The following is a 70,266-nucleotide window of genomic DNA, read 5'->3' on the forward strand; positions in this document are numbered from 1 at the left end:
CCTATCACAGCAATGATTAGGCCAGCCCAATGCAATGTTTCCTAAGGGCCTGTGCCTGGCCAGCTGGGGCTGGGTGCTGAGGACACAGTGATGAACCAGACTGGTGTGAGCCCTTGAGGATCTCCCACGGGTGGGGGAGAAGGAGAGACACCCTCTTAAATTACAGAGAGGGGACCTCCCTCTGAGACAGGAGGCACCGGGGATCTACAGGTGCATAAGAGGGTATTAACTTGAGAGGAAAGCAGGGAGGGCTTCTGGGAGGAGGTGATGCCTGAGCTTAATAAGCACTGACAGGTGGTAATTTGTCAAATGAGGAGAAAGGGGCTGAGAGTAAAAGGAACAATTGACTTTGAGGCCTGGGAGAGTGTAGTGTTTAGGTGGGGGGAGGCAGAGTGTTTATGTGGGGTAGCAGGGGTAGGCGGGGTTGCCACAAGCTCTGGGCTGTGGCAGTAGGAACAGGACAAATAGGACTGGATTTGAAAGACTGTTCCGAGCTTGAAAGAGAAGTCAGGGCTAGCGAGGCCTTTATTCATTCAACAAATATTTATTGAGCACCTACTAAGTGCCAGGCACTGTGGTAGGCTCTAGGAATGCACAGGGAACAAAAGGACCAGGTGCCACCCACATGGATCTCACATTCCACTGGGAGAGACAGGCAATAAACAAGTGAGCTACTGACTAAATAAAATACCTTCAGAGACCACAGGGGCTAGGAAAACAGATGGAGTGATGTGGTAGAGAGTGGCTGGGTGTCTTAATATTAGGTAGTGTGGTCTGAGGGGATGATGTCTGAACTGAGACCTGAAGGAAGAAAAGAGGCAGGAATGAAACATGTCATCACAAGGGTGTTCCAGCCACAGGGCCAGCAAATGCAGAAGCCGTGGGGCAGGGGCCAGCTTGGCCTGTTCAGGAAGCCAAAAGAAGCTAGTGAGACTGGAGCTTGGTGGGCAGGGAGGAAGAGATGAGGGCAGCTGAAATGGGATAGCACAGGGCCTCGGAAGTGTGCGAGGGAATTGGGATGAATTTCACTCGCAATGGGGAGCTCCAGGGAGAGATGTGGTCTGATCTACATTTTAAAAGGCTCACTTTGCTGGCTCCAGTGTGCAGGCCAGACCCAAGAACACAGGAGTGAGCAGGCAAGGAGGCAGCTGCAGTTGCCTGGCCAAAAGTCCTGGGGTCTTGGCCAAGGAGTGGCAGGGAACAGGGAGAGAAGGTGGTGGAGGATTTGGGACACTTTCAGTAGGAGGCGCTGATGGTGGATGAGTGAGGAGAGATGAAAAGGGAGCAGGGTAGGGTCAGCTCTGCAAAGCCCAGTTCTGAGGCTAGAAACACCTGGCTAGGCAACACTGGGCCAGTTACCCCACCTCTCTGAGCCTCAAATGCCTCCTCTTGAAGAGGAGGATAATAATAGTACCCATACCACAGAGTGGTGGAGATGATGGGAGGTGGGCAGAGAAGAGGAGGAAGAGCAAAAGGAGAAGAGAAGAGGGAGGAGGGGGAGGTAAGAGGAGGAAAGGGCAGAAGCCTTCTAATTGGGTCAAGCAGGCCTCCTCCTTCAGTTCTTCAGAGTCTACAAAGGAAATGACTCCCATCTGACAGAGCTTGGAGAGGTTGAGAATCTTGCCCAAGGTCACTGTTATGGATTGAATACAAAAAACCAAACCAAACACATTGCTGTTCAGTCGACTTCAGCCCATAGCGACCTTATAGGACAGAGTAGAACTGCCCCATAGCATTTCCAAGGAGCAGCTGGTGGATTCAAACTGCCAACCTTTTGGTTAGCAGCCAATCTCTCTCTCTGTCTCTTTTTTTTTTTTTTTTAATAATTTTTATTGTGCTTTAAGTGAAAGTTTAAAAATCAAGTCAGTCTCTCACACAAAAACCCATATACACCTTGCTACACACTCCCAATTACTCTCCCCCTAATAAGACAGCTCGCTCTCTCCCTCCACTCTCTCTTTTCATGTCCATTTCGCCAGCTTCTAACCCCCTCTACCCTCTCATCTCCCTTCCAGGCAGGAGATGCCAACATAGTCTCAAGTGTCCACCTGATCCAAGAAGCCCACTCCTCACTAGCATCCCTCTCCAACCCATTGTCCAGTCCAATCCATGTCTGAAGAGTTGGCTTTGGGAATGGTTCCTGTCCTGGGCCAACAGAAGGTTTGGGTGCCATGACCACCGGGGTCCTTCTAGTCTCAGTCAGACCATTAAGTCTGGTCTTATGAGAATTTCGGGTCTGCATCCCACTACCCTCCTGCTCCCTCAGGGGTTCTTTGTTCTGTTCCCTGTCAGGGCAGTCATCGGTTGTAGCCGGGCACCATCTAATTCTTCTGGTCTCAGGATGATGTAGTCTCTGGTTCATGTGTCCCTCTCTGTCTCTTGGGCTCATAATCACCTTGTGTCCTTGGTGTTCTTCATTCTCTTTTGCTCCAGGTGGGCTGAGGCCAATTGATGCATCTTAGATGGCTGCTTTCTAGCCTTTAAGAGTTCAGACGCCGCTCTTCAAAGTGGGATGGAGAATGTATTCTTAATAGATTTTATTATGCCAATTGACTTAGATGTCCTCTGAAACCGTGGTCCCCAGACCCCTGCCCCTGCTACACTGGCCTTTGAAGCATTCAGTTTATTCAGGAAACTTCTTTGCTTTTGGTTTAGTCCAATTGTGCTGACCTCCCGTGTATTGTGTGCTGTCTTTCCCTTCACCTAAAGTAGTTATCTACTTTCTAATTAGTGAATGCCCTTCTCCCACCCTCCCTCCCTCCCCCGTCTCATAACCACAAAAGAATCTTTTCTTCTCCATTTAAACTATTTCTCAAGTTCTTGTAATAATGGTCTAATACAATATTTGTCCTTTTGCAACTGACTAATTTCACTCAGCATAATGCCTTCCAGGTTCCTCCATGTTATGAAATGTTTCACAGATTCCTCACTGTTCTTTATCGATGTGTAGTATTCCATTGTGTGAATATACCATAATTTATTTATCCATTCATCCGTCGATGGGCACCTTGGTTGCTTCCATCTTTTTGCTATTGTAAACAGTGCTGCAATAAACATGGGTGTGCATATATCTGTTCGTATAAAGGCTCTTTTTTCTCTAGGATATATTCCAAGGAGTGGGATTGCTGGATTGTATGGTAGCTCTATTTCTAGCTTTTTAAGAAAGTGCCAAATTGATTTTCAAAGTGGTTGTACCATTTTACATTCCCACCAGCAGTGTATAAGTGTTCCAGTCTCTCCACAGCCTCTCCAACATTTATTATTTTGTGTTTTTTGGATTAATGCCAGCCTTGTTGGAGTGAGATGAAATCTTATTGTAGTTTGGATCTGCATTTCTCTAATGGCTAATGATCGTGAATATTTCCTCATATATCTGTTAGCTACCCGAATGTCTTCTTTAGTGAAGTGTCTATTCATATCTTTTGCCCATTTTTTCATTGGGTTATTTGTCTTTTTGCAGTATCATGTAGATTTTAGAGATCAGGCACTGATCAGAAATGTCATAGCTAAAAACTTTTTCCCAGTCTGTAGGTAGTCTTTTTACTCTTTTGGTGAAGTCTTTGGATGAGCATAAGTGTTTGATTTTTAGGAGCTCCCAGTTATCTAGTTTTTCTTCTACGTTCTTTATAATGTTTTCCATACTGTTTATGCCATGTATTAGGGCTCCTAATGTTGTCCCTATTTTTTCTTCCATGATCTTTATCGTTCTAGATTTTATATTTAGGTCTTTGATCCGTTTCGAGTTAGTTTTTGTGCATGGAATGAGGTGTGGGTCTTGTTTCATTTTTTTGCAGGTGGATATCCAGTTATGCCAGCACCATTTGTTAAAAAGACTGTCTTTCCCCGTTTAACTGTTTTGAGGCCTTTGTCAAATATCAACTGCTCATATGTGGGTGGATTTATGTCTGGATTCTCAATTCTGTTCCATTGGTCCATGTACCTGTTGTACCAGTACCAGGCTGTTTTGACTACTGTGGTGGTATAATAGGTTCTAAAATCAGGTAATATAAGGCCTCCCACTTTGTTTTTCTTTTTCAGTAATGCCTTATTTATCCAGGGCCTCCTTCCCTTCCATATGAAATTGGTGATTTGTTTCACCATCTCATTAAAGAATGTCCTTGGGATTTTGATCAGAATTGCATTAAATGTATAGATAGCTTTTAGTAGAATAGACATTTTTGTAATGTTAAGTCTTCCTATCCACAAGCAAGGTATGTTCTTCCACTTATGTAAGTCTCTTTTGGTTTCTTGCAGAAGTGTACTGTAGTTTTCTTTGTATAAGTCTTTTATATGTCTGGTAACATTTATTCCTAAGTATTTTATCTTCTCGGGGGCTACTGTAAATGGCATTGATTTGGTAATTTCCTTTTCAATGTTCTTTTTGTTGGTGTAGAGGAATCCAACTGATTTTCGTATGTTTATCTTGTATCCCGATACTCTGCTGAACTCTTCTATTGTTTCAGTAGTTTTCTGGGGGATTCCTTAGGGTTTTCTGTGTATAAGATCATGTCATCTGCAAACAGAGATACTTTTACTTCTTCCTTGCCAATCCGGATGCCCTTTATTTCTTTATCTAGTCTAATTGCTCTGGCTAGGACCTCCAGCACAATGTTGAATAAGAGTGGTGATAAAGGGCATCCTTGTCTGGTTCCCGATCTCCATGGGAATGCTTTCAGGCTCTCTCCATTTAGGGTGATGTTGGCTGTTGGCTTTGTATAAATGCCCTTTATTATGTTGAGAGATTTTCCTTCTATTCCTATTTTGCTGAGAGTTTTTATCATGAATGAGTGTTGAACTTTGTCAAATGCCTTTTCTGCATCAATTGATAAACTCATGTGATTCTTGTCTTTTGTTTTATTTATGTGGTGGATTACATTAATTGTTTTTCTAATGTTGAAGCATCCCTGCATACCTGGTATGAATCCCACGTGGTCATGGTGGATTATTTTTTTGATATGTTGTTGAATTCTATTGGCTAGAATTTTGTTGGGGATTTTTGTATCTACATTCATGAGGGATATAGGTCTATAATTTTCTTTTCTTGCGGTGTCTTTACCTGGTTTTGGTGTCAGGGATATGGTGGCTTCATAGAATGAGTTTGGTAGTATTCCGTCCTTTCTATGCTCTGAAATACCTTTAGTAGTAGTGGTGTTAACTCTTCTCTGAAGGTTTGGTAGAACTCTGCAGTGAAGCTGTCGGGACCAGGGCTTTTTTTTGTTGGGAGTTTTTTGATTACCTTTTCAATCTCTTCTTTCCTTGTGTGTCTATTTAGTTGTTCTACCTCTGTTTGTGTTAGTTTAGGTAGGTAGTGTGTTTCTAGGAATTCATTTCTTCTAGGTTTTCAAATTTGTTTGAGTATAGTTTTTCATAGTAATCTGATATGATTCTTTTAATTTCAGTTGGGTCTGTCGTAATATCACCTATCTCATTTCTTATTCGGGTTATTTGCTTCCTCTTCTGATTTTCTTTTGTCAGTTTGGCCAGTGGTTTATCAATTTTGTTGATTTTTTTCAAAATCCAGCTTTTGGTCTTGTTAATTCTTTCAATTGTTTTTCTGTTTTCTATTTCATTTAGTTCAGCTCTAATTTTTATTATTTTCTTCTGGTGCCTGTGGGTTTCTTTTGTTGCTCTCTTTCTATTTGTTCCAGTTGTAGGGATAATTCTTTGATTTTGGCCTTTTCTTCCTTTTGGATGTGTGCGTTTATTGACATAAATTGGCCCCTGAGCACTAGCAGCCAATCTCTTAACCATTGTGCCAGTGTCCCCCCAAAATATGTGTTGTAAATCCTAAACTCCTGTACCTGTTGCTGTAATCCCATCCGGGAGTCGGGTTGGAGCCCTGGGGGTACGGTGGTTAAGAGCTCGGCTGGTAACCAAAAGGTTGGCAGTTGGAATCCACCAGCCGCTCCTTGGAAACCCTGTGGGGCAGTTCTACTCTGTCCTGTAGGGTTTCTGTGAGTCGGGAGTTGACTTGACAGCAAGGGGGTTGGTTTTGGGAGTAGGATTTTCTTAGGAAACCCTGGTCGCATAGTGGTTAAGAGCTATGGTTGCTAACCAAAAGGTCGGCAGCTCAAATCTACCAGGCACTCCTTGGAAACCCTATGGGGTAGTTCTACTCTGTTCTATAGGGTCGCTATGAGTCGGAGTCGACTCGACGGCAATGGGTTAGGCACAGAAGCAAGGAAGCACAAACTAGGGCAAGACTGATCCCACCTGGAGATCGCCAAGGAACTGAGGAATAAAAGCTGAAGAGAGACATGGACCTTTCCCTGGGGCCGACAGAGAGAGAAAGCCTTCCCCTAGAGCTGGTGCCCTGAGTTTGGACTTCCAGTCTTCTGTGAGAAAATTAATTTCTGTTTGTTCAAGCCACCCACTTGCAGTATTTCTATTATAGCAGCACGAGAAGACTAAGACAGGCCCCCGCCAATCAGTGTTGGCTCAATGCCTCAAACCCTGGACTCGTCTTTGCTTCCAGAGATAGATTCTCAGCTATACGACACAGTCACCCAGGTCACTCAAGAGTGGGGACAAAGACCCTAATTCAGGGGGCCCAGAAAGGGGGCGGCAGGAAGTGGATGTGGCTGAGGTAAAACCTCTTTCCTACCGGTGGAGGGTCAGCGAAAAAGAGGAAGGCCCTCAACGAGATGGATTGACACAGTGGCTGCAACAGTGGGCTCAAGCATAACGATTGTGAGGATGGCGCAGGACTGGGCAGTGTTTCGTTCTGTTGTACATAGGGTCATTATGAGTTAGAACCGACTCAATGGCACCTAACAACCACCAGGGGTGGACGGACAACGGCCTGGAAGTCAGGCAGCCCTGGGTTCAAACCTCGGCTCAGCCTCTGACTGGCTGGATGGCCTCAGGCACCTATTTTCACTGGCAAAGGGTGCTGATTCAAAGTGAGGGTCCCGGGCTCAGAGACCCTCCCACCACCCACATCTTAGGTCCACCCAGGGCCTCCCTCAGCCTGAGGGAACATGGCTTTGCAGAGCCAGAGTATGGCCAGCAGAGGGCGCCCGCCTTGTCCATCGTCAACCCAGTATTGTCTAGAGCAGAACAGGCTGCAGGGACCTAGCGCCAGCTGGCTGCTCTGCCTCCTGCTTTGCTCCCTCAGACCCCGGCCCCGGCCCCAGGATGCCAGCTCTCAGGTGGGCAGACCACAGACTTAACAGCCAGGCAGAGTCTGAATCTTCCGGCTGCTGCTGCACTGTGCACAAGTCCCTGAACCTCTCTGCGCCTCCGTTTCAACAGTAGCGCCTACCTCATAGGGTTCTGTGAAGGCTCAGTGAGATCAACCACGTAGAGCACTCAGCACACAGAAAGGGCTCAGTACCCAGGAGCTACTATTTTTATTAGCAGTAGCGACAGTTGTACCATGTCTTAAAGTGCCTGGCACAAAGGGTGCCCAATCAGTGGTAGCTGTGACGACGACAGTGATGATGATGATGATGAAGGGACCCCGTAATTGTTTATCTTGAATTCCCTAATCATGAAGAATCTAGCATCTACTGATGTGGGATCCCTCCAATGACAGGGAGTTCACTGCCTCCCCAGCAGTCCGTTTTCATTGTTAGATCATCTTCTTGCTGAAAGCCGCCTCCTGGAAGACTGCCCCTCCCCCCCCCACCCCCCAGCTCCCTGCTCAGAGTGACTTCTTGTTCTTCAGGGTCTGCCTGAGAGGCCAGAGAGGAGGTCAGGGAGCTAGGAACCTGGCAGCTGAATTCCCGCTTTTGCTGGAAGGGAAGGGAACCTACAAGTGAACCCAGGTGGCACCCCCAGAAGGAGATTCCTAGTGGGTCTTGTTCTTCTTGCTTACAGTTCCTTTTCTGCTGACTGAGAAGAAATAAAGGAAAGGAAAGCCCCCGCTGAACCTCCACCATTCCCCACTTCCCGAGAGAGAGGGGATCTGATGACCCCGAGCCACAAGCCAAGAACACCGGGAGGCCTCAGCTCTGGTCCTCCCTGCTGCCAGCCACCCCTTTCTGTGTTTGTGGTCTCTGGGTGAGTGCTCATGGGTCTGGCATGGAGTGATCTGGTGGGGAGGCAAAAGCCCAAGACTCAGACAAACAATTCTGGGCTCAAACCTTGGCTCGGCCAGTCCTTGCTGTGTGACCTCAAGCAACTGACTTCACCTCTCCGTCTCTGTTTCCTCATTTGGTCTCTACCCTACAGTGTTGTTGTGGGGAGTACAGGAGATATTACATGTAAAAAGGAAAGCACAGTGCCCGGCACATAGTAAGTGCTCTAAAAACGAGCAGTGGGTATTATTGTAAAGTGGATGTCCCCCACTTCCCCAGGATTTCCCTGCACCTGAGTGGGCCAGAGTGGCTGTGGGCGTGGATCACGTCAGACAGGACGATGTCCTCACCCACTTCTCGGAGAACAGGCTGGGGCTTGGCTCACTGTGCATGTGCATGCATGTGAAAGGGTGTGCTTACGCATGCACTGATGCATTGGGTGGGCATGAGTGTGCATGTGTGTGTGCACGCATGTACCTAAGGCTGCCCCAGCCCAGGGATTCCCAGAGCACATGCGTACTCTGGGAATGTAACTGCACTGACTTCAGAGGCCCCTCTGTTCACTGTTACTATGGAAACAAAGAGGCAGTCCCCAGCCTCAGGGAGGGCCTCAGACACTAGAAATGAGAGGTGGCCCAGTCTTTCCAGGAAGAGAGACAGATTGGGAGCACCAGGTCCCTAGGATGGGGCAACCTTGGCCTCTAGGGGTGGGGTTCTGGGACTCTAGATACTCCTGGACCTTCAGAGATGCCTGCACCCCTCCAAGGCAGTCTGGCCATCTAGAAAAAAGGCTTGGGAGACAGAGCTGGGTCCCATCTTGAATCTGGCTCTCATTCCATTCACAGTCTCAGGCTGGGAACCTTGATCTCTTTGTGCCTCAGCTTCCTTTTCTGTAAAATGGGGATAATAATAGCAAAGATGTCACTTTGAGGACTAAGGGGCGCCTGACCCAAGCCATGGTGTTTTCAATCACCTCATTTGCACGTGAAAGCTGGATAACGAATAAGGAAGACCAAAGAAGAATTGACGCCTTTGAGTTGGGGTGTTGGTGAAGAATATTGAATATACCATGGAGTGCCAAAAAAATGAACAATTCTGTCTTGGAAGAAGTAGAACCAGAATGCTCCTTAGAAGCGAAGATGATGAGACTTTGTCTCACACACTTTGGACATGTTATCAGGAGGGACTGGTTCCTGGAGAAGGACATCGTGCTTGGTAAATTGGACAGTCAACAAAAAAGGAAGACCCTCAGTGAGATGGATTGACACAGTGGCTACAACAGTGGGCTCAAGCACAGCAACAGTTATGAAAATGGCACACGACTGGGCAGTGTTCATTTTGTTGTACATGGGGTCACCAGGAGTCGGTACTGACTTGATGACGCCTAACAACAGCAACAGCAGGTGCCCAGCAGAAGTCTTGAGCTGGGATATTACTTTCCCTCTCCCTGGGAGACCCTGCCTTCACAACTGTCTGAGTGGGTGCCCCTGAGCCCTGGGGTGTCACATAGCAACCTTCTTTTTTTTTTTTAGGGCAGCCTTCTTTCACACATACTGCATTCTGCAGTGGGCTGTGGGCTCCTCACAGCAGCTCTGGGAAGGGATGTTTCACAGAGCGAGAGCTGAGGCCCTAAGAGAGAAGTGTCTCCTCTAAGTTGGCACAGCTGGCCAGTGGTGGGGCCAGGTCTTCTGCCCCCTCCCTGGCGCCCAGCCCTGCACCACATGCCCAGTCCCTTGGCCCATAAAGCCACACCACAGAGGGTTTGGGGTTGTGAGGAGCAGGCCAGGAGGGCGTCACCGTGGGGCCACAGTCACTGGGAGCAGCTCTGGGAGGCAGTGCCCAGTTTATTTTCTTTTTAAAATTTTTACTCTTTAGATTTTGATGCACGTTTCAAATGTCTTGCATGGAGGTTGTAATAAACTCAGACAGAATTGTGCATAAAGTTACCAGTGAAAACACAGCCCCCTGCCCTCCATTCCACTTCCAAGAAGTAATAATTGCCTTTGCTATGAACTCAGGAACAATTTTCAAATGATCAGAACCAACAGCAGACAGACCAAGGTGAATGGGAGGAGAACGCTCCCCGGAAGCAGAAATGCGTGAGACCGATCTGAATGCTTGTCTGTCAGAGAAGTTGGGAAGGGGTCACTCCTGATTTGGTGAGGAGGCAAAAGGGCAGGCCTGGCTGGGTGGCCTCAGGCAAGTCACTATCCCTCTCTGGCAGACCCCTGAGGCCCTTCCAGCTGTGAGTTGCTTTCACCAGCAGAAGGGTAGAGGAATTGTTGGGCTGGGCAAGGGTCTGCTAGGGTGGACCCCAGCTGCCTGCATTCCTCCTTCACCCAACCCCACCAGGTTAAAGCCCATATGGAGGAATTAGGGCTGGGAAAGGGTTAGGGAGCCTCCTTTCCCTGCCCTGACTTCAGGTCCCTTCATTGGGTTGGTTTTGGGAATATCCTGGTCATCTGGAGCAGGAGGAGGTGTCAGACTGGTGGGAAGTTGTTAGAAGAAAGGAAGGTGGAGGGGGTAAGAGATGAGGTGGGGGTTGGGGGCACATCATGGAGAGCCTTGAATGTCTACTTACTCTGGCAGGCAGTGGGGAGCCATAGAAGGTTATTGAGCAGGGGAGGAAGATAATCAGATTTAGAGAGACAAAAGACAGGGACGGCTGTGAGAGAAGGCCAGAGTAATAATACAGGGCAGAGCTGACTAGGGTCTGACCTGCAGGAACGGATAGGAGAGCAGGCCTGAGATATCCTCTTGTAGAAAGGGCAGGCCTTGAGGAGGAAGCAGGTAGGTGTAGGGGGTGAGGAAGAGGGAGGAGTCCTGAATGGCAATGGAGTCTCAGGCTGTTTTGTAGTTGGAGGGGGACCCAGAGGCAGGGCAGGCTGGAGGTGGAAGGTGATCAGTTGGATATTAACTGGCTGAAGTCTGAGGTGTCTGTGGGCATGTGGAAGCAAGTCCATGAAGCAGCTGGAAATGAAGGTTTTATAGAGAATGAACCAGAGGGTCAGGGAGGTTGTTTTTGCCAACTTTCCAAAAGCTAGAAAAGGGCTACCTCAGGATTAAAAAAAAAAAAAGCTTTCATTTTAGTCTATATTATCTAAAAAAAAAACTAAGCATCGTATAAATACAAAAATGACCTTTAGTCAGCGGAGCAAGGGCGGGGGTTTGGGGACTATGGCTTAAGGGGACTTCTAAGTCAATTGGCAAAATAATTCTATTATGAAAACATTCTGCATCCCACTTTGAAATGTGGCGTCTGGGGTCTTAAATGCTAACAAGCGGCCATCTAAGATGCATCAATTGGTCTCAACCCACCTGGATCAAAGGAGAATGAAGAACACCAAGCTCACAGGATAACTATGAGCCTGAGAGACAGAAAGAGCCACATGAACCAGAGACTTACATCATCCCGAGACCAGAAGAACTAGATGGTGCCCGGCCACAACCGATGACTGCTCTGACAGGGAGCACAACAGAGAACCCCTGAGGGAGCAGAAGAACAGTGGGATGCAGACCCCAAATTCTCATAAAAAGACCAGACTTAATGGTCTGACTGAGACTAGAGGAATCCCGGCGGTCATGGTCCCTAAACCTTCTGTTGGCCCAGGACAGGAACCATTCCCGAAGACAACTCATCAGACATGGAAGGGACTGGACAATGGGTTGGAGAGAGATGCTGATGAAGAGTGAGCTACTTGTATCAGACGGACACTTGAGACTGTTGGCATCTCCTGTCTGGAGGGGAGATGGGAGGGTAGAGAGGGTTAGAAACTGGCAAAATCATCACCAAAGGAGAGACTGGAAGGAGGGAGCAGGCTGACTCATTAGAGGGAGAGTAAGTGGGAGTATGGAGTAAGGTGTATATAAGTTTATATGTGAGAGACTGGCTTGATTTTTAAACTTTCACTTAAAGCTCAATAAAAATTATTAAAAAAAAAATGACCTTTACAGGTGGAAGTGCAATGATTTCTTTTAAAAATATTGTTGTAAAAATATAACCCTATCAGAACTTGAACCTGTACCTATCGCTCTCTAACACCTGTGACCTCACATAGAAGAATCAGCTAAGATGCAGCCCCTTTCCCTGTTCCTTGGGGTCCTCGACTTCCCTGTCCCTAGGGCTCATATGCCTTTATCTAGGAGTTGAGGCTTTTCCTGGGGGGCACTGCAGCCTTCCTCTGCAGCAGAGCCTAGCAGCCTCAGGGCATCTGCGACCAGAATCTTCAAGCTTGAGCTTATCCTCTACAGAGGGACCAGTCCCAGCCGGTCGCAGCCTTCCCCATCTATCAACACCAGGGATTCCCTACCAGCCCCCTGCAGCCGCAGGCAAGAGTAACAGCCAGCATTAACTGAGCGCTAACCACATGCAGGCCCAGCGCCAGGTGCCTCACAGGCTTCATCTCACTGAATCCTCACAACAGCCCATTTTGCGGAGCAGAGAACCAGCGGAGGCTGCAAGAGGTGAAGGGTCTTGCCCCCTGCTGTGGGGATGGGGTGAGGGCGAGGGTGAGAATTCAGCTCTACAAGGCTGCTGTGTGACCTGGGCAGCTGGGGCAGTGGCAGTGCTCTAAGCCCCATATGTGAATGAAGGTTGGCTCGAGGGTTCCCAAGCCCACTGGGGCTCTGGCTTCAGGTCTGCAGTCCTGGCTCCAAGGACCTTTCCCCCAACCCTGCCACTTCCACATTCTGTTCCAAGTCACCCAACTCCCTTGGGAACAGCCAGGGCCGCCCCTCCCCCTCCCAGGCTGTGCTCCTGGCAGCAGTGCGGCCCTGGGCTCTGGTCCGGGGGTGGTCCCTGGCGGGGAAGGGAAGGGCAGGAGCTGGATTGGGCCCGCTGGGATGCAGGAGCATCTGGGAGACTCCCAGGCCCCCAGCTCAGGGCCCATTGTCTTCTAGGCTGGGGTGGGCCTGGCCTTTTAGAAAGGGGTGGTTTGAGGTTTTAATCACTTTATCAATGTTTGCTTGTGTAATCCAGCCCCGAGATGCTTTTCCCTCCATCTGTCCCCACCATCTGCTCCTATCAGGATTTTCCAACCCGTTTGGGACCAGGAGGGGAGTGTGGGGGCTGGGCCTCTGTGGGGGTTGGGGAGGGGCTACCTCCAGCTACTTCCTGAGGGCCTTCCAGGGAGGGGCCTGGGCTTCTGAGTCCCACAGAACTGGGTTTGAATTCTGATATTGTCACTTTCTTGCTGCAATACCTCCCTCACACAGGTGACTTCACCTCTCTGAGCCTTAGTCTCCACTCCACATCTGTAAAGTGGCAGTAACATTACTGACTCCTCCGGATTTGTGAGAATCAAATGAGCGGATGCACACAAAGCATCCTGCATATAGTAGGTGCTCAAGAGATATGTGGCCCTTCTCCACTCATGCCCCACTTGTTTTTCTCTCTGCCATCAGAGAGTTGGTCTGTCCCTCTTTAGTGGTGGAGGAGGGCAGCCACCCAGGTTTCTGTCCCCCTCACCTGACTTCTTACATGCTAGGGACCTCCCCTCTCCTGGGACTTGCTCTGTTTTCCATGGACTCTGCGCACTGCTCTGCTCTGTCACTAAACCCCAGCCATGTCTCTCTCTCCTTCCTGGACGCCTCAGTCTAGGATGGGAGGGGGCTGAATATCAGCAGGGAGCCCCGCCCAACAGGCCTTCAGAGAAGGCAAACCTGGGGGTTCCTGGAATGCAGAAGCCCCCTGCGTGTATGTGGCTGTCCAGAATTTCAGGCCTGCGGGGTCCAGTGAGGAAGTGAGCAAGGCCTCACTTGTCTTGTCTATGGGGTTCCTCAGCCAGGAATTCACTGGAGAATGTCAAAGCATCAGTCACCTGTCTAAACTCTCTGCTCAGAAAGGGGAAGAGATGTGCTCTAAGTCTTCTCGACCAGCTGGCCCTCTGCCCCCTGTTCTCTGGGCTGTCTTCCAGAGCACGGGGTCTCAGGCCAAGGGCCCTGGTGTGCAATGTGGGGAAACTCAAGGCTCCCTCTTTGGCTCAGGGGGGACTCCTAGTGCTTCTCAGGCAGGGAAGGCAGAGGTGACAGATGGGAAGTAGCCAGCAGAGCCCACCAGGGCCCAAACTCTGCCCCCAGATCCTCCCTACTCATTCTGGGTTCAGGGTATGTCAAAGGAAGGTCGGGGTGCCTGGTGAGGAGAACTCATAGCCCCATCTTCCGAAGCCCCCCATCTAGAAAGGAGTCAGGACTCAGACTGGGGCTCCTGAGAACTGGGCACTCAGAGTCACCCTCACAGAGAAAAAACAACAGTGGGGAGGGGGAATGGGCTCCTTAAGGGCCCAGCCAATCTGTTGGCCTGGAGGTGAGGCTGGGGCCTGAAGTGTGGAGGAAGAAGAGAGGGGGGCTGAGCAGCCTTGTGGGGGGAAACTGAGACCTATGAAGATGGAGAATGGGGGTGAAGGAGCCCCTCCCCCTGTCCCAAGCACAGCAGGCCGTCCTGGCTGGTGGGGAGGTGGCAGAGAGCACTCCAGGGATGTGGGGTAGGGGCTGAGCAGCAAGGCTCACCCCGCCCCCAGGTCCTCACGCACAAGGCAGCTGGGAACCTCCCCCACACGTCTGTCGTCTCTCACGCCTCCACGGGGGTCCCAACACCCGAGCCAAGGCACACAGAGGAGCCAGTGTTCCTGAGGGCCCAGCTGTCTCTCGCCTTCCATCCAGCAAGGCTCCCCAGCCCCTTCAGTGAGACCTCCCTCGCTTGCCCCCAAGCAGGAAAGACTAAGGCTAGACTTTGACCACCTAGCAGACTTGGTCTGGGAACCCAATGTGGAGATTTGGCCTGAGCCCTGGGAGCCAGGGGGGTCCATACTGCTGCCACCAAAAGAGCGCTGGACTGGGAGACGCCTTCCAATCAGATGGCAGATAGGAACAGAAGCCATTGGGCCACCCTGGTCAACTCTCACCCTGAGACAACCCCCTCCTCGCACCCTTGCCCCCTCCCTTCTTGTAGTCTGTTCTTGATGTAACGGCCTGAGTGAGATGCTGACCTAGAAGTCAGACTCTGTCACTCTTCTCAAAGCCCCTGAGCTTCCGGTGTAACCTGGAATAAAATCTAAAGTCATTGGCCTGGTCCCCAAAGCTCCTGATCTGCCACCATCCTGACCCACCCCCAGCAATGCTGATCCCGACTTTTTCTTTTTCAGATACACTTATCTGATACACTACAGAGCTGTATATTATATCCATGATTTATTGTTCCCTGCTGCAAAGCCACTGCCTAGAACAGTGCAGGATGCAGGAGTCGTGCTTAATAAACAGCTGTGGAATGCATGAATGAGGGCATGGGGATTCAAGTGCAGGCCCTCCACTGGCCAGCCATGAGACCTTAGGAAAATCACTTAACCCCTCGGAGCCTCAGTTTCCTCATCTGTAAAGTGGGGACAATAAGGACCACCTCTTAAGAAGTATGAAAGAACAACATTCCAACCCAGGATGTGGGGATTGTTGCTGGAGGCTGGGGAAGGGGATGCAGCCCCCACACTGGCAGGAGGAGCAGCAACCGGGGGTCGGTGATTCTGGAGAGGGGTTGTCCTCTTTGCAGGAGGCTGGGCTACCCACCTCAGAGTCCCCAAGACTGGAGATACTCCCCGGCCCCTACCTATCACAATCCTGCTCCGGCAGAGCTGGAGAGGGAAGGGGGGGAGTTTCTTCACTGGGGAGAAAGTGGGGAGGAGCAGTTTACATCGATATTAGGAAGTGGGATTTATTCTGAGAGGGGGTCCTGGGGCTGGGATCTGGAGTGGTAGGCAGGAGATGGGGCGGACTTCTCTAAGGCAGAGGTGAGGTAGGGAGCGTGTTTGCCTCTACCCCTCAAGGACTGGAGGAGTGGGCGCCACCCGCTCCCTGGATAGCCCCCATCTCAGTTTCGGAGTTGAGGCGCGGGGGCGGGGGGGAGGCAGGGTGCCTAAAGAGCAGCCAGGACCTGGATTCAGCCCTAGGAGCGACGTGCGGCTCCGCGCCCAGGTAGGGGTGAGGGACCAAGCGAGTGGAGCGGCCGCGGGTTGTACCAGGCTAGAAAAAGGATCACGTGACACCGACCCCCTCCTCCATTCAGGCTACCTGAGCTCAGGGGCTGAAGAGATGGGGGCCTCGGTCCTCCTCCGGCGGGGTGCTCCCACGTGAAGGGAGCTGGGCAAGTGAGGGCGCCACCTCCCCTCTCCGAGGCTGGGGCGGGGGCGAAGCTTGCGGCGCTCCTCACCAGGGCTGGCGGGGGAAAAAGGAGGAACGGGGACCCCCCCGAGGGGAGGGGCTCCGGGCCAACGCTGCGGGGCGGCTCCCTCCCAGTCCCTCCCCCTCCCCCAACCCGCCCCTCCGGCCGCCTCTGCCGCCGAGCGCCGCAGCAGCGCCGCCTTCCCTGCGCAGTCGGTGTCTCCGCGTCGCTGGGTGAGTGGGGGCAGCTCCGGTGGGAGCTGGGGGCTGTGGGGAGGGGGGAACCCGGAGGGAGAAGGCCACGTCCAGGGCTCCCCAAGCCCGCTGCTCCCCGCGGCTCCCGGGAATCTTCTGTCACTGGACGCCGCGAGTGGGGTCTCCCCGGGGGACGCGCGGCGCTCTCCAGGGTCCTGACCACCGAGTGCCCCGCCCGAAGGAGTCGGCTTTCGGCCGCCCGGGAGCGCCCTCTCCAGGAAGGGCCAAGGAGCCAGGCGCTCTTCCAGTGCTGAATGGATTGGCGGGGCTCAGGGAGAGAGCTGGGGGAGATTTGGAGAGGCTCTCTGGAGTCGGTATCTCAGGTCGAGCTGTGGATTCCTTCCCATTTGGGGGACTAGTGATCCTTTTGGGTACAGGAAAATCTTCTGCCCCCTCGTTTCCAAGTCTTCCAGCTGGGAGGGGCAACTCTAAGGATGGCAGGGAGGAGAGGGCACGGGAGGATTTCTCCTGCCCAGTGCATCTCTCCACCCCCGCCTCGGTGACCCAGTTCCTTGGACGTTGAGGAGGGGAATAAGGGACACACTCCTCCACCCAGCTCTACACAATCTTCAGTCTTCTCCCACACACTTGGTCCGTGGGTCCTCAGCCTGGGGCAGAAAAGGCTGATCTAGAAAGGAGGGGTACCAACTTACAGAAACGCATATGCTGAGGACACACACAGGTTCCCAAATGGCCGCGCAGAGACATCCCCCTCACACTGTCATGGGTGCATACCTGGTGACATGCACACATGATGCACATGCAAAGACATGGATTTAAACGCTCAGAGAGACACACGCAATGCAGAGGTCAGGGATACGTGTGCATGCAAGGGCACATGCGTGCTCACACGCCCACCTGTATGTGCAGAGCTCTGTGCACATGCACACACAATGAACCCCTCTCCCTGTCCCACTCACAGTCCGAAGCCTGGGGGGGCGTGAGCATTCACCTGCACACACCCCACATCCTGCACTGAGGGGACTTTTCTGGACTAGATGAAAGGTAAATGTTGGGGGAGGATAGGGTGGGCTAGGCATCTCCTTGGGAGAGAGGCTCCAGCAGGTCTGGGAAGGGCTGCAGCTCCCTCTCCTGGGACCTGGCAGCACCCCTAGGCAAAACAGAAAGATGGCAAGGGCACCTGAGGGTCCCACGTGCAGCTAGCCATGTGAGAGGTGTCCTCATGTGAGCTGGCGTGTGATGGCATGCGTGAGACATGTGGGGTCGTGGGCTGGTGTGCCTTGATGCGCAGGGTATGGCAGTTTTGCGTGGTGCTGTGTGTCAGTACGTGTGAGCTGTGTAGCAGAGGGAATGTTGTCATGTGTGAAGGCATGGTGACCCATGGTGGGTGCAGGCTGGTATGTGAGTGGCATGGACCCAGTGTGTGGGTTCGGTGAGCTGTGGAGTATAGTACGTGTCAGTATGCATTATTCTGTGTGTTGTTATGCCTGAGTTTTGTGGCATCTTGTTAGTTGCCGTCAAGTCATTTTTGACTCATGGTGACCCCATGTGTGCAGATTAGAACTGCTCCATAGGGTTGTCAAGGCTGTGACCTTTTGGAAGCAAATCGCCAGGCCTGTCTTCTGAGGTGCCTCTTGGTGAGTTCAAACTGCCAGCCTTTTGGTTAGTAGTCAGGCACTTAACTGTTTGAGCCACCCAGGGACTCCTTGTGGCATTTAGGTACATGTAAATCATTTTTATTTAACACTTACATAGCATTTATATATCCACGCACTGTTCTAAGTGCTTCACATGTATTAACTAATTTAATCCTCACAAAAACCCTGTGAGGTAGGTATCATTATTAGCCCCATTTTACAGATGAGACACAGAGTTCAAGGAAGTTGCCCAAGGTCACATAGCTGGTAAGAAGCAGAGCTGGGATTCAAACCAGGTGGTTCAGCTCCAGAGCTCAGGCTAACGCCTACCCTATGCCGCTTCTTGTCAAGCCCGTGTGGGAGATCACAAGGCAGTGCCATGAGCAACAGGTGTCTTTTGTGGCGAGCAGATATACATGAGGAAATGAGGGGTCAGTGGATAGGAGGGAGGAGGACCAGAAAGTCCTTCTGCACTTCCCTGGAAAACTCTAGGAGGCGGTGCTGTCATTCCATGACTGTGTGACCTGAGGCAGGTCAACTCACCTCCCTGAGCTGCCCTCTCATCTGTAAAATGCTTCACCCTGTGAAGGTTAAATGATGTGACTTGTAAAGGATCAGTTGCTGGCATTTAGTAGGGCCTCGGTAAACAGGAGCCTCCTTGCATTCCTCCCCCTCCAGGTCTGGGAATGGGTAGGGTCTGGGGAAATGGTGGGGAACATGTCACAGAGACAGGATGCAGGGTGCAGCCTCTGTGATCTTGGGTCAGGCCCTCTCCTTCACTGGGTCAAACAAGGGGCTAAGGTGACTGTTGTCTGGGGGCCCTTCAGAAGTGGTCTCAAGGGACAGGGGAGCCTGACCACTTCTTTCTGTCTCTTGACCCCCTTGGGGATCCAGGTGGGACTTGGCTCAGTGGCCATGGGCAAGCAGAACAGCAAGCTGCGGCCTGAGATGCTGCAAGACCTGCGGGAGAACACAGAGTTCTCCGAGCTGGAGCTGCAGGAGTGGTACAAGGGCTTCCTCAAGGACTGCCCCACGGGCATCCTCAACGTGGACGAGTTCAAGAAGATCTACGCCAACTTCTTCCCCTACGGCGACGCCTCCAAGTTTGCCGAGCATGTCTTCCGCACCTTCGACACCAACAGCGATGGCACCATCGACTTCCGGGAGTTCATCATTGCCCTGAGTGTGACCTCGCGTGGCCGCCTGGAGCAGAAGCTCATGTGGGCCTTCAGCATGTACGACCTGGATGGCAATGGCTACATCAGCCGCGAGGAGATGCTGGAGATTGTGCAGGTGGGCCCTGGGCTCCGGGGCCCCTGAGGATGCCAGGTGTGGGGCCCAGCATTTACACCCACCACTCTCGTTAGCCTTGTTTATTAGGAAGTCATTTCCAATGTCAAGAAAAATTGCAGGAAATTCCCATATGCCCTTTACTGAGATTCACCAATTAATATTTTGCCACATTTGCTTTATCATTGTGTGTGTGTAATGTTTTTTTGTTGTTCTGAACATGACTGTTTACCCCTGGTTACTTCAGGATATATTTCCTAAGTACAAGGACATTCTCTTACATAACCCATAATATGATTATTGAAGTCAGGGCATTTAACAATTAACAGAAATAATGCTATTATCTAATCTTCAGGCCATATTCCAATTTTGCCAACTGTCTCAATGTTCTTTATTGTATTTTTTTTTTTTTTTTTTGCCTTGGCCTAGGATCCATTGCATTTAGTTGTCCTGTCTCTTTGTTGTTGTTAGTTGCCTTCGAGCTACCTCCAACTGATGTCACCCTTATGTATAACACAACAAAATGTTGCCTGGTCCTGCATCACGTTCTTGATCGAACATACCTATCTCTTTAGTCCTGTTGAATCTGAAACAGTTCCTCAGCCTATCTTTGTCTTTCATGACTTGACATTTCTGCAGAGTACAGGCCTGTTACATTTTAGTGATCCTTACTTACTCAGGAGGAAACAGATACTCAGGTAAGGAGACTTGTTTGAGGCCACACAGCCTGTGAATGAGCCATGTGGTCCCAACATGCTTGATTACCCAGTCACCTCCCAAATGACTGATTGAGGGCCAGGTGCCGAACCAGGTGCTTATAGCCATGGGCTCACTGCATCCTCACAACAACCCCATGAAGAAGGGGCCATTATCCCCATTTTCCAGGCTTGGTGGATCAGTCCTGTGGCTCAGAGGTGAGGTGACTTGCCCAACATCACATAGCACGTGAGTGCAGTCAAGCTCAGGTATCTTGAAGGGCCATGGACTCCCAGCCAGGAGGTCTAGCTTCCAGTTCTGGAGTCGGCCTCAACTCAGCTTGCTCATCTGTGAAATGGGGATGATGATGCTTACCTTATGGTGGGGGTGGGGGAAGGGGGACTTAAGGAGCTGATCTGAACACCTTTTCTTGGTACAGATGTGTGACACATGTTAGCTGTATCTCAAAAACCTTCCAGAGCGCCCACTGTTTCAGTCTAGCATTGGAGACTGTCCAAGCTCTGGTTCAATTTTCTTGCCCAATTTTCCCCTAAGCCTCTGTTTCTTCACCTGTAAAATGGGGGTGTTAAGCCCCTATGTCACAAGGCTATTTGGGCACCATATAATTGGTACTTGGTAAATGTTAGAGATTGTCAATTATTTTCTCATCTGCACATCCTCCACTCCAGCCAGAATGTCCTTTTCAGCATCTGAAATGTACTCAGAGTAATCCTGCCACACAGCTTTGCACAAGCTCTTGTCTGCTTTCCTTCTGCCTCTCTGAATCCTCTTCCTTCTGGCCCCACTGACTGGCCCCCCTTCCAACTGCTCCAGCCCCTGCTGCACTCTTGAGTTTGACTTCTCTTGCTAAGGGTCTAGATCTGCTCTCTCTAGCTAGAGTAGAATGGGCTGCCTTGAGGTGTGGTGCCCTCCCTGTGCCTATAGGTAGGGGGAAAGCCTCAATGTTTGTCACAGACTCACATGGGCTAGGCATTAACTCTTTAGTTGCTGGATGGTGGGGAGCTCTGGGGGTCCTGGTGGAAAGATTGGAGTAGCCAGGGTGATGGAGGATCACAGTGGGATTGGGCAGCAGCTGGATACCAGCTGGGCAGCAGCTGGAGGGATATTAATGTTTTAACACTTAGTGTGATCATGCCGATGTGTATTGGTAAATGTCAACCTTGATGGCAGCACCAAACTGGTCAAATCAGTCCTATTCCACGGGCATCCTTGGGACCCTTCAGGCAGTCCGGCAGCCCCAGACTGGTGCAGACAGAGCTCTGATTAATTACAAGTCATCTTCAGTGAAACCATGATCAAGCAGCAATTCCAGCCAATTAATGAGGAGGCCCAGGAGAGGGGCTGTCACAAGGGGAATGGTCACTCTCAGTCACTCACACCAAGTCCTTCTTGGGACTCAGCCCTGCAGCTGGCAATGGGCACACTGGGAGAGACCATGTTTCAGCCTCATGGGGCTCCCACTCTGCTAGGAGATATGTGTACAGGCCACACTGGCCAGTTTTGTGGCAGGGGAGTACAAGGTGACAGCTGGGATCCCAGGGGACTGAGAGGCAGGAAGACCTGAGGACATGGTAATGATTATGCCAGCTGCTGGGTACTACTGACTCTAGTGCCAATCACTGTGCCAACTGGTTTACACTATTACCTTATTTAATTCTCTGGACAGCCCTAGTGGAGGGTGTTATGATGGGTCCCATTTTACAGATGAGGAAACTGAGGTTCACAGAGGTTAAATACTTGTGCAAGGCTACACAACAAGTGATTAGTAAAATCAGGATGCCATTCCAGGCTCACCTTACTTCAAAGTCTCTGCTGCTCATCACCACCCCACACTACATAAGCATCTAAGAGGAAGTGGGTTCAAATCCAACTGTGCCATCCATTGACTTTCTGTGCCTTGGTTTCTTACCTGGAAAATGGGGAACATGCTACCTGCTTTGCAGGGCTGTTGTGAGGCTCAGAGATAATGCAGGTAAAGTTCCTGGCATATAGTAAACCAGCCAAACCCAATCCACTGCCGTCAAGTCAATTTCAACTCATAGCGACCCTTCGGGACAGAGTAGAACTGCGCCCTAGGGTTTCCAAGGCTGCAATCTTTACAGAAGACTGCCACATCTTTCTCCTGCAGCGGAGCTGGTGGATTCAAACTGCCGACCTTTTAGTTAGCAGCCGAGCGCTTTAACTACTGTGCCACCAGGACTCCTTTAGCACATAGTAGGTGCCTGATAATTGGTAGCAAGTGTTATCATTCCAGGCAGAGACTGTACAAGCCAGGAAATCTGAAAAGCTCAGGGTTTTGGGAGGTCTGATGTTAGAGACGTCAGCAGGGGCCAGGGCCTGAAGAGCCTTGAATGTCCAGTGATTTGGATTTAGTACCCAGAACAGCGGGAGGTGTCAATGGCTTTAAACAGGAGTCCCTTCCAGATGCCAGGCTCTGTGCTAGATTCTGGGGATACGTGTGCTAGCTAGATGGCCATGTTCTTATCTGTATGATGGAGACTACAACAGTCCTGGGAGAAGCCCTGGTGGCAGTGGTTACAGTGCTCAGCTGCTAACCAAAAGACGGGCAGTTCGAGCCCACCAGCTGCTCCTGGGAAGAAAAGACCTGTCCATCTCCTCCCCTAAAGATTACAGCCTAGGAAACCCTATGGGGCACTTCTATTCTGTCCTGTAGGGTCGCAATGACTCGGAATTGACTCTACAGCACACAACAGTCCTGCAAAGGCATAATTACTTCCGAAGAGGTGTCCTCCAAAGGAAAAGCCCAGAAGGCTCTGGGCTCGCATAACCACTCGCATAACCAACATGGGTCAGAGATGTCCTTAAGAAAGCGCCACATCGGCTGAGCCCCAAAGGGGAGTGGGAAGCAGCAGAAGGAGCGTGGGGCTGCATCCAGAAGGAGCTAGGTGCGCTGGCGGTCCTGGAGGGAGGGCTGCGTGTAGCTGGGGCGAGGGGGCGGCCCACTGGGCTGGGGAGGTGGCGGTGGAGATCCGTGTTTGGAAAGAGCTTTCAAAGGCAGCGTGGGGGCGTGCACCCAAAGGAAAGAGGCCAGAAGAGTCCAGCACTGAGGCTGAAGCCAGATCTGAAGCAGTGGCAGTAGATGGGCTGGGAGAAGGGAGGTTTCTTGAAAGAGGTGTTGGGGAAAACTAGAAGACATTGAGGCTACTGGTTCTAAGGAGGCCTGGTGGCAAAGTGGTCAAAGGGATCGACTGCTAACCCAAAGGTCGGCGGTTCGAAATCACCAGCCGCTCCGCGGGAGAAAAATGCAGCAGTCGGCTTCAGTAGAGATTTCCAGCCTTGGAAGCCCTATGGGGTCGCTATGAGTCGGGATGGACTCGTGACAGTGATTAGAGGTCCGGCCCTTAAATTCTGGGGTGACGGGACCCAGCCCTCCCACAGACCAAGCCCTCAGTGCGCCCCAGGGAGCTCCTGCACGTAGCGGCCGCCGCCCTCAGCCCAGCAGAGCCCAGGCTGTCCCCGCCCCCGGCAGATGCTCATTTGCATAGTTTGCCTCATACTCCCCGTCCCTTCGGGCCCAGTTGCCAGGGACCCTCCAGCCCTCGGTACAGCGCTTCGCCTCCTGCGGGTCACAGACGGCTCCGCAGCCCAGTGCCACCCCTCTCGCCGGGTGCCCCCTGTTGGCCACGGGAGCGTGGACCGCTGGAGCTCTGGTGTTCTTGAAAAGCTGGACAAACCCGGTTATCCGAAGCCCAGCGTTGCTAGCCGTTCACCATCTGGGCCCCGATGTCCTCCAGGTCTTTCCTGACCCCCTTTCGGTCGCCCACTCAGAATTTGCACGCTGCGGTGCTTCTGTTCCCGCATCTCCCTCAGCCAGCAATCCTTGCCCACCTAGCCCTCCGTGGGAACTCGGTCAAGACCCAGTTTGGCCAACGTCACAGAATGCCTGGACGGGTTTTTGAATCTTGGTGGTGATGGCTGGGGGCTCGGGCCGGCTCCTCTCACTCCCTGCCTTCCCCTCCCGCCCCCAGGCCATTTACAAGATGGTTTCTTCCGTGATGAAGATGCCAGAAGACGAGTCGACTCCGGAGAAGAGGACCGAGAAAATCTTCCGCCAAATGGACACAAACAACGATGGTGAGGGGGCTGGGGCAGGGGCAGGGGCGGGGGCAGGGGCAGGGACTGGCGGGTGGGCGCCACCCTCTTCCCTCTCCTCCTTTGCTGCACTGCCTTTCGCCCCCATCACTGCTTCCGTCTTTCCGCAGGCAAGCTCTCCCTGGAGGAGTTCATCCGCGGGGCCAAGAGCGACCCGTCCATCGTGCGCCTGCTGCAGTGTGACCCCAGCAGCGCCTCCCAGTTCTGAGCCAGAGGAGCCTGCCCGCGCTCCTCGCTGCCTTCACCGGCCCTCAGCTCCCCTCCCCTCATGTCTACCCGGGGCCAGGCTGGGGGCCAGACTGGGGACCCCCAGGGTCTGCACTATGGGGGGCCTATGGAGATGGGAACCCTGCAGTTACCCCAAGGCCCAAAGCAAGCAGGCGGCTAGCACTCCCAGATCCAAGAGGCAACATCTCCTTTCCCCAGTGATAGACACAGACTCTAGCTTGATCCGCCCCTCAGAGCCAGCCCCCCCATCTTGATATCACAACTTCAACACTCCCCCACCACGCAGTCACCATTAGCCAGACCTCCCACCCCAACCACGGGACCGGCTCCCTACCTAGTAGGTCTCAGCCTAGGGGGAGGGGAGAAGTCTTGCCCAGGTGCCCAGGCCCGGAGCCTGCCTTTTCATTTGGAGGGGAGAGGATTCCAGGGGTGAGGGTTTCGAGGAAGTTTCCCTGAGCTATCCTTCCCCGCAGGGGGTCTCAGCCCTTCCTGCCCCAGCTCTTTCTGGCCAGGGGGCCATGATACAAAAGGAAAAACTCCTAGCATTCCAGCCCCCCAGCTGTGGGGCTCATGAACCCCCACCTGCCATTTAGCACTTGGACCAACACAGCCAGCCACACACAGACCCCTCGGTGTATTTTGCCTCCCTCTCTTTCACAAACACGTGCCCATAGACAGATGGGCAGATGTACCCAGAGCCCTGTGCACAAGCATCCTGTGTGTGGAAGAAGCACAGACCCCCGGCCGAGCCCTCCCCCCCCGCCCCCTGCATGCATCCACATGGCGCATCTCTGTTCTTTTTAATAACTTCAGAATAAAGTCTCGTTTCAGTGCAGAGGGCTGGGTGGCTGGGGAGGGGGTCTAAAAGCCCCACCCAGGTGCCTGAGTGTCCACTGAGTCCTCTTGGGCTGGCTCCAGGGAGTCCGGCCTGGTGACAGTGCAGACTTGCTCACAGGACCCCAGTAGCCATGGGTCCAGTGAGGCATTGGCCCTCAGAGGGTCAGCGGCTCTGAGCTGGTGCAGTTCACATCGTGGCCTTCCACTGTCTCTAGGCTTTCCAGTATCTGGGGAGATACAGGAGGCTGCCAGGCTCACTGTGTCTAGGTCTCTTCCTCCAGGACACACAGAGAATGGGGGGTATCTGGGAGGATCCCTGGGGGAAGGGGGCATCACTGCTCTTCCCCATGCAAGAGCTAAGCCAGACCCTTGGAGGGCCCCCAATTCAAACCCAAATACCCCTCCCCCTCTGTCAAGACTCATCCTGGGCCTTTGGAGAGCTAGGTGCCAGCTGTGTGACTTAGCTGGGAGAGCTAACCTCGCTGAGCCTCCACGCCTCTCCCCTTGATCCCAGGGGAAAAAACTATTGCCCCAAGGTGGGGGCCCTGGACAGAGGGGTGGGGGCAGTGGGCCTTACCGGCTGATGGCTGCTTTTCCCCCACCAGGGTCTCAGTTCCAGCAGCTGGTGGGTGAGCTGAGCACAGCGTACAGCAAACACGCTCTCTGCCACGCAGAACACCAGCGCAATTCCCCAGAGGCACAAGCTGGAGCTCTGCAGCAGGCACACAGGCGGAGATGGCTGTCAGGGGCTGGGGGCAGAGGTGGGACCCCTAGAGCCCCTCCCACCCCACCTGATGAGCAACTGGGTATTGCCTTCCCCCCACACCCAGGCACTCACGTAAATGCGTGTAGGGTCAAAGGGACAGTCAGGTGTGAGCGCCAGCAGTTCAGGGCTCCCAAAGGTGCAGGCGGCCAGCAGTGCCTGGCCCTGGGTGGCAAAGGTCACAGCGATCGAGGCCAAGAGGCCGAGGGCACAGGTCAGTGAGAGAAGGGCACAGGCCACACTTGAACTGAACACTGTCCAGCGCTGGACGGGGAAGATGGCTCATCAGTGGACATCAGGCTTGGTTCCTATGGGCAGTTCTAGCCACCCTGAGGGTCAGCCTCACCCCCTCCAAGCAGGCCAGGCCCTGGGCAGTTTGCTGGCCCAACCCCCCTTGCCTTCTCCCATCCCAGGAGTGGTGACATACCAGGGGGATGCTGGGGAGGTAGCGTGACAACACGATGGCGGTGATGCCTGAGGTGATGACCTGTGGGGAGGCTCAGGTCAGTCCTGGGTGGGGAGGAGTGGCCAAGGCCACGCTCAGATAAGATTCTACTAATGCCACCCCGGCCCTCCAAAACACCCATTCCTTTCACCTCCTGCTTACTTTTGGCCTCAGTACCTCCATCTGCACCAAGGTGTTGGCTCCTCATTGTCTAGCCTCCACAATGCCCTGGAGCCATGTTTCTAGAATATAAGCGCTCCCTGCCCACAATTTTCCATGACTCCCCACTGTCTCCAGCTGAGCATCTCAAACAGGGGCCTGTGTGCTCCAGGGGCATGCTGGGGGTATGCTAAGCCACAGAATACACGTGACATGTCCTCCTGAAGTGGGAGAGGTTTGGGAACTGGGAAACTAAGTAACTGACAAAGAACTGAAAACAAAATCGTTATATTAAAACACATCTGGACACTCTATGGAGTAGAATTCAAAATCCACAGTTACCTGGCCCTGGTCCCATCAGCTTCTCAACTGTACGCTGGGCCAGTCTCCTCCCTCATTGCCCTGGATCTGGACACCCACACGAAGCCTGCTCACAGTGCTACCCATGGTACCTCTCACCAAGAACACCCTTTCCTCCCTTTTTACATGGCCAGCTCCTTCCTGCTCAGGTTCTTCCTCCTGTAGGTCTCCCTGACCACGAGGCAGTATACTGTTTAGCCCAACAGCTGCCCCCTGGATCTTTGGGACTCTATCCTACCTACCTTCCTCCTTGAGTTCCCTCACTGGACAAGACCCGTGGGAGGCAGGTGTTACAACGGGAGTTCCAGGTTCTAGTCCAGCAATGGCTTTAATTCACTGTGCAAACAAAAGTTAGTGCCTCAACCTCTCTGGGATAAGCCCCGCTCTGCAGGATGGGCTCACAGAAAGGATACTGGCTTTGATGTCAGACACAACTAGGTTCAAATCCCCACCTGGCCCCTTTGTATCAGCAGGGGATTGAACGAATCCCCAAGTCCCGGTTTCCTTCTCTTTTGTTGTTGTTGTTGTTAGGTGCCGTCAAGTCAGTTCCGACTGATAGCGAGCCTATGCACAACAGAACGAAACACTGCCCAGTCCTGCGCCATCCTTACAATCATTGTTATGCTTGAGCTCATTGTTACAGCCACTGTGTCAATCCACCTCGCCAAGGGTCTTCCTCTTTTCTGCTGACCCTGTACTCTGCCAAGCATGATGTCCTTCTCCAGGGACTCACCCCTCCTGACAACATGACCAAAGTATGTAAGACGCAGTCTCGCCATCCTTGCCTCTAAGGAGCATTCTGGCCACTCTTCTTCCAAGACAGATTTGTTCGTTCTTTTGGCAGTCCGTGGTATGCTCAATATTCTTCGCCAACACCACAATTCAAATGCGTCAACTCTTCTTTGGTCTTCCTTATTCGTTGTCCAGCTTTCACATGCATATGATGTGATTGAAAATACCATGGCTTGGGTCAGGGGCACCTTAGTCTTCAGGGTGACGTCTTTGCTCTTCAACAGTTTGAAGAGGTCCTTTGCAGCAGATTTGCCCAATGCAATGCATCTTTTGATTTCTTGACTGGTGCTTCCATGGCTGTTGATTGTGGATCCAAGTAAAATGAAATCCTTGACAACTTCAATCTTTTCTCCATTTATCATGATGTTGCTCATTGGTCCAGTTATGAGGATTTTTGTTTTCTTTATGTTGAGGTGCAATCCATACTGAAGGCTGTGGTCTTTGATCTTCATTAGTAAGTGGTTCAAGTCCTCTTCACTTTCAGCAAGCAAGGTTGTGTCATCTGCGTAACGCAGGTTGTTAATGAGTCTTCCTCCAATCCTGATGCCCCGTTCTTCATATAGTCCAGCTTCTCGGATTATTTGTTCAGCATATAGATTAAATAGGTATGGTGAAAGAATACAACCCTGACGCACACCTTTCCTGACTTTAAACCAATCAGTATCCCCTTGTTCTGTCCGAACAACTGCCTCTTGATCTATGTAAAAGTTCCTCATGAGTACAATTAAGTGTTCTGGAATTCCCATTCTTCGCAGTGTTATCCATAGTTTGTTATGATCCACACAGTCAAATGCCTTTGCATAGTCAATAAAACACAGGTAAACATCCTTCTGGAATTCTCTGCTTTCAGCCAGGATCCATCTGGCATCAGCAATGATATCCCTGGTTCCACGTCCTCTTCTGAAACTGGCCTGAATTTCTGGCAGTTCCATGTCGATACACTGCTGCAGCCGTTTTTGAATGATTTCAGCAAAATTTTGCTTGTGTGTGATATTAATGATATTGTTCTATGATTTCCACATTCGGTTGGATCACCTTTCTTGGGAATAGGCATAAATATGGATCTCTTCCAGTCAGTTGGCCAGGAAGCTGTCTTCCATATTTCTTGGCATAGACGAGTGAGCGCCTCCAGCGCCGCATCTGTTTGTTGAAACATCTCAATTGATATTCCATCAATTCCTAGAGCCTTGTTTTTCGCCAATTCCTTCAGAGCGGCTTGGACTTCTTCCTTCAGTACCATCGGTTCCTGATCATATGCCACCTCTTGAAATGGTTGAATATTGACTAATTCCTTCTCTGTAAAATGGGGATAATAATGGCCCCATGTTGCTGGGAGCCCTTAAGATTGACTGAGGTCATGCCGGCAAAGCTGAGGTGGTCCAGCCCAGAGGTTAGGTGGGCCTTCTAACCCTGAGCTCACTGCCCCCACCCCCACCTTCCTCACAGCAAACAATAGCAGTTAGAGTAACCCCAGGACACACATCTGCACAGCCCAGCCTGTCCCTCAGACTGAGGCTTCCTTGCTAGCTGCGTCCTGGGATCCTCTTTCACCCGGGCCTTGAGGTTAGCACACTGTCTGAGCTTCAATCTGCAGGACAGGAATCAGGCTCCAAGAGAGAGGCGGTAGGGCTGGAACTCAGACACTGATGTGCGGATATACCCCAAAGGCTGTGGCCGCCTCTGCTGACCAGCGGGAAGGAACTTCATAAAATTGAGAGTATCAGGCCCTTTCATGCATTTATCAGATACTGACATCCAGTTATAATCATGGCCTCCATTTATTGAGCACTCACTATATGCCAAGCCTAATGCTAAACTCCTGCCAAATTGGTTTTCTCGGTGTTCCCAGAATAAGCCGTAGCCATTCCCACCTCCACACCTTTGCACATGCTGTTCTCTCTGCTTAGAATGCCATCCCAGCTTCCTCTCCTACCTGTCAGCCCCAGCATGCCTTATACCTGGGTGACGGTAATTACAGCCCATTTGTGAACTCCTACTCATCCATCAATACCCAGCTCTGGGGCCTCCCACCTCTGTGAAAGCCTCCTCGACCCTCCCAAGCTGAGCTGATGCTCCTCCCTTCTGTTCAATGGTGCCTTGAATATTTCTCTATTGTAATAACAAACCCAGTAACAGTAGTGAGCAATAGCCACGTGTCAGGCACTATGCTAGGCACTCTATGTGGGTGATCTCATTCAATACTCACCAGGACCTTCTCAGGTGGACACTGTTACCATCCCCATTTTATAGATGAGGAAGCTGAGGCAAGGAGAGGTTGAGTGACTTGAGCAGTTGGTAAGCGGCGGAGCAGGGTTAGTGCCTAAGTCTCTCTGCCCGTTACCAGGCTCTGGGTGGGGACTCATCAAAGGTCTTCGAGCCCCCTTCAGCCCCCTCCCGCCAGCTGCCCTCCCAATCCGCCTGGCCATACCACGATGGCAGAGGTGACAGAGAAGATGTTGACCACGCAGTACTGCAGAGCCACAGCATCGTGGGGGGCAGCCACGTAGCGCAGCACAGTGCCATGGAGCAGGGCGGCCGCAATGAAGCTCACATGGCCCAGCACCACCAGCACCAGCCCTGTCTTCATCAGCACCTTCCGGAAGTCAGCCACACTCAAGCTGCCTGTAGGGGACAGCCATGTCAGGGTCGTAGGTGGGGCTCATCCTGCCGGGCAGAGGAGGAAACCGAGGCCCTGGCAGGAGGGATGGACATCGGAGTCTAACCCTATTTTTGGATGACTTGGGGCCAGTACTTTTTCTTCTTTGAGCCTCGGTTTCCATAAAAGGGGCTCACGATGCCTTCCTGAGAATCCTCAGGAGGGTTAAGTGAAATAAGATTGGAAAAGCACCCAGGTGCTACTTAATAAAGGGTAAGTAGTCCTTGGTGGAAGGGGCCCTGATGGTACAATGGTTAAGTGTTTGGCTACTAACCAAAAGGCTGGCAGTTCAAACCCACCAGTAGTTCCATGGTAGAAAAGACCTGGTGATCTGCTCCTGTAAAGATTACAGCCTAGGAAACTCTATGGGGCAGTTCTACTTTGTCATATAGGGTTGCTATGAGTTGGAATCAACTCAATGGCACACAACAACAATCCTTGTTGGGGCCAGCGGAGGTTCAGTGGTAGAATTCTTGCTTCCAGGAGGGAGAATCACATTCAATTTCCAGCCAATGTACTCCAAGCACAGCCACCACTCATCCGTCAGTGGAGGCGCGCATGCTGCTATGATGCTGAACAGGTTTCAGCAGAGCTTCCAGACTAAGAAAGACTAGGAAAAAAGGTATGGTGATCCCGTTCCAAAAATTCAGCCAGTGAAAATCCTATAGATCACAACATCTGATCCTGTTGTACACTGGGCCACCATGAGTCGGGGGCCTACCTGATGGCAGCTAACAGCAATAACAACACTCCTTGCTAGTGCTCCAGGTCATACGTGACAGGGTCAGGATTTGAACCCAGGCTTTCTAGGTACAGATCCCATGATCCTTCCATTAAGCCCCCCATTCATTGATTCATCCACTCATGTGTTTGTTACAGAAATATTCACTGAGTACCTGCTCTGTGCCAGGCCCTGGGAGTACCACAGTGAGCTTTATAGTCCAGGCCCCAAGGAGCCCATAGTCCACTGGGCAGGGATCAAGTCCTATAGGGCCTGCCACCCAGTAGCTACTCAACGCACAACTGCTGAACGGAACTGCCTAGAGCTTGGTAACTTGAGGCAAGTCCCTCCGCCTTTCTGAACCTCTATTTCCCCAACTGTAAAACAGGGAGAATAATCTCCCCTGCTCTTGTCTCGTAGTGGGGAGGGAGGGTCTCATGAGGAAATGGATGAGAAAATGGGGCAAGCTGGGAAAGGCCAGCTCTCAGTGCACTGGGCACTGGGCAGGCATAGGGGCTGGTGGTGGGTGGAGGCTGGGGCCAAAGAACACTAAGACTCAATGCACAAATTTTGAGCCGTGAGTGGCTGCCCAGCTTTATCTGCATGCTCCAGGAACAGGAAGCAGGCTGTTCCAGATTTCTTTCTGGAATTTTCCGCATGGGTCTTGGCTCAGCCCCACAGGATACACACCACCCTGGCCCCATGACCCCCGAACCCCCTCACCCTAGCCAGCTCTGTGAGACCGGAAGGCTGTGGTCAGGCTCCCCTCTCCACGCCGCCTCCCCTGCTCCCCGAATTAAACAGCCCCTACTTCCTTCCTTTAGGGAAACCTGTGGTGTTGTTGTGGTTGGCAGTTCAGCTGTTGACCAAAAGGTCAGCAGTTTGAATCCACCAGGCATTCCTGGGAAACCCTACGGGGCAGTTCCACTCTGTCCTACAGGGTCGTTATAGGTTGGAATCAACTCAACGGCAATGGGTTTGGTTTTTGTTGTTGTTGTTTACTTCCTTTAGCTGCTCCTTATGGGACTTAACTTTCAGTCCCTTCCTAGACCTCAGTCTCCCCATCTGTGTCTGCCAGGGTTAAATCATACTTCATATATCAGAGTTCTTCGGCTAAAAAGAAATAAGGAAATCACATAGCAGTGCTCAAGGAGCAGGGAGGGATGGGGCCACTCGGTCACTGACCCGCTCTGGGCACCAGACTCCCCATCTGTAAAGGAGGATGGGGTGGTCTAGTGGCTCTCTGAGACTCCTGCCTGCAGGGCCATGTGGAGCAGACCAAGTCTAGGAGAAGCAGAGGTCAGACAATGGGCTGAACGGCCACTGTGGATCAGGAATGGCATCATAAAGATTAAGTGCTAGCCAAACAGGAAGGCGCACAGCAGCCTCCTCCCAGTGGCCTGGCCCACCTCACCCCACCCACACACCCACCTGGCAGGCCAGACACCACCCAGCTCAGGGCTGGGCTCAGCAACAACAGCAGCATCCCAGGACCAAGAGTTTGGTCAAACAAGCGCAATGCCAGTCGGGCACTGGACGAAGGGTTTCAGGGGAGTCCCTGGCTTCCTCATTCCTAAGTTACTATTCTTGGAGCACTTGGGCATGTGGCTGGCACAGCGCTAACCAGTTTACTAGTAAGAGCTGACTTCATCCTCACGACTGTCCCCATTTTACAGGTGAGGAAACTGAGGCTCACAGGTCTCTAGGCTAGAGAATGGGTACTTGCCAGGGCTGTCTGATACCCAAAAGAAGTATTGGTGTGCCCAGGGAGTAGAGGAGGGGCGACATCAGTCCTGCTCCTCTGCCTGTGGTCCTGTTTGCCGATGGCCTGTCCCTAACGGCCTTGGGGAGGGAAGGGCCTGGAAGCTGAGCCCTTTTCAAGGAAGGGGAAGCTGAGGTCCGGCAGTCAGCCTCTGGCTTGGAACTCCCTGGGCCTGGATTTCCCTCTGCTCCCCCTCTAGGTGGTATAGGGGCCTCCCTTCAGCATCTCTTCTCCTCTCCGGAGGCCCCTGGGGGTAGTCCTGCCCCTCCACAAGAAAGGAAAGTAGGAGTCGGGGCGGAGGTGTCAGAGGCATATCAGCAAGACCCCAGCAGCTCTCTTCCCTCCAGGGCACTGCTGGGGAAACTGAGGCCCAGAGAGGAAAGTGGCTTGCCCCAGGCCACACAGGAAGTTAGAGGCTGAGAAGGCGACCTGGACCCCGGGGTTTCGGGCTCCCACTACAGTGCTCCTGCAGGGGATTTGGGACGAGTTTGAGCCTCCCGGGCCCCCCTGCCCCCGCCGCTCACTCACCAACGCGCAGACACATCTTGGCTCCTGCGCGGCGTCGTCCCGGCCGGTGTCACTGGGGCTCCTGAGGCTGCGGGCCGCCGGGGGGCCCCGATCCCATCCTCCGTCCGCAGCCCGCCGGCCCGCCGCCTGCGCGCCCCGCAAAGCCCGTCGCGCCCACTTCCCGCCTGGAGCCCGGGCTCGTCCGCTCCGGGCCCGCCTCCCTTCCCGTCACCCCCCGGGAGGGCCCGGGAGGCTCGTTTGCATCCCAGGCCGGTCCGACCGGCTGGACAGCCTTTCCCCGCCCGCCCGCTGACTCAGGCGCTGGCCCCACCCACCCGCGCTCGCTCCATCCCGGGCCGGGGCCGAGCCCCCACGCATAGCCCACCCCCAGTCCCGTTACCCTTCTTTTACAGGTGGAAACTGAGGCCCAGAGGATCCAAGATTGCCAGGGCTGGGCAGTGGGGTGGGCAACTGCGATTTTCCTGACTTGATGGGCATCATCACTGCTGCTTCCTGGGGCTCAGTTTTCCCGTCTGTCAAATGGGGATAAAGACTGCCCCAGGGTGAAGCTTGAGAATCCACCTCTTCCTAGACAATTGGGTAGCTGTGGGTGGTGAAAGAGCACTGGCCTGAGGGAAGGGAGACCCACCAGGGTCTGTCCTTGACCTCGGTGTGGCCTCAGGCAAATCACTTTCCCTCCCTGGGCCTTACTTGTACTAGGCAAAGATGATACCCTGGATGGGAGTCTCAGGGCCTCCACTCGGAGCAAGGCGCTTCTCCTCTCCTACTCAGGGTGGGGGTGGGGTGGGAGGGTGGAGACGGGCCTCTATTCCCTCACTGGAAAATCAGGCATAATAATTCCTGTCCCCTAAGGTCTGGAGGGAAACCCTGGTGGGTTAGTGGTTAAGAGCTATGGCTACTAGCCAAAATGTCGGCAGCTGGAATCCACCAGGCACTCCCTGGAAACTCCGTGGAGCAGTTCTACCCTGTTCTATAGGCTCACTATGAGTTGGTATTGACTTGTCAGCAATGGGTTTGTTTGTTTTTGTTTTTTCAGGTCTGGTGATTGTGCTGTCACATAAAACGAAATCCTTGACAACTTCAATGTTTCCTCCGTTGCGAGGATTTTTGTTTTCTTTATTTTTGTTTTATTTTCTTAGATCCACAATCAATGCCCATGGAAGCAGCAGTCAAGACATCAAATGACATAGTGCATTGGGTAAATCTGCTCCAAAAGACCTCTTTCAAGTATTAAAAAGCAAAGTGGGCACTTTGAGGACTAAGGTGCACCTGATCCAAGCCATGGCATTTTCAATCGTCTCATATGCATGTGAAAGCTGGACAATGAATAAAGAAGACTGCAGAAGAATTGATGACTTTGAATTATGGTGTTGGCAAAGAGTATCAAATATACATACCACAGACTGCCAGAAAAATGAACAAGTCGGTCTTGGAAGAAGTACAGCCAGAATGCTCCTTAGAAGTGAGGACTTTGTCTCACGTACTCTGGACATGTTATCAGGAGGGACCAGTCCCTGGGGAAGGACATCATCAGAACTTAACAACAGCAGGGTCTGGTGAGGATGAAATGAGACACAGTGTGGACTATGTATGTGTGAGGGAGGGGGAAATTGGCACACACAGGATAAGAAAGTAATTTGAGTATCTTTTAGGAAGCCCTGGTTAAAAGAGCTTGACTGCTAACTGAAAGGTTGGAGGTTCAAACCCACCAGCTGCTCCCCAGGAGAAATATGTGGCAAGTCTGATTCTGTAAAGATTTACAGCCTTGGAAACCCTGTGGGGCAGTTCTGCTCTGTGCTGTAGGGTCACTTTGAATCAGAATCAACTCAATGGCAGTTGGTTTTGTTTTTTGGTTAGGGTATCTTTCTGGACAGGCACAGGATAGGCCTAGGAGGAGCACATAGTGGGAGCTTTACTGAGCCTAGCTGTCAGTTACTGAGCCCCTCTACTGTGACTTCAAGGAGTGCGTTTCCTCTCTGGGGCCTCTGAGGAGGGAGAACTGTCCCACCTGCTTCTCTCTAGGCCACTATTTCTCTACCATCCCAGCCTTAACAGCCTGAAATTATTGCCTTTTCTCTTCCTTATTGCCAAGGACCAAAGTCCAGCAGCCTGAGCCCTAGGCTTCCCTTGCCTCAGCCCCACCTCTGGCCCAAGGTTCAGGAAAGAGCCTCAGGCCAGAACTCTAGTCCTTTGACTAAGTTCACCAACTCTTTGTGACACCCGGGCAGCTCAGCTTGCTGCTGCTCCCCGGGGCTTAGTTTCCCCAGCTATCAAATGAGGATAAAGATTGCCTTCCCTGCTTACCAGATTTTTGAAGTTTAAATGAGTTGAGAGATATGGAAGCAGGTTGAAACCACGCCAGAGAAATGTAAGTAGTAATTCTTCCTGGAACACTTAATAAGCAGGTGTGGCTCAGCACACTAAAACTGGATCTTAGCCTCCCCCGAACATGGCCTCCCCACTGGGCTGCTCAGTCGGGGAAGTGGGTTCAGGCTTCCAGGTTTCAGACTGCAACCTCTCCTCTCTTTAAAAAAACTTCTTTTTTTTTCCTGATTATAAAAGCAGTCCCTCCATATCAATTAAAAAAAAAAAAAAAAACTCTAGTTTATTCTATTTTATGTATGTATGTGTGTCGGCACTGGGTTTTACTGGGATGTATGTATCAGGGAGCCCTGATGGCGCAGTGGTTAAAGCACACGGCTGCTAACCAAAAGGTCTGTGGTTGGAACCCTCCAGCCACTCCCTGGGAGAAAACTGTGGCAGTCTGCTTCTGTAAGGATTTACAGCCTTGGAAACCTTGTGGGGCAGCTGTACTCTGTCCTATAGGGTCACTGTGAGTCGGAATCGATTCGACGGCAACGGGTTTCCTTTGGTTCGAGTCAACTCCAACTCGTGTACAACAGAACAAAATGTTGCCCGGTTCTTCGTTATCTTCACAGTGGCTGGCATGTTCACATTCATCATTGTGGCCCTTTTGCCAATCCATCTTACTGAAGGCCTCCGTTGTCCTTGTTGGCCCTCTACATCACCAAACACAGCATCCTTCTCTAACAATTGATCACTCCTGTTGATGGGTCCAAAGCAAGTGAGTTGGACTACACTCTGTTGTGATCCATAAAGTTTTCATTGACTGATTTTTGGAAGTAGATCTCCAGGCCTTTCTTCCTAGTCTGTCTTAATTTGGCAGCTCTCCTGGAACCTGTTCACCATGGGTGACCCTGCTGGTATTTGAAATACTGGTGACATATCTTCCAGCATTACAGCAAAATGCAAGCCACTGCAGTAGGACAAACTGACAGATGGGTGGTGGATGTATGAACATACATGTATGTAAAACTAAAAACTACTGCAGGTGCTTTGCTGGGAGGAGAGGAGGTGGCTAAGGAGACTTTAGCTATAGCTTTAAGATTTTATTATTTTTTAAAGTATTACAATTATAAATCCTGGGTGGTGTGAATAGGGGTGTTTGTTATATTATTCTTGGTGTTTTTTCTATCTTTTATATGTCTTAGAAAGAATCTGGGGAAAAAAGAAAAAGTTCATGGTAGAAAACTTCAGGGCAAAACCCAGAAAAGTATAAAAAGGAAATTAGAATCACCTACAATCTTCCCCAACCCCGCAGATAACCACCATTCACGTTCTATGTGCATGTGGGATTTTTTTTACCAAATAAACTCCTACTCCTCCTCCTCTGAGTTTCCTGCCTCCCGCTCTACTTCTCCACCTTCCTGGTCACCTTCATTGAACCCCCTCCCTGCCACTCCCCTCCATCTGTTCAGGATTTGGGTTTCTGGTTCTCTGTCCAGCAGTCTATCCTAAAGTTCTGCTCATCCATGTGAATGACACACCAGTGTCCTTCCTTGCCCTTCTCACTGTTTCTTCCATCTTCAATTCTCAGTTCCCAAATCTTCAGTGAGGTATTCTTCGTCACGTGGTCTAAATCAGCACTGTCCAATAAAACTTTCTGTCATGATGGAGAGGTTCTATATCTGCACTATCCAATACAAAAAAAAAAACAAACCCGTTGCTATTGAGTCGATTCCAACTCATAGCGACCCTATAAGACAGAGTAGAACTGACTAGTAGGGTTTCCAAGGAGCAACTTGTAGATTCGAACTGCCAGCCTTTTGGTTAACAGTCAAGCTCTAAAACCACTGGGCCACCCAGGCTCAGCTGTCCAATCCAGTAGCCGCTAACTCCATGTGGTTACTGAGCGCTTGAAATGTGGCTAGTGTGACTGAGAAACTGAATTATTTTACTTAATTAATTAAAATTTAAATAGCCACTGGGGACTTGTTGTTGTTAGGTGCTGACTCACAGCGACGCTATGTACAACAGAACAAAACCCTGCCCGGTCCCGCGCCTCCTCCCAATCGTTTCTATGTTTGAGCCCCTTGTTGCAGTCACTGTGCCGATCCATATCCTTAAGGGTCTTCCTCTTTCGCTGACCCTCTACTTTACCAGCATGGTGTCCTTCTCCAGGGACTGGTCCTTCCAAAGTGTGTGAAATGAAGTCTGGTCATCTTCACTCCTAAGGAGCATTCTGGCTGTACTTCTTCCAAGAGAGATTTGTTTGCTCTTCTCACAGTCCATGGTATATTAAATATTCTTCGACAACACAGTAATGCAAAGATATTAGTGGCCTAAAAAAAAGGAAACCAAACCCATTGCCATCGAGTTGATGCTGACTCACAACGATCCTGTAGAACAGAGTAGAACTGCCCCATGGGGTTTCCAAGGAGTGGCTGGAGGAGTCGAACTGTCGACCTTTTGGTTAGCAGCCATATCTCTTATTCACTGTGCCACCAGGGTTCCATTAGTGGACTAGTGGGTACCTTAGTGAATGGTGAAGGTAAATTAACTACTCCAAGCCACTCTCTATTAAATTACCCTGTTTAATTTTCTTCAAGGCGCTTTTCTGTAGCTGAAATTACCTCGTTCATTTACCTGTTAATTTTCTGCTTCTCTCTACAAGAATTTCTGGCTCTATGAGAGCAGGGGCCTTGGGTATCTAGTGTACTCAATACTCAGAACCTAGAACAGGCCTGAGATATGGTAGGCACTTGATAAATACGTATTTGTTGACTGATGAATACAGTATTAGATCAGCAGTTCTCAAAGTGTGGTCTGTGGACTCCTGAGGGTCCCCAAGACCTTTTCAGGGGATCTGTGAAGTTAAGTTAAAACTATTTTTATAACAACGCTAAGATGCTATCTGCCTTATTTACTGTGTTGCCATTTGCACTGATGGTACAAAAGCAATGGCGGGTAAGACAGCTGAACCCTTAGCCGGGATCAAGGCTGTGACACCAAACTATGCCGGTAGTCATTGTACTCTTCGCTGCCAGGCACGAACAGTAAATAAATAAATAAACATACCAGTTTCACTTAAGAATGCCTTAATGAACCAATAAAAAATATTAGTTGTACTGAATCTCTACACTTAAGTATGCACCTTTTTAAATATTTTGTTTGACACAATGGGCAGAATTCTGCTGCCGACCTAAGGACCATGGCTGTCTAAGGAAAGGCACTTGTGCAATCGTTTGAGTTGCAAGCTGAACTAGCTGCTTTTTTCATGGAATACAGTTTTTACTTGAAAGAAGAATTGAAAGACACACTATGGTTATGCAAATGTGGGTGTTTTTGCAGATATTTGATCTAAAATGAACAAAGCGTGCCTGTCACTTTGAAGGAAACAATTGAAAATATTGTGGCCAATGATAAAATTTGAGCTTCTATTAAGGAAGACATCAAAGTGATTTGCAAAAGTATAAAATGTCATTCTTTTAATTTTTTTTTTTTTTAATTTGGAAACCAAAACCAAACCAACAAACCCAGTGCCGTCAGGTCGATTCTGACTCATAGCGACCCTATAGAACAGAGTAAAACTGCTCCATAGAGTTTCCAAGGAGCGCCTGGCGGATTTGAACTGCCAACCCTTTGGTTAGCAGCTGTAGCACTTAACCACTACGCCACCAGGATGTCCAATCTGGAAACAGTAGTTATTTTTCATTAAAAATGTGTTATTTGTGTTAGCATTAATGGGTTTATTATTTTTAAATGCATTCATAAATATTTTTTATACTTCTAAATGCTAATTTCTAATATGGTAAATATCAGATAATATAACCCACATAAACAAAAGCTCTTTGGGGTCCTCAATAATTTTTAAGGGTATAAAGGGGTCCTGAGACCAAGAAGTTTGAGAATCACTGCTATAGATAATGAGGAGCCCTGGTGACACGATGATAAAACGCTTGGCTGCTAACCAAAAGGTTGGTTGTTAGACCCCCCAGCTGCTCTGCAGGAGAAAAGACCAGGCAATCTGTTCCCATAAAGATTACAGCCTAGGAAACCCGATGGGGGCAGTTCTACTCTGTCATATAGGGTCACTACGAGTTGGAATTGACTCGACGGCACACTACCACCACCACAACAGCTATTGATAAAGTGAATCCTCCCAAATACTTTGGTAAAATGGTGAAGGGAAAACAAGGTAGTTACAAACAATCCCATTTGGAAAAGGGGCAGGGGTGGACAACACCCAATTGTCCGTGGTGTGTTTTATATTCTGTTGGCCAAGAGCATGAAGAATTCTCTGCGTAGGAGGGGCAGGGAAACCAGACATATGGAAATGCGGAACCCAGGGTAGAAATGGGGAGAGTGCTGATGCTGCGGGGATTGCAACCAAAGTCACGGAACCACTGGAGCCATATGCAAATGGAAAACTAATTTGCTGTGTAAACTTTCACTTAAAGCACATAAAAGTTTAAAAAAAAAGTACTCCCTGCCTTAAGCAGCCATCCAAAGCACAACAACTGGTCTCTATTCACCTGGAGCAACAGAGGAAGGAGAGTCAGAAATAGGGGGAGGAAATGGAACTGCCACCATGACCAGCTGCCTCCTTTGCCACGAGACCAGAATTGGATGGTGCCCAGCTATAATACTGAACATTTTGATCAAAGATTCTATAGAAGAATCCCTGATCAAAAGGGGGGAAATTTAAAGTTCTTTCAAAAGAACAGAATTGCAAGTTCTTACAGAATCCAGATTTTCTGGAACCATGGAGGCTGGCTGAACCCCCCAAAACTATTGTCCTGAGATAATCTTTAAACCAAAAATATTCCCTGAAGTCTTCTTAACACCAAATAATGGTTTAGCTTAACTAGTAAAGAACATCTGCCCTGAGAATTATGCCCTTTTAAGATTTATTTATATGGGATCAAATTGACAACAGAACTCAAAAGATTAAATAGGAGCCTTGGGGTCAGTGAGTTTATGTTAACAATTCAGAAAATAAGGGTGAGAATAGTTGCACAACTAGAAGAATGTAATCAATAACACTGAATTTTACGTGTCGAAACTGTTGAATTGGTGCATGTTTTGCTGTGTATATTCTCAACAACAATAAAAATAAAGTAAATTATTAAAAATAATAATAATAATTTCCTGCCTTGGTAGAGCAGGGCTCTCTCTATCAGGTTGGAGGGTCTCCCCTGTCCATTGTAACTCTGTGGCCACATCTTAGAAGGATTTTGAGGATTTCCTAATATTAGTGTTGTTTGGGGATGAGACATTGTCTTAGAGGTTGATCAGTCATAGGTTTCCCTTTGCCAGGTTTGGGGTTTCTCTGGCAAAATCACCTCCTTAAAACACGTGTAGGTTTTCTGACTATTTGCAGTAGAATAACTGCAAGGGCCAATAACCAAGTATGAAGACTTGTAAATTATGGTCCCTGAATCTGGACCTTGATCTTGGTGGTAGAAGGGGATGGGAAGGAGCCTCTCCCAGTTCTCAGCCCAGGGCCTCTATCTTGGCCTCTGCCTCAGAGCAATTGTGAACACCAGGCATTGGGGGAAGCACAGTTGGGCTGCATCCCAGTGGAAGACTCCTTACGTAAGGGTAACTGCTCTCTTAGTGAGGCCGGTAGGAGGACTTGGGAAGGGCTGTGTTTCCTGCCTCTCTGCCTATGCTCCCACTCACTTTAGCTTTGACATAAAGAAATGAGCTTTTTCAATCCTACAAAGCAAGTGACTATGAGGCTCTGAATCAGCTTGAATTGCTGGCAACAGGCAGTAGCCTTAGCAAAGTTGTAGGAGCACAAACTTAGGGGCCATGCTGCATGGATTCAAGTCACAGCTCTACCATTTGCTAGCTTAGTGACCTTGGGCAAGTTACTTATTCTGTGCCTCAGTTCCTCAAATATAAAATAGGAAATTACATCCATACTTACTTCTTTGTGTTACTGTGACAATTAAATGAATTAATATGTGTAAAGCACTTAGGATACTGCCTGGCGCATAATGAGTGCCTCATAAATGTTGTTGTTAGGTGCCGTTGAGTTGGTTCCAACTCATAGCGACCCTGTGTACAACAAAACTACACGGTCCTGCACTATCCTCATAATCGTTGCTATGTTTGAGTCCGCTGTTGCAGCCACTGTGTCAATCCATATGCTTGAGCGTCTTCCCTTCGCTGACTTTACCAAACATGATGTCCTTCTCCAGGGACTGGTTGCTCCTGATAACATGCTCAAAGGATGTGAGACGAAGTCTCCCCATCCTCGCTTCTAAGAAGCATTCTGGTTGTACTTCTTCCAAGAGAGATTTGTTCATTCTTCTGGGAGTCCATGGTATATTCAATATTCTTCACCTACACCATAATTCAAAGGCATCAATTCTTCTGTGGACTTCCTTATTCATTGTCCAGCTTTATCACACATATGATAAAGTCCTCAAAGTGACATCTTTGCTTTTTGTAAAAAGAGCTTGGGGGTAGTGTCTGACCTGCTCCAACTCCACAAGGGGGAAGGAGAACCTTCTCTCCCCACCATTTTTACTAATTCTGACACCAACCTTCCCCTGCACAGCACTCTCTACTTCTCTGAGGGGTTCGATAATTCATTACAATGGCCACAGAGAACTCACAGACCATACTCACGATTATGGGATTTATTACATAATACATAAGTTTGTTACAATTCAGGCTCAGGAATACTCAGATACAGTTCTTCCATCTGGACAGCCTCTTCCCAACCATGCTCACAGACATGCCTTTCCCTGGCCCATGGCCTCTCCCAAAGGTGCTCAGTTTTCTCTCTCCGTGGGCGGGAAAGCCCACCATGCCGTCTCCCGCTGCCGGGTCTCTCCTGCCACCACTTCTCACTGTCTTCAGGATTACGGCTTGCTCTATCTCCATCTCTGTTTCTAGGAACTTCTAAGCACAGGGATTCGGGGTCCAAAGGATGCACTCTCCACTCCTGGCTGTTCTTCCTTGGTAGTCGTGGGCCCCTCTTCTCTGCTCTGGAATTGACTCTCTTTTAAGGCCAAACTGACCAATCCCATTGGCCACAATTACCCTATCACACAGTCCTGCTCAATCACCTGAGTGGGAATTACAAGGTAATGGCTAGAAAGGCCACACAAAAGTAATCAATTGCATCACACTTTTTAACACTTGAAGGAGGTCTTTTGCAGCAGATTCTCCCAATGCAATATGTCCTTTGATTTCTTGACTACTGCTTCCATGTGTGTTGATTGTGGATTCAAGTAAAATTATATGCTTGACAACTTCAATATTTTCTCTGTTTATCACGATGTTGTTTATTGGTACAGTTGTGGGGACTTTTGTTTTCTTTATATTGAAGGTGTAACTCATACTGAAGGCTGTAGTCTTTGATCTTCATCAACAAGTGCTTCAAGTCCTCTTCACTCTCAGCAAGCAAGGTTGCATCATCGGCATATGGCAGGTTGTTAATGAGTCTTCCTCCTATCCTGATACTGCGTTCTTTACAGAGTCCAGCTTTTCAGATTATCTGGTCAGCACACAGACTAAATATGGTGAAAGGATAAAACCCTGATACACACCTTCCTGATTTTAAACCATGCAGTATCCCCTTGTTCTGTTTGAACAATTGCCTCTTGGCCTAAGTTAGCTTTCATTATTCCCTTTCTTGACACTAAACTGAGGGCTTGGGAAAATAGCCAGCACACAGCTAAAACTAAGTCCCTTAAAGCTCCCATCTATGTTAGGTCCATGGTCTGAGTTTCAGGATTCCCTGGCTGTACAGCTGCATCACAGGGAATGCCAACCTCCCAGCCTGGGATGAGAAATCCTCACTATTCTGGATTCCTTCTCAACACAGCCAATTCCGTCACTTGCAGGATCCATTGTTTGCAACACCCCACTTCCCAGATTAGTCATAACTTCTTCAGTAGCAGGTGACATAATCCTAAATGAAATGGACTTTGGGTAGGGGGAAGGAATTTGTTGGATTATGTTATTAAAATGTTCGGGGCTTCAGACATGGTTAGACCCTGGCATTCAACGGTGTCTCTGTCTTTTTCTCTCTCAATTTTTAGTTCTAATTTCCCGTGTTGGAAATGAAGTAGTCTCTGCCCACGTAGTGGCCTCTGGAAGACACATGCTTACATCGTCCCATCTTAGGCATCCCATGAGAAAGCAGCTGCTAGTCCCCTAGAATTCTAGAAAAGTTGGACTTGCCTTTCATTTCTCTAGTTACAGTCATGTTCCCATCCCTGAAGCCAGGAGCAAGGCAGCCCAACCTGGGCCACAGCAATTAACAGTGAAGACAACCTTAACCTTGTAATACCCCAGAATGACATCACAGATGGACTCAGTACTGTCTGGTGCTCACAAACTGCATAATACAAAAGAAAAAAGATATTTATTGATCATCTGTTCTGCAGCAGGCATTTTATATCTTTTCACTGTGAATATTATCCTTTTGACCAGGAAACTAAATCTCTTGGTCCTCTCCAAACTGAGAGGAGAGAAACCCCTTCCTTCTGTCCAAAGCCAACCCCTCTGCCTGTGCCCTTGATCTCATCCCTCTATCTTCTTAGATACAAAGCACCATCATTAATCTTTCTCCCTCTCACATTGTCATTCTCTGTGTGTGTGTGTGTTCTATTTTTTCTTGAGTCTCCACATGTTTCAGTCTTTCTCGTAAAAAAAAAAAATCTCATTCCCTTTCTAGGAGAGTTGTCTAGCCACACCATCTCCACCTCCTCACCTTCCACTCCTCAACTAAATTAAATCAATTTTTATTGCTGTTGCCTTCTGAAATTGCTCTCTAAATTTACCAGTCACTTCCCATGTGACGGAGCCAGCCCTCAGCCAGCTTGACCTCTCTTGCATGTCCATTAGCCACGGTTCCCTTCCTGAAATTCTCACCCTAATTGGTTGGCTTCCATTATTCCATTCATTCCTGTTTCTCCTTCTCCCCTTTCCCTACACTTGTTGGTTAAAGGTTATGAGAAGAGAAAGCCCACTCCCTTTCATTCATGTCTATGGTCTCAAGTGCCATTTTTTTCATTATTGATTTCCCCATGTCCACTGCCTCGGCCACAGTCAGTAGGTGTCCATTTCTGTGTATTAGCACAGTCTGGAATAGAACAGCTGTCAAAGAATAGTGAACCAATGAATGAATTTTCCAAAAGGGAGGTGTCCTGGGAGTGGCAAAGCCTGCAAGGAACTGTATTCAGATCTGGCCTCAAGGCCACTCACAAAGGCAGATCCCTAAAAGGAAAGTTAAGCAGCATCTCCAGTGAAGGTTGTGGGAATGGGCAGTTTCCTGTCCTTGCTGGATCCTTCTGATGACAACTCAGGTCTTCAGCGTTAGTGCCTTCTTTTTTGGTCTCCTCTCACTCATGAAGCCTTATCTTGGTGTGCGAGACAGCCATGTCAATCAGAAAAGACCTATCTGGAGTTTCAGACCTTTTTTGATCTGGCTTTGTGACCTCCAGGAAATCAGTGGCTATGTCGGGGTATGCTCTTGAGTTCCTGCAGGTTTGCAAGGAAGAGCCATATTCAGATTACTTTCAATAAGGAGGCTGTGACAAGGACACAGGGAAAGTGAGGTTTTCAGAGGAGGCTATCTCAGCAGCCCCAAGCAGATCCCTGGAGAAGAGGAACAATGACAAGGCTTGTGCTCTGGTGACCTGCCATTTGAGTGTGCTCCTAGCATTTATATCTCCCATACCAGACAGTCTCACACAGGCGGATTGCCTCCATCACATCTAGCCTGTTCATGACTGCGTTTGGCTGGGGCCCAAATCCATTGTCCAATCAAGTGCAGGAAGGTTGGCAGGGCTGGCCTCATTGGATTTATGTGGCCTAGATCACAGTGATTTCATGAAGTGAAATCAGTTCAGGTCCACCGCCCTCAGGAGGAGGCTTTGGGAGTGGCAGGGAAGTTGTGGTGTGGGAGATGGCTCCCTGGTTTTTGTGTCTTCTTCACTGTGCCTCAATTTCCTTCTCTGTCAAATGAAGGCCTTAGATCTGGACTTTCTAGGGACTTATTATAGTTAGGCTGCATATCAGCTCTAGCGATCCGATGTGCCATATCCCTGCTGTAAGGGTTCAAATTTGGCTGTTCATTAGTTGGGAATCAATCACAAGAAATAGAAACCACTCTGATTATTTTAAGCATAAAGAGATTTAATACAGGGAATACGATGCTTAAAAAGTAGTTGGAACAACTCCCAGAGCAATACCTCAGGATTGGGACCCAAGCGTAGCTGCTAACTCTGTTAGATCAGAAAGATGATAAGTCAGGAGGCCACCAGTAGAACCGTTGCATTTCAGAACACATCAAATGAAGACCACTCACAGAATGGGAGAAAATATTTGTAAATCATATACCTGATAAGGGTTTAGAATTCAGAATACAAAAAGAACACTTAAAACTCAATAATAAAAAGACAAACAACTCAATTAAAAAATGGACAAAAAATTTAAATAGGCATTTCTCCAAAGAAGATATACAGGTGGCCAATGAACACATGAAAAAAATGCTCAAAATTATTAGACATTAGGAAAATGCAAATGAAAACCACAATATTACTTCACACTCACTAGGATGACTAAAGTAAAAACCAGACAGTAACAAGTGTTGATGAGAATGCAGAGAAATTGGAACCCTCATACACTGCTGGTGGGAATGTAAAAAGGTGCTGCCATTTTGGAAAACAATTTGGCAGTTCCTCAAAAAGTTAAACATAGAATTACCTTATGACCCAGCAATTCCACTCCCAGGTATGTACACAAGAGAATTAAAACATACGTTCATATAAGAGCTTATACACGAATGTTTACAGCAGCATTATTCTTGAGTTAAAATGTAGAAACAATGCAAATGCCCATTAACCGATGAATGGATAAACAAAATGTGGTTTGTTCATACAATGGGATGTTTTTCAGCCATAAAAGGAATAACATTCGGATACATGCTACAACATGGATGACTTTTGACATTTTGCTAAACGAAAGAAGAGAGTCATGAAAGATTATATATATTGTATGTTTCCACTTACATGAAATGTTCAGAAGAGGCAAATCCATTGAGACAGAAAGTAGATTAATAGGTGCCAGGGCTGGAAAGAGGGGGAATTGGAGGTGACTGCTAATAGGTTTCCTTCTGGGATGATGGGAATGTTCTGGAATTAGAGAGTGGTGATGGCTGCACAACCTTGTGAATATACTAAAATCTACTAAGCTGTACACTTTAAAATGAATTTTTGTTATGTAAATTATATCTCAATTAAAAAAAAAACAAACACCAGAATGGTTTTAAGAAAAAATGGCACACCATTGGAGCTCTAGTGGCATGGTGATTCAAAGCTCAGCTGCCAACCGAAATCTCGGCAGTGTGAATCCACCAGCTGCTCCTTGGAAGCCCTACGGAGCAGTTCTATTCTGTCCTATAGGGTCACTGTGAGTTAGAATCGACTTGATGGCAATGGGTTTTTTTGTAATTGTGGCTACAATCTAAGGATCAGAAAACTACCTCTGCTGCTGCCAGCACTGCCTTTCAAGCTCCATGAAGCTAGTGGCTGGACACTAGAACTCTCAGGGTTCAGCCACCGTTGCCTCTGCAACTGCTCTTCGACACCCACAAACTAGGGTGGACTCTGGAATACTGCCGGAGAGTAATCCAAACTTACCGCAAACGTACAGCAGAGCACTCATACATCTGGGAGAGGGCCAGGGCCTCACATTCTCCTCCTACTCTTACATAAATTGCAAGCAGACTGGCAGACTCTAATTTGTATGTAGAATGTCAGCTGCAAGAGAGTCCTGGAAACATAAAATTAACTTCACGGCCTCTCCAGTAGGAGGTTGGAATGGGTGCTGAAAGCCAATCCACTGTGTCTACTCCAATCCATCCTTTTGGCCTTTTAGAGATCTAAACTTGCTCCCAAAAAGGAGACCCAAAGTCCCATCAGTCATGTACATATCTCTAGGTGTTCATTCTTCTAGTTCAGTCACAATTCCAACTCAACAAATTGTAACCTAAGGACTGAATTATCAAGTTATCATCACCAACACACATTTATGGTACTGGAGGGAGAGTGCTAGTGGTAGAGGAGAAGAGATGGGTTGATATCCATAAATATTTACATAATACAGCCAAGGGTGAAAATATGAAATGCTGATGTAGTTCTCATTTCTCATGAGTTTGTCATTCATACTCATAAACTTCTTTCTCCACTACTCATTCCATGTGCCTTTTTCCCCAGTCAATACCTCAGCCAAGGGAACCGAACCCTTAATGGTCTAGCTTTTATTCCAGAATATGACAGTACTAGAAGTAGCCCCAGAGGGTCCTTTAGGTTCCAGATGTAACCCTTCCTGCCTCCACTGAGTGACAGCAACTCTATCTCCCTTGATAGTCAGGATCAATCACTCCCTTAACACAACTGTTCCCTGGTTCAGTGGTATGAGGAGCCCAAATTGGCCAGATGGCAAACAGCTTCCAGGTCAGTAGAATCACTGTTGTGTCCACTGGTGGAAGCATTTCTCCCATGGGTATTGAGACTTCTAAACTACCAACACCAAAGTCACAGGGACAAGAAGCAAAAATATTCGTGAGTGGGTTACTGGGGGTATTAGTGGGATGTGTCGACACCCATTTACACCCCTTGGTTCCTAGAACCATGTACTCTGACTATCATAAAACAGCACCATGTATTAGTCACTGTTTCAGAGTATATATTTCACCCAATAGCAGAAAACTTCACCTTCACAAAACGCTGTCTCCCAGCTGGTGCTGTGAGTGAGTCTTTAGTAAGCCATTTGACTGTTCCATCAGGACAGTTATTTTGGGATGATCCCAGTGGTCTTAGCCCACTGCCTCACTTGATCAGAGGCAGTGTTGTGTAGAATACCATGTGATAAAGCATTTAATATAAAAGGATAAAAATAATGATGATGATAAAATGATAATGCTAGCTAATACACATAACACTATGTGCGAGGCACTGTTATAGCATTACATGTATTAATTCATTTAATCCCCAAAATCCCAAATGAAAAAACTGAGAGGTTAAATAATTTGCTCAAGGTCATAAGCTAAATGGTGGAGTTAGAATTCCAACCCAGGCATTCTGACCCTGGAGTCTATCTTCTTAACCATTATGCTTCTTAAAGGGAACATATAATTAAATTTAGAATAACTGGGGAGAAATGGCTTTGGTTTGTGATTGTTTGGATTTTTCTCATTTGAAACACTGAATATTTTAGAGTTGGTATGCATGGAAGGTTTTCACTGGCCAATTCTCTTTGGAAAGTAGATCGCCAAGTCCTTCTTCCTAGTCTGTCTTAAATCTGGAAGCTCTGCTGAAACTTGTCCCCACGGGTGACCCTGCTGGTATTTGAAATATCAGTGGCATAGCTTCCAGCATCCAAGTGACTCGACGGCACCTCACTACAACAACATGCATGGAAACAACCCATACCAAGAATGAGTGTCTTTTCCAGTGAAGACAAATAAATGCCTTCTCTACAATGGAAGAGATCCGATGTAATCCGACTGTCATCAAGTACCCAGCTGGTTCTGCCAGAGCATGGAGCAGGGCCCAGTAGTAAGCTAACATCAGCTTCTCAAAAGGAGGGTAGCCATTGCCAAAAAAGGCATGGCTTAACTCTAAGTCTTAAGGTTCAGTGCTGTGATTCTCTTAGAGAAGTTTCCCATAGTATACACACAGCATCCCTGTTTGCCAAGGACCTTCACGCAGCTCTGGATCTGCTGGGTCGTAAACCCCAAACTGCAGCCTGTACTAATGACAATGTTCTGCTGCCAGTCATAAGGTTTTCACCGGCCAGTTTTTTCGGAAGTAGACCACCAGGTCCTTCTTCCTGGTCTGTCTTAGTCTGGAAGCTCTGCTGAAAGCTGTCCACAATGTGTGACCCTGCCGGTATTTGAAACACTGGTGGCATAGCTTCCAGTATCACAGCAACATGCCAGCCACCGCAGTACGATAAACTGTGGTACATAGGGTTGCTATGAGTTGGAATCGACTCAACAGCATCTACCCGAAACAACCAAGGATGAACACTCTCTTTGTATGGGCCTTTCGAAGCTGATAGCCTCATGGTGACGCAGTAAACAGGTCAGCGAAACATAACCAAACCTTGTCTATGTTGCCTCTAAAATTGAAAGGGATCCGTGAAACGCTTGGGATTTTTCTTAGTGGTGGAGTGTACAGTGCAACAGCTCATCTTTCACTTTAGAGGAGGTAACCTGCCATGCTCCAGATGATTTGTCTGGGGCCCTAAAACTTCATTGAGGTAGAAGTCCCCTTAATTTCTATACAGATTACCTTCTATCCTCTAAAACATGTGTGTTTTACCGAGGCATTTAGGTAACTGTAACTGCCTGCTTATTAAGTCTGAAAACAGGATGCCATCACATGAAGAGCGATATCCTGGGAGATGTGAAATGATTAAGGTGCCTACAGGTTAGATTTCAACACAGCAGGAGAACTGATATAGTCCAGATGTACTGTTGGCCCTGACAGGTAAGAATAATCTGCTTTTGATGGTATCTGTTTTTTGGGACAGAGAAAAAAGCATTTTCCAGGTCAGTAAGTTGTATGGCTACAGGTGCCAGGGGCAGGTATTGATTTGCTTCATAAAGAGATTTTAGCTGAAATAACAGCTATGACAGGAGTTACTACCTTACTAAGTTTATGATCATCCATTATCATTATCTAAAAGCCACTCAAGCCCTGCACAGTCCAAATAGGTAAATCGAATGTAGATTTAAGATGGAAATCGCCACTCCCGAATTTCTCAGTCTTTGATGGTGGCACTAATAATTATCATCCCCTCAGGGGTGTACTACTGCTTTTGACTTATGATTTTGGTGGGGAAGGAGTTCTGGGGGCTTTCCTTTATTCTTATCTGAACAGCTTTTCACCCCGTGGGTCAACAAATGTAGATTCTGGCAGTTGCCAAGTAAGTCCATTACAGCTGTGCCTGCAGGAACTGGGCAATAACCACAGGATGGATATGTGAGATAGACCCAGGCCAAAACTCCTTTTTATTACCTGACTCCCTGAAATCTCTACTCTAACCAGTGGTTCACCAAGGCTTTTTTGGTCCCTGCTGGCTTAAGGACTGGTCTCCACATATTTCCTAGAGGTCTGGGTATTTCAATTTCCCTAAGCATAGTATCAGGAGCCCTGGTGGTGCAATGGTTAGGAGCTCAGCTGCTAACTGATATGTCAGCAGTTTGAATCCATCAGCAGCTCCTTGAAAACCCTATGGGGCAGTTCTACTCTGTCCTGTAGAGTTGGAATCAATTCAACAGCAGTGGGTTTGGTTTGGTTTGGTGAAGCACAGTAACATTGGTAAACAGCTGAAGATCCCTTTGGGGAAGACTACACGATTTATATCACGGTGATGCTGTTGGGTGCCTCCTTCAGGGCAACCAGCACCCCTTTATTCGACGGTCTCAGGTCTGAGAATTGAATTTGAGTCAGTAGCTCTCCATTTTGGTGACTCAGAACAGGACTCTTCGCCAGACCTAGTTTTGTTTGTATTACATAAATTAAGTAGAAGCTTACTAGGAAAACTACATATTTCAGTCCAAAAGACCTCGTGATCAGTAACTGACATCAACATCCCTGGGGTGTCAAACCATTCTGATTACGACTCCAGACTCCAGCTGTGTTGCCTCAGTACTGCCCCTTGGCCCCTGCCGCTCCAGGGTCCCATTCTCCCCGCCGATATCAGGGATTCCATTTCAATGGCAGCCTCTCTGAGCTCCATCCCCAGCCTATGGATGATATTTGCTACAGCACTTTTCAGTATGCTGATGTTCTCCTCGCCTATGTTCTTTTTCAGTTCCTTGGAGAAAAGGAATATCCTCTGGGCACTTTTGGGGGGCAAAATTAGGAGATAAGCGAGCAGGTCACACATACGCTAAATCTACACCAACATTCCTATCTTCACATGTCTTTGGTTCTTCTTCTAGTGTTATACTAAGGAATTTTGGCATCTCAATTTTATTGAGTGTAAGCCACTGTTAAGTCCAGGTTTCATTCAACCAACCAGCTAAAAGCTACTCTTAGCTGCTAAAGCCAATACATAGAATCCAGAATTTCTAGTATACCTTTATTGATAAACCCAGCCCAAAGGAAAATTAAGTTCCTTCCTTACTTCCTGGTCTAACACTTTCAGAATCTAGTTCACACACATTCATCAGTTTCTGTTGATATAAATTAGCAAAATCTTATAATTCTCTGATAAGGCTTTTCCTCTCAGAAGCATACCGGAATTTGACTCTAGTTACTTTTGTTGTTTACAGACCTGGTGGCAGTGAGGGGTAGTGGGTGAGATATGCGAAGTACTGTCATTCCCTTTCAAGGCAACTAAGAAAGATACCAAAAATCCAACCCGTTGCCATGGAGTTGATTCCGCCTCACAGCAACCCTATAAGACAGAGTAGAACTGCTCCATAGGGCTTCCAAAGATGTAATCTTTAGCCATAAACTATCAGCTTATAATTTTCCAGTGGCAACCAGATTATCATTTCATTCAAATTCAACTTAAACTCATTGCCTTCGAGTCGATTCCAACTCATAGCAACCCTGTAAGAAAGAGTAGAGCTGGCCCATGGAGGTTCCAAGGCTGTAATCTTTACAGAAGCTGATTGACACATCTTTCTCCTGTGCAGCTGCTAGTGGGTTTGAACCGCTGACCTCTTGGTTAGCAGCTGAGCACTCGAGTCCCATCTTTGAGGGCCTGATGCCTATAATCACTCTTGGTACCAAATACTCTGTCAGCGTTTAGTAGCTGTAGGAAACAAAACCTCTCTACCCACTTTGCCTATTTAAAAATAAAAAATAACTCAATAAAGGTAAACTAAAAAATTGTTGTTGAGTGTCAAGTAGAACGGTGCTCCATAAGGTTTTCACTGGCTAATTTTTTGCCAAGTAGATTACTAGGCCTTTCTTCCACAATGCATCTGGGTAGACTCAAGATGCCAACCTTTTGGTTAGCAGCCAAGCACTGTTAACTGTTTACACCACTCAGGGACTATAGGTAAATTAGATTTGCAAAGCCTGGACAAGCAGGCTCTAGGCTGAACCTCCAGGAAAGATTCCCAGAATTGGCCTACCCTGGGAGCCACTACCTTTACCACCATCAGGAAGACGGAGAACAGGAGGCCATCACAGGTTGCCTGTAAGAAAATACATTGCTGTTGCCTATGAATCAGGGAGCCTCAACACCCATCAAGTTAACTGGATATTGGAATGCTGTTGTTGAAGAAAAGACAGCCCTTGAATCTCTTGCTCCCTCCATATCTTGTTTGTGTAGCTAATTGGCAAAACTTAAATTGCGTTCAGAATCTTGGTTTCAAGGAAGTCTAAGAAACGTAGTTTTTTAGCTTTCTAGCTTCTGGAATACAAGCAGGTACATTAGTAAGACTGGAATAAATAATGAGCAACCAGTTAACACGTTCACAAGTTTCCTTCGATTGGCCCATCCAAGTAGCGTTTGTGACCAGACACTCCCTCCCCTTAATTTCAGTCCCTTTAGAAGTTGGCAAGTACCCCATCTATCTGGCTTACAAGATTATTCTTCCTGACCTTAGAGGAACCTAGAAGTCCTTGTCTTCAGAGTTGTTTGCTAATCTACACAGCCTTGCCCCCAGCCATTTATTTGGCCTAACCTACTACTTCCCCCCAACCCCCTCATTTCACTCCAGCCACACAGGCCTTTATTTTTTTTCAGGGGGTGGGGGGCATTGTTTCTTAAAACAGACCAAAGATGTTCTAAGGGCCTTTGTACTTTGTTCACCCGACTAGAATGTAAGTTCCATGGGGACATGAATTTTGAGTTTTCCACATTGCTGCACTCTACCTGAAACACAGTAGGGATTTCCAGAAGGAATGATGAATGCTGTGTACAGAAAGGATGGATTTCATTCTCCCCACTTTCCGAGAGCCAGCTTTTCCAATGGATTCCTAGCTTTCTCTTCCAGGTGGTACTGATGGGCCTTTTTATATGCTAATGCCTGGGAGATATAACAGCAGTGTTTGCAAAGGATTAAAATAAACTTAGTTTTTCAGAGCCTCTGGTCTGGCTCTGGGCTTCCTTTCTTAGATAACATCGAGTATTTTCCTGAATTTATGTCTTTATTTCTGCAGGAGGAAAACACATGGGCCTTTATCAAAAGCATTTTCAGTGCATTACCCCACTTAATCTTAACAACTCCATGATTAGGATTATTATCCTCATTTTGGGTAAGTGAATACAGACTCAAGAGAGTAAGTTGCTCCAGTCTCACACTAGTAAGAGTGGTGCTTAGATAAGAATACAGGTTTGGCTACAAACTCGTGCCCCTTCAATAGACTTCTTTGGTTTTATCCAATTTAATTGTTCCCTTGATGAGGCTTCAAGAGAATTCCAAGTCCCGAGTTGATAATTTGTATTTCAGAGATTCCCCAGGCTGTTTGCCTCTTTTTTCAGCAGTTTCTTTTTTTCACACAAGGGTGCCCTCTAGGGCACTTTGTTCCAGAGACCCCAAGTTCACTCCTGGGTTTTCCTGTCCCAGGTACAGGCAGCACTAAGTCCGGCTACAGTGCCCATCTTCCAAGCTGGCCGTTGTCCAGATGCACCATCCTCACTGTGGTAAAACACAGGCCAGGAACAAAGAGCAGATGCATCTGTGAAAGGAAGCAGAGGGCCATCTAGTCCTTAGGGAATGGGTGTCCTCAATTCTTCCTCTGGGTCCAGGGCTAAGGTGATAGAGAAGCTTGGCACTGAAAGCTCCTTAAATATTGTCTTTTTTAGAGTTTGGGAAATTAGGGGCATGAGAGGGTTAACTGACAGTCACTGCCAGATTTGGAAAATAATTATGCTTAATTTTCCTGCTGTATCATGTATGACCTTCCACTTCCAAGGACCCTGTTCTAGACGGACTAAAAATTCCTAATGCTAACTTGACTCAATGCTGATGAATTTAGACGAGATAGATTAAATATAAATATATTCAGAGAATGTGATGACTTGTTTTCTCTCTCCTTTCACTATAAATGCCAATCACGTTCCTTAGTCCCTCTTATTTAAATTAGATTGGCAAGCTTGAGAAAGCTTTTTTGGAACTGGAAGGGTGTACCTGAGAGCACAGCAAACACCTAGGTTATTGCTTGGTGATTACACAGAATTAGCACATTTCTTCCTCCAATAATAACAGTTCTGGTCCCCAGTTTGTAACCCTGCAACATTCACTGGGATCTCTCTGAAGAGCTACCTGAGACCAGTATCCCCTCTCCTCCTCCAGTGACTGTAACGCAAAGGGGTAAATAAAGCTTCAGCAGGAAACCGGCACAGCTGCCTCTAGAGGGCACGCAAGGCTCATTTTAGTCTGCAGCTTCTCTGTCTGGCCAACTCAGCTGATTACTCTTCAGTCTGACTACACAGTCCACAAGCCAAGCCTAGATTTGCTTCCTACCATTCTGGAAGGAGTCACTGGTTCATATATGATTTCAGTGCAGTTTGATTAGAAAACAATTCTTCCTCAGGATTAGAAAAGCTGAGGTCTAGGGACTGTCAAAGACACAGCATTTTGGTTCAAACACTTGGCTCTTTAGAACTATCCAAGGCAAGGAAAATGAGATGAGCTGAATTCCGACAGAAATCTTTATTAAAACGTGTCCGTCAGTAATATGTTAGCATACATACAATATACACACATACATATGTACACTCTGACACACCTCTCATGGATCGCCATCAGTTTAACCAATAAATTAAAAAAAAGAGGGGGGGTAGAAAGGGAGTGATTAAGGGCAAAATTTCCACGTTTTATCTGTTAAGAAATTGCAACTCTCTTAGAATTTCCCTGGGGAAAACCTGTGACCAGAGAATCTTTGAAATAAAATACATAAATTCCCAATCCCCCTCCCCCCTCGAAAAAAACCCAAAAGATTCCAAAAGACGCAGTCACAACAAGTGTGCTTCTCAGAACAGGAGCATTCATTCCACTTCATACTCTGGCTTCTGCACCTTCTGGCTTCAAGACAGCCTGGCCCTCAGCTGGGGCAGAGAGGTTCACATGGGCACTTGGGCTCGGTGCACCCTGGGCCCTGGGGGTAGAGGGGCAGGCTGCAGTATGGGAGCGGGGGGAGCCACACTCATCTGAGGTGATGTCTGGGACATCGTCCGACTGTGTATCAGAGCTCTCCAGGTCACTGCGGATGCTCTCAGGCTGGGCCAGGCTGATGTCCCAAGGTTTGCTGGCCAGGCAGTCTTTCTGTTCACAGCTTTGGTGTTTGCAGGAGGGATCCTCTTCACTGCCAGTGCCGCTGCCACCACCACCACCACCACCGCTGCCACTCCCACCACCACCTCCTTCTTCATTCTCTGGCATCTGTGCATGAACGTGGAGCGAGTCCTCTGTGCTGCTTCCACTCACCAGCTGATAGTGGCTTGGTTTGGCTTCAATATCCACTTGGATTTCCATATTGTTGCATTCTCTGTGGAGACAAAATCCACTCTGCTGAGTCAGGCATGGGGGATACAGTCTGCTATACCTGTTGGTAAACGTAGTCTATAGACTCAGGATTATGAAGTCCAAAGAGACAGGTTAAAGGTAAACTACAGCTCACTTTTAACAAAAAGAAAATTTAACCCAACATTCAGTTAAGAGGGAGAACAGCAATTAGATCCTTTTTGCTGATTTAAAACAAACACTCACACAGGATTGAGACTCAGGTAATCTCTTTAGACAAAGATCTTGCCAAATTCACCTAAGGGTTAGATCCTCACTACCGTGCTACCACTAGACAAAGCCAGAATCCCTATAGTAGGGAGTGCTGATTCACCCCATGGCAGAATCCCTATAGTAGGGAGTGCTGACTCACCCCATACCAGATATACGAGCTTCTCAAAAAGAAAGAGAGACAGCTTATGGGCGCCACATAAAGCATCAAGAGGGCAGAAACTCTTGACCCACAGACATCAATAAGCACCGATCTAGCTCTAAGTTCCACGTGAGTAGTAATACACTGCCGCAATGGCCAAGAAAAGACAAAGAGAAGAAAGAAGGGAAGGAAGAAAGAGAAGGAAAGGAAGAAAGGAAAGAGAAAAAAGCCTCTCAAAATCAAACGCTAAGAAGAAGAGCCAAGAGATGCCAAATACTCCCGTACCAAGAACTTGCTCAGTGAATTCACAGGATATACTACATAACCCCACCAGATGATACATACGGCCCTCACACGAGGCACTGAGCTTCTGAAGGCCCAGTGCCCAACCAAAAAATGCAACCTCTCCTGGGCATCTGACTGTTCACATACCTGTCCTGTGGGTTGTAGGAACTGATTATGGAACCGGCCATAGCACGAGTGCTTGCGTTGTCACTAATTGCACCAAGACTGGCTGTGTCTTTGGGGAAAACTTCCTTTTGGACATCGGCTTGGACTTCTAACCTGTGTAAAGAGGGGACGGTCAAGTTAATATAAGACCTGGGTATCCCAAGACAATCTGCTTACTGGCACATCTCCATCATTCCCTTGCAAATTGTGGTGATCTGATCTTCTCCAATTGTCAGCACAGCTCAAATAGATGCCCACACATTTTCTCTCTAATATACCTGTTGAAATCATCCCACCTTTCTATCCCTGCTGCTATAGCTTAACTCCAGGCCCTCAACATCAGCCTGGATAAGTGCAAGTAGGCTCCCTCTCCAGTATCCTCTAAGTCCAAGTCAAACAACCTCCAGACCAATGACAGCGTGGACAAAGACATGATCACTCTAAAAGTCCTCTGGGCTCCCTAATACCTGCAGGCATTTAAATTCTTTCGGATCTGCCTCCAATCTTTCTCTCCAGTTCCATCTCTCACTATAGATCTTAAATTCTAATCACTCTGAATTTCGTCTTTCCTTAAATACCTATTACTCATTTTATACCTCCATGATGTTGCAAATCCTTCACTCTGGAAGTTTCCTTTCTCTGACAAACTCATCCTTAGGCCTTAATGACAAATGAAAATGTCGTAACTCCTCAATTCAGAAAACCTGTCACTTTCTGCTAAGTGCTCCCACAGCACCTGCCTATTTACTGTTATCAATTTACATACCTCTCTCCCACTAGTCTGTGAGCCTCACAAAAGGAGGAACCACATCTCATCCACACTCGACCCTCAGTGCCTCCAACGGAGTAAGAACTCAAACATTTATTTAGCATTCAAACTACCCCCAGGCTATGCGACTGAAGACCATACAGGAGCCAGCCTCCTAGTAGCAACAAGCTTTTCCAATGGTCTCTCAGAGCTGAGAAACCGTAACGATTTCCTTTCTTGGCTCCAACACCATTTTGTTGCACACTGAAGTATTTCCTCATAATGAGTTTCACAGTCAAACCCATCTGACTCATTCACTTCCCATAAAAGAAAGGCTTTCACAGAACTGGAACAGCTGGACTGGCCAAGCTGCAGTTTCAGCAAGTCAGTCTCCAATTATGTCTGTCTGCTTATTTACAGGGGTGTTGGTTTTGAGAAAGCACAGCAGTGAATACTCCTGGTAAGTGGGGGTGGGATCCCCTAACAAGAGACAGCCAGGGTCATGAGACACAGATGGGTCAGCGGCCGCCTGCAGCTGTACATTCAAGAAGCCCCGATCCTGCCGCCTGTGCCTTTTTGCTGCTGCTCAGCCTCAGGTGCCCTTCAAGAATGTGTCAAGGTCCAGGAAAATGACGCAGCTCAAACACTAATTGAACAGAAGACCTGGGTTCTGGTTTCAGCTCTGCCATAGAATCACGTAAGAGTTGGAAGGGGCCTTTCACAAAGGCCATCTACTTAGGTGGTTCCCAGATCCTGGTTCACGTAATGACTGTGCTACAATCACCTGGGAAGCTTTTTCAAAACACAGATCCCTAGACCCCATTCCAAGAGATTCTTAATTTATTAATTCTGGGATAAAACCCAGTGCCATCAAGTCGATTCTGACTCATAGCGACCCTACAGGACAGAGTAGAACTGCCCCATAGAGTTTCCAAGGAGCGCCTGGAGGATTCGGACTGCCGACCCTTTGGTTAGCACTTAACCACTACTCCACCAGGGTTTCCTAATTCTGGGATAGAACCCTGAAATCTATTTTTACGCGGCTCCCCAGGTGACTGACAGGTGCTCAGGTGTAGGATCCATTCCATCTGTTGCTTGAATCCCTCTAACAGCCAATTTGCCATCTGGTCTCATTTTAAACAGTTTCAGGGATAGGCAGATCAGTATCTACTATGATAGCACATTCCTTCTTTAGACTTTCCTATAGATTGCCCTTATGTTTTCTATACTAACCAAAATTAGTTTTCCTATAGCTTCTGCCAGGGTTCCTGGTGGTGCAGTGGTTCAGAGTTCGGCAGCTAACCAAAAAGTTGGCAGTTCAAACCCATCAGCCGCTCCTTGGAAACCCTATGGGGCAGTTCTACTCTGTCCTATAGGGTCACTATGAGTTGTAATTGACTCAATGAGTTTTATATAGCTTCTGCCAACTGATCTTAATCTGCCTTTTGGCATGAGTCACAGAAAGAAGTCTAACCCTTTTTACAGTTGAAGGTCCTTCAGATATCTGAAGGCAACCATCTCCTCTATCTCCCTGCCTTGCTTTGCCTACATTTATCCCTTCCCTGACCCCCAAGTGTCTTCTCCAGTGCATTCATCTAACCATTTCTCATGTAGCATCTGTTATGCTCCCCTAAATACATTTTGGTTTGTCTAACTGGTGAAATGACAAATCAAGTCACAACTTTTTTAGATCATAAAGCTTTACATATTCTCAACACAAGTTAATAGAATTGATTTTCCTTATCTATCAAATGGGAATAAACAGATTGCTTTCGAGTCAATTCCGATTCATAGTGACCCTATAAGACAGACTAGAACTGTCCCACAGGGTTTCCAAGGAGCAGCTGGTAGATTTGAACTCTCGACTTTGTTTAGCAGCCAAGCTCTGAACCACTGTGCCACAAAGACTCCGTCAAATAAAAAAAGATTATACCACCAAATAAGCCAACAAGATACAGCATAAAACTGTTCAACTGAGAGCTAGTGACAGGCCTAAAGGAAAGCATGGCCTTGGGATTCCTACAAAATGCATACTCTCCTCTCCTGATGTAGACAGCCTAATGTGGTAGAGGGAGAATCTGAAGTCACAACAGTTATGGTGCAGTGGAAAGAACACTGAACTTTTCTAAGTCACTTAAGCTTCCTGAGCCTGTTTTCTAATTGTTAAAAAAAAAAAAAAAAATTCCATTGATAATTAAATCAAAATGAGATGACACACGGGACATGCCTAGCACAGAGATATGGTTCAATACAGGCATGCTACCCATTGTTGTCAAGTCCATTCCAACTCATGGAGACCCCATTTGTTACAGAGTAGAGCTGCTCCAGAGGGTTTTTTCTTGGCTGAAATTTTTATGGAAGGAGACCACCAGGTCTTTCTTCCATGGCACTACTGGGTGGGTCTGAACTACGAACCTTTAGGATAATAGTTGAGTGCAAACCATCACATGATACCTTCCTATAATTCCAACTGGTTCTGTCACAACTTACACATTTGCTTACCTGCTGTATTTCCCCTTGCCACTGGAAAGAATGCCACCACTCAGTGTGCCCCCAGAGAGGGCTGCAAAGCTGGCTGTTTCACTATAAGGCCCCTGCATAACACTGAGTCCATCTGTGGGGCTTCCACTGGTGCTCAACACACTAGTCAGGCCTTCAATGCTGCTTTCCCCAATGCTGGGATTCTTGAGGGCTCGCCAGGCATCTGCCACTAGGGGTAAACCAAACATTTCAATTCCACACAGAATAGCATCAAAACAGAGTCTGGCAGATATTCCCTACAATGACTCTTTACAGAGTAGAGGATTTTCATGTAAAAAAGTACTCATTCATTCAAACACTTATTGAACAGCTACTATATCCAGTTACCAGATCAGTTGTTTTAACACATGTTCATATTTAATCCTCCCAATAACTAGGCATTACTGGCCCCAATTTTAAATGAGAAAACTAAGGCTTAGAACTAGCTGCCTCATCCAAGGTCATAGCTAATCACACAAAACTACAGTTCTGACTCCAGGTCCAGTATTCTTTCCACTATACCATAGCTGCCATCTAATCAAACAAAGATTTCAAGATACTTTTAGGTCATGTGTTGATTCTAGCAGGAAGCTTAAAAAACCTCTGTGCCACAGGTTAGTTAAAATGGTACAATGGAAACAACATTTAAGTAGAAGTCAGAAGACCTGCTCTAGTCCCAGCACTGCTCAAGCTCTTGACCCCATTTAACAGATATGGAGACAAATGCTTAAAATTAAATTCCCATTAAATAGGGATAATAACAGTCCCCGCTCTCCGTCTTCAGAGGGTTGTTGTAAAAAAGCAAGTGAGATAATAACTGTGTAAAGTCCTCTGAAAATTATGAAGCTCTGTGCACGTACTAGACTATTATAATCACCACTACCACCAGCATACCAGCATACTTGGAGTTACTTGGAATCCTACTAGTTCATACCTGCCCCACAGAGGCAGGTACCAGAGGAATTGACCTAATAACTCCGGAACGAAGAAATGAGAATCTAAAAATACTTTACCCCTCTACAAAGCTCATTATCCACAGTAACCCAATGACAATCTCTGTAAAGTGTGCTTACATGTATCGATTTTTACCTTGTGTCCCATAAAGTCAAATGTGGGGAAAGTCCTGCTTTTACCTGTGATTGGACCATCATCTTCATCAAACTCAATTTTCACCCCCTTTCCATTGGCTGTGCTAACTCCACAGCCTCCTCCACGACAGAGAGAAATGGGCACAACCCCATAGACATATGCCAGCATAATGGGGACACCAATACCTGGGGGAAGAGAAGCAGACATGTCAGCAGGCTACCAGCTGCAACTGCCCTGAATTCTCCTTTCCAGTCTGAGCATGAACAAGCCCAGGCCACTTTATAGAAGGCCAAGGAATGACGTGACTGTCCCAAAGACGCAGCCTAGCCTACTGTAACAGAATGATGACGGGACTTGGCAGCAGAAAGCCCTGAATTAGAATCGTAGCTCCAATTTACTATCTGTGTGACCCTGCACATATCCTCCCAGGGTTGTCAGGGTTAAATGAGAATGCCCAGCACAGTAAGTATATGTTGCTTTCATTCTTCCCCTTCTGTTCTCTGCTGAAGGGCTAACCCTGCACCCTCCTCCCACCGCCCCCCCCCCCAAAAAAAAACAATCAATCCAGAATGAAACATTAGGATTGCTCTCCTCCTTGGCTCCCCTGCCCACCCTCGGGTAATTCCAAAATCTTACTGCTGTACAGCAGAATGGCTTTGTTGTTAAGAGCACAGGCTCTGAAGTCAGACTGCCTGGTCTCCTGCTCCAGCCAAGTGATCCTGAGTAAATTACTGCACCTGTATGCTGCGACTGTGCTGTTGTGAGGCTTCAGTGAACTAATACGTGCAAGATACTCAAAACTGCTCCTAGCACGTGGAGAGCCTCGATAAACGCTAAGTTATTATTTATATGCTTCCCCAAATACTGAGGCATTAGAAAAATCAAAATAAAATTTTGTTTTGTGGTTCTGTGACATCCACGGCAAGTGAGGGAGAAGGAAGATGCAAGCGAAAAACTAAACCTTAATTTTCTTTCAGTCTTTCTGTGTGTCAGACCAAGTTCTAGACACTAACTTAAGAATAAAAGATCCCAAGCCCTGATAATTTAGTGAGCCTGGAAAACTGAAAAATAATCATAATAATGGTGTCTAATTGAGTTAACTACCATGGTGGGTTTGGCACAAAATCTAGGAATCTTCCGGATGAAACATCCGGCCAGTTGGTCAAACTGCTATGGTGAGAAAGGTGATAGGAAACAACGAGCAAGAAGGTAGAGGAGGGGTGTGGAGAGAGAGGAATGGTGGTCCTGACTAGCTTACCAACACTAACTGCAGCAATAACTGGGGAAGCAATGACTGACAAAGTCACTCCTCCTGTAATAGCCAAATTCCTCTTGTGCTTGGAGGTTTTCCTTCCCTCATACCTGCTGTGGATCTAAGAATAAAAAGAAAATTCATGTCAACAGGTCAGGTCATCAGTCTTTTTGCCAGGAAAAAAAAAGACAAGGAAATATTGACTTTTAAACTATCTACATTAAAACATATCTTCCATCCTAAAGAGATATCTTTTTCAAATTTTAATCTAACTCAGTCCTGGAAGATATAAACTAATCCAGAAAAAGTTACTCCAAAAAGAGACAAAATAACTCAAGAGAATAAAGTATTTCATCTTTAAGTCACGGTGACAAACCAGGCCCAGGCTGTCAAGAGATGTGAAAGTTCTTAAGAAAATCCATTTAAGAAACTAAGGTTATTTTTATCCTGGAACCAGCGGGTTTTCAGACAGCTCTGAAATATAAGCTCCTCCCCATTTTCCTCAAATCTTTACCATCAAACCTGAAGCTTACAGGTACATGCACAGAATCCACCATGTCTTACCTTCCTACCAACATAAACGGGAATGCCAATGACCATGGCAGGAATGGCAATGCCAGCAATGAGGGAAATCCCCACCGGAGCACCAATCAATGTGCCCAGCTGCCAAAGAATTTTCTTCTTACGGCTCCACGGCTTCTTGCCCCAGAATGTGCAGCCAGAGGGGCTGCAGAGGAAACATATACTAAAGTTAATGTCAGTACTGTAAGTGCAGCTGTTGTCATCAGGAAGTCTGAGAAGAGCGAGAACCTTCTTGTCAGTAAGACTGATTAACAGACAGGTTACAGGAAATGAACTTAATACACAAGTGGGAGCAAAGGACAAGGCCAGGCTATGAGGGCACTGGGCTCTGAACTTTTTTGTTTAATAAAGGCATGCCTCAAGCCTTCCCTAAACCACCAGCACTGATCCAGCCTCCTTGACCTACACAACTAAGGATTTTGCATAGCCTGCGTACTCAGCCATCTCATCCAAACACATTGTATCCTGCACCTAATGAACACTTTGATTTGCACAGTCTTCTTGGCATGTGTCCTACCACATCTGATTGATTCTCTGCTGCAAACTGTGCTCCTGGGGAAGGAGTCCGAGAGACCTCTTCACACCCTATGTGCCAGTTTGGTACTGAGTTTGGCTACTTTTACTCTCAGCCCTTCAGTGCCCAACCATTTTTGCTCACTCCTTTTGTCTTTGTACATGTGTTTTTCTTTCTACTAGACGAGATAAGCAATTTTAAAAGTAGAGATCATGTCTCATTCACTCGTGCGTCCCCAGTAACTGGTACACAGGAAGTACTCAAATGTTTGCTAAATTGGAAATGGTGTTTCTTCCATACAATGAACGTTACATAGTAACTCCTCCTAGACAAAAGTTTTAATATTGATTCAATTAAGTCTTTGGAAACTCGTAACATGCAAGGAACTGTAAAAAAAGAAATAAACTTGGCTTTAAGATTAGACATGTACATAAAGTGCAAAGTATTGGTGAGGTTTATAAAAATAAAGATAAAGGAATGGCAATAAAGAAGAATGAAGCGGAAAAAGTTAGGGGATGGCATCATGGATAAAATGACATTTAAGTGGTCCTTAAAGGATGGCTAAGAACTGAACAAGCTGAGATAAAAGGAGGGTACTGAAAAGAGAGGGTTAGGTCATTAGAATGCATTTCAGGCCAAAGAACATGAATTAGTGTGGGAGCGAGACAGCACAGAAGAGAAAGCCCAGATTATTTGGAATATAACATTAAAAAAAAAAGAAAAAAATTGGGGTGAGGGGGGGAAGGTAGAAAAGAAGATTAGGGTCAGACTGTGGAAAGCCTTAAAAGCCATGCTATCTGGAAGGTAATGGAGATGGTCTCTGGCAGTTACTGAGCTGGAGAAAAACATGATCAGAGGGGTGCTTCTGAGGAACAAGGAGATTTCTTTTACAGCTTCCTTATGCTGTACGGAGAAGACAATATATCTCTTTCACATCCTTTCCCCTAAATCAATGAGAAAACAAGGCTATAGAAGCAATGGACACATTTTCCATCTCACCTGAGGTAATGCAAGTCTGAGATCTCTTTCATACAAAGCCAACAAAATTCACAGCCACATACTGCACAGGTCATGTGATTACAGCTTCCATCATTCATCTTGATAATGTAAGCACTACATCGTGGGCATGGCTTGATGTCATCTGCTAAGGGGGAAGGAAGAATGGGTAGAAAAATAACCAAAAACCAAACCAAACCCATTGCTGTCAAGTCAATTCCAACTCGTAGCAGCCCTATAGGTCAGAGTAGAACTGTCCCATAAGGTTTCCAAGGCTATAATCTTTATGGGAACAGACGGTTACATCTTCCTCCCAAACAGCAGCTGGTAGGTTCAAACTGCTGACTTTTCGTTAGCAGCTGAGCACTTAACCACTGTACCACCAGGGCTCCTGGGGTAGAAAAAACCAACAGTTAAACCTAGTTTGACTTAATTATTCCTAGGAGTATATGTAAGGAAAAAATGACAAAGCTGTCAAGAATTCTTGACTGAGAATTCCAAATTGTGTTAACTCACTTTATTAAGGGCTGACATAAAAAAAAAAAAAAATTATGTCTAGACCTTAGGAAATCTTATTAAAGGGGTTCTGTCTCATATTGAGCTACCTATTCCAATAGGTGGCATATTACACAGCACTGGAACCATACTCGAGCATTGAGACCTCCTTAGAGAGAAAGATGGTTCCAAGAAAAGTGGAAATTCCACCAGCCGATAGGCTGGCAGGGTTAAGAGCAGAGTGTTGCCAGGACAGATGGGCTGCATCCTGTGGCTGGCTTTAAATTTTGAGAAACTTAAGTTGAGGAAACTCATTTTTTGGGTTCACAAAGTGTCACTGTGATCTGCTGTTAACGCAACTCATAGTCCCTTTCTGCAATCCTTTCCAATTTGAAACCTAAAAACAATTGGTAATTCTATGTAGCATACACCTGGTAATTTTCACAGCAACTGAGAAACTATCCTATTACAAAGACAATTTAGAAGATCACACTGTGCCAGGAAAAAGTGAATGATAAAATCTTTCCTACTAGCCTCTCCCAAATGACATCAGTGAAATAAAATACATTTATAAAAGGCAATAAACCCACTGACAGTTTTAAATAGGCTTATTCTGACTTGTCAAGATTGGAACTAAACGTGTGACATTCCTCCTTTTAAGGTTAATCATTAACCCATACCAGTATTATTCCCTTTCCTTAAATCTACACCCTACTTTCAAAAGCAATGACACATTCTAAGTTAGTTGGAAAACAGTACAGGTTTAACACTAATGAAACGTCTTTCTACTTACAATGTAAGTTTTGAAAAAACTCCCATCAAAAGGAACTAATTGTTCTCTAAGAAGACATATTACCAAGAAGGTAGAAACCAGAGAATTTAATTTGTTGTATTCTGATTTTAGCTGGGTTGGATAATCTAAATGGCTGAAGAGGAAAGCTACATATTAAATATAATACTGGAAGTACTGCCAAATGATAGTTTCTGCCTTCTGATCCCAGTGAATACTTTGTTACACAGTAAGGTAATCTCTTTCTTCCAGTTTTGGACTCACACTATGAAATGCCAAATGAAGAGACAACGAGACAATGCTAACTTATACCTGGTCCAGATTCTTGCCCATAACTGAGGCCTGAAGTGTGCTTGGTCCGTACTCGCAATGTCTGCGCCCTCTGCTGACGAGCCATGTCGCATGTCTGATTTGGATGCCATATCTGCTTGCAGTGGTAGCAGAACTCAGTCTGGCAGCCTTCCCTCTCACAGGTCAGCTTTGGGCAGCTGGCACAGCCATAGGCAATAACAGCATAACTGAGTAAGAAAATAGGAAGTGATACCAGTAAGGTAAGAACGATCTAACCAACAGAGTTATTATTCATCAGTTCCAGTGGGTGAACACTGTTTGGTACCCTACCCCCACCACATACGATGCACAAGTGTGCCTGACCAACTGTAAAGCATTGCCTGTGTGAGAAAGTAGATTTCTTCTTAAGATTCCAAACACAAATCCTTTTATTTCCCCAAAAATGGGGAAAATATATTTAGCCTAATTTCTAGCATTTATTCTGTCATAGTTAGACTGCTTTAGGAGCAGTCTGCCACAGCAAGTTTCACAAATAACAGGGTACAAAACTTATTTCCTTTCGATGGCTTGCTATATTTAGAGATTAGAATTTGTTTACCTGAAGGGATGGAACATTTGTGAAATAAAGAACCACAGCAAAAACTAAAGCAAATGTACTTTTTCTACAGTGAAGCTGGTCTGATCACAGCCTAGGAGATGACAGCCGCAGATGGATTCATGGTCAGTCAACCCCTCCTGTACTGACAGCTCATCTTATCTTTCTACGTAACTTTTTCTTTTCAATTCAAATCTACACCTTGAATGTTTTCTTTCTTGACAGCCTTCAAGAATATCACCTATCTACATTATTAATACAGCATATGGCCATATCTTCCTTTCTCTTTTGACACATATTCTTAGTTTGAAGATAAGCAATTCAGGATCTACCAGCACCAGCATCAACTGTTTCTTGTACTTCATGTTTATTTACCAAGAAGCAGTCTCTCACAAACAATCCAATACATTTACAGTTATTAGCCTTTCTGACTAATCTAAATATTTCAACTACATGCTCAAATCATCCTAATAAGTGGGCACTTGTTTCAAACAAAATTAAAAAATAATTTAAAGAAATAAATGGAGAAGGGAAGACAGCAGTTACAAAGTTCACCACACAATTTTTAAAAAGGTCGATGATTGCAGGCTTCAGTGCTGCCATCTGGACTTTGCTGTCCCCTATTTCACACTCTCCCTGCAATAACCAAGGACCTTAAACAACTTATGCATAAGGCTAATAACGTTTTCTTGGATTTATTATTTATGTTTGTTTATTTGAATGCATACTAGATGTTCCTGTCAGCAACTCATGTTACTAGGTTTATCATGGTTTCTGCAAGTTGATTTCAGAATGAGTTACAAATATAGACGATAATGTATTACTGATGTTATATAATACAGGCTGTATGAAGACTCTTCTCCGAAAGAACAAAGTGAGAATAGGTCAATGTGTGAATGCAAATGATTCATATCCTGTAGGAGTTTTGAGCACATTTACCCCACCTAGGTGCAAAATAACTACTGAAGATAAACAATGGTTATCCTGAAGAAAGTGACATGCTTGTTATTTTGTGTTAAATGGAAAAGGTACTGGATGGCCTCAGGGAAGTATTTAGCCAACTTATGAAAATATGAATTAGAGAGATGGTAGGTCAGGAAGCCTTGATCACTTCATGATCCACTCCTACCTCACTTGGTGGAGGGTAGATATTAACAAATTCCATTTTTTTAAAAAGAGCATTTGGTAGGACTGACAATGTCAATTTTGGGTATGGAATTTGGTACCAAGGAAGAAAAATAACTCCAAAATATGAATCAACACCAATCTATTGCCATGACACAGAATTACTCAGGGCACGAGACTTGGCATTCCAGTTTTTTTGGGTGCCTAGTGTGGGCTCCTTGCCTCTGACTCATACTGCATGATACTGAGCTAGCTAAAATCTCCAAACTTTAGCTTCTAGTCCAAAATGGACGTATAGGTGCTTGCCACCTTCAAGTGTAGCTAAACATATGTTCTAAAATTACGTGACAGCTTGCCCTGAAAAGTACAGTTTAAAAAATATTGCACACTTTGTCCTACTTCCTTGCCTTTGGATACACTATTCCTTCTGCCTAGAAATGTCCTTTCCTTAACTGCTTGCCCTGGCAAGTACTTATCATCCATTCAAGAACCAGCTCAAATGTTGTCATCTTCTGTATAAAATCTACTAACCTCTCCAGGCAGCAGGCTGCCTACCTTGTGCCTGTGCATAATTATTTTATAATACTTATTGCATTATATTTTAACTGTGTTTATATGCTTGCTTCCCCAACCAAATGGTATCACCCATTTATTTATTCATCTCCAGAGTCTAGCACACTAGTACATACTTAAATTTATCCATGTACCTACTGGGTTTACTATATGCCAGGTACTATAACTTAAACCCCTTCAGGGGTAAACCTCTAAGTTCTGAATGGGGCAGTCTTCTTCCCAGATACTTGAAAGCCTCATCCTTGAGACCAAATCTACCCCAATCACCTTGTTTCTCCTCTTCCATGCCTTGTAGTGGAGCATCTCTCCTACCCTGCTCTCTTAGCTTAACCAAACATTCAGGTTTGCTAATTAGAAAACTAAAAGGGAGGTGGAGAAGATTACATGCTGTTAAGAGTACAGGCACACACACCCCTTCAGTTCGTACAACTTTTACTCATTTTTTTAATTCCCTAAATCTTCAAGAACCTCATAATGTGACACAATAGACCACAGCATTACCTAACTTCAATCCTAGAAAAAAATTCCCATTAGTTTGAATTTGATTACACTCTAGCAGACCCTAGTTGTCAAGGAAACATGTTCCTATATTACATCTGTGCTTCCCATCCCCAGGCCATGTAACTAGGTTACCCATTTACAGATGAACCCTAAGCATGTGTTCAGGAAAGGCATGGCAGACATGATCCATCCTTTTAAACACTCTTTGGGCACAAGCAGCTGCATTGGAGTTATGCTCCCAGAGTTAAACCTTAGCCAAGTTGTCACAACGAGCTGCACCCTCATCATTTTCTTTTTTCCTGCCCCAGTTTAGACCCACAAGTCCAGGCCAGACAACTGCAACAGCCTCCCTCCTCTCTGGTCTCTTTATTCCCAACTCCAATCCAAATTCCATTCCAAAATGTTTTCTAAGAAAGAGATATCATAAAGATATTACTCTTTTGCTTAAAATCCTTCAAGAAAAAAGTTGTTTAAATGAGTCTCCAATGGGATTAAAAACCTAAACTTCTTTGCATGGCACAGATAAGCCTATCAACTTGAATCCAGCCTGCCTTTTCAGCTTATCTCTAGTGGCTACCCTGATTATGGCCATATGCATCCAGAGGCTAACCAAACAAGACTCCAGACTTAGTGTTGTGACTTGTACTTTTGTACCTCCATGCATCTGCTCACAACACTCTGGGTTAAGATGTATTTTTCTCCACCCTCATCTTTGCTTGCCTGATACGAATTCTTACCTATACTCTATAAGGACCAGGTGAAAGATCACCTCCTCTGTTATAAGTCTTTCCTGACACCGTCAGACAAAACATAGTGTTCTTTCACCTATGCTCTCCCGTTGCTATTGAGTCAATTTCAACTCACAGTGACCCTATGGGACAGAACGGAATTGCCCCATAGGGTTTTCAAGGCTGTGATCTTTACAGAAGCAGACTGTCACATCTTTCCTCCACAGACCAGCCTGTTGGTTCAAATCGTTGACCTTTCAGTTAGCAGCCAAATGCTTTAACCACTGCACCACCAGGGCTCCTTACCCATGCTTTTAGAGCACTTGCATTTTCTTTAGTATTTATCACATTGCATTTATAATTTCATACCTACCTTACTTATCATCTGTCTCTTCCTTCACTGACTGAGATTTGTCTGGCCCAGAAGAGCTAGCTCTTCCC

The 70,266-nt window shown here is 47.4% G+C and overlaps 3 protein-coding genes across 6 annotated transcripts in view; 1 reads left to right on the top strand and 2 right to left on the bottom strand.

Annotated features, from left to right (window-relative positions):
- Window positions 1-17,655: 17,655 nt before the first annotated feature.
- HPCA (hippocalcin) lies at window positions 17,656-24,381 on the top strand. Of its 3 annotated transcripts, XM_064281659.1 has the most exons (4): window positions 17,656-19,093; window positions 23,018-23,023; window positions 24,019-24,124; window positions 24,253-24,381. In XM_064281659.1, the coding sequence occupies exons 1-4, from the start codon at window positions 18,728-18,730 to the stop codon at window positions 24,348-24,350; spliced, it is 576 nt and encodes a 191-aa protein (XP_064137729.1). In that variant the 5' UTR covers window positions 17,656-18,727; the 3' UTR covers window positions 24,351-24,381. The 3 variants fall into 3 exon arrangements, with proteins under 3 accessions (XP_064137729.1, XP_023410093.2, XP_064137728.1); XM_023554325.2 differs by lacking the exon at window positions 23,018-23,023 and having other exon boundaries at window positions 17,656-19,315; XM_064281658.1 differs by lacking the exon at window positions 23,018-23,023 and having other exon boundaries at window positions 17,656-19,097; window positions 24,017-24,124.
- A 387-nt stretch (window positions 24,382-24,768) lies between these two features.
- On the bottom strand, window positions 24,769-33,553 carry TMEM54 (transmembrane protein 54). The gene is made up of 6 exons (XM_003415475.3): window positions 33,394-33,553; window positions 30,155-30,348; window positions 26,398-26,457; window positions 26,046-26,234; window positions 25,785-25,919; window positions 24,769-25,434 (listed from the first exon to the last, which is right to left on the bottom strand). Exons 1-6 carry the CDS (start codon window positions 33,407-33,409, stop codon window positions 25,363-25,365), a joined length of 666 nt encoding a protein of 221 aa, XP_003415523.1. The 5' UTR covers window positions 33,410-33,553; the 3' UTR covers window positions 24,769-25,362.
- A 21,782-nt stretch (window positions 33,554-55,335) lies between these two features.
- Window positions 55,336-70,266, bottom strand: part of RNF19B (ring finger protein 19B) — a 20,538-nt gene continuing 5,607 nt past the window's right edge. Inside the window, exons 2-9 of one of the 2 annotated variants that reach the window (XM_064281661.1) lie at window positions 66,325-66,530; window positions 64,731-64,875; window positions 63,200-63,362; window positions 62,642-62,756; window positions 61,428-61,568; window positions 60,277-60,484; window positions 57,009-57,140; window positions 55,336-56,189 (exon numbers count right to left, since the gene is read on the bottom strand). In XM_064281661.1, the coding sequence (XP_064137731.1) occupies window positions 55,700-56,189; window positions 57,009-57,140; window positions 60,277-60,484; window positions 61,428-61,568; window positions 62,642-62,756; window positions 63,200-63,362; window positions 64,731-64,875; window positions 66,325-66,530 (1,600 nt within the window). In that variant the 3' untranslated portion in view covers window positions 55,336-55,699. The remainder of the gene's footprint in view (window positions 56,190-57,008; window positions 57,141-60,276; window positions 60,485-61,427; window positions 61,569-62,641; window positions 62,757-63,199; window positions 63,363-64,730; window positions 64,876-66,324; window positions 66,531-70,266) is intronic. The other variant, XM_064281662.1, reaches the window with a different exon arrangement.

This window comes from Loxodonta africana, chromosome 3 (genome assembly GCF_030014295.1).
Source record: "Loxodonta africana isolate mLoxAfr1 chromosome 3, mLoxAfr1.hap2, whole genome shotgun sequence".
Classification (NCBI taxonomy): domain Eukaryota; kingdom Metazoa; phylum Chordata; class Mammalia; order Proboscidea; family Elephantidae; genus Loxodonta; species Loxodonta africana.

Coding starts and splice junctions, on each gene's coding strand:
- HPCA (XM_023554325.2), top strand. CDS start 18,728: ATGGTGGGGAACATGTCACAGAGACAGGATGCAGGGTGCAGCCTCTGT. Junction 19,316..24,018: donor AGATGCTGGAGATTGTGCAG/GTGGGCCCTGGG, acceptor TCCCGCCCCCAG/GCCATTTACAAGATGGTTTC. Junction 24,125..24,252: donor AATGGACACAAACAACGATG/GTGAGGGGGCTG, acceptor GTCTTTCCGCAG/GCAAGCTCTCCCTGGAGGAG.
- TMEM54 (XM_003415475.3), bottom strand. Junction 25,920..26,045: donor TTGACCCTACACGCATTTAC/GTGAGTGCCTGG, acceptor TGCCTGCTGCAG/AGCTCCAGCTTGTGCCTCTG. Junction 25,435..25,784: donor GGAAAAGCAGCCATCAGCCG/GTAAGGCCCACT, acceptor GTATCTCCCCAG/ATACTGGAAAGCCTAGAGAC.